Below are 72,089 nucleotides of genomic sequence, written 5' to 3'. Positions count from 1 at the left end.
GCCACGAGGAGACCAGAGAACCAAGCTGGAACACAGGAGCAGGAAGTCCACGACGGACGGGAGGTAAGCGCGGGAACGTACCCGCACTGGCGCGAAGACGACCCCAAAATGGTGGCTGCCGGATGTCCGGGGACCTCGAGCAGAAGTGAACGGGCGGCCATCTTGGATGGGGCGGAGATGACGTCGGCAGACGTCATAAGACAGCGACGCGGAGAGAGACCGCCGCAGCGGACACCGGACCGGAGGAGAGCAGGAGCGGAGCATCCCCAGAACAATCGGGGGGCGTAGAAAGCCGCGGAGCCCGACCTATGAACACCGGGATCAGAGGGTGAAACCGGGAACAGCAGCCCAGCGTCCTGAGAGGAGGGTAGTGGGAAGATGAAAGAGGGGAAAAAAGCCGAGATGAGGGACAGTAACGAGCAAGACAGGGAAGGTGAAGTAGACGTAAGGTTGGGGGAGGTTAGCAAGAACGGATAGATAGAGAAGGGGAGCAGAATGGATGGGGGAAGTGATAGAAGTGGATGAAAGGGCAAAAAAGAAGTAGTAGAGGCAGAAGGCAAAAGGGATGTAGTAAAGTCAAAGAGGGGACAAGCAGGAAGAAAGCAGGCAGAAAGCGAAAGGAGAGGAAAAAGGGAGATAGCAGTGAGCAGCTGGAGTAAAGGGTGGAGAATAAGCAAGAGACGAAAGTGAGCTAAAAAAGAGAGGACAGAGAAAAGTTAAGCAGCGAAGAGAAAGATGGAAACGCAAGTGTTAGAGAGACTGAGGGAAGGTGAGGAGGGCGAGGAGCATGGATGAAAGGGTACATAGCAAGTGAGCAAGATGGGGGCCACGTTAGGAAGCCGAGAGTCAGGGGGAGGAGGTGCAGGGAAAGGACGGAAGAGTGACGCGGGCTGTGAAAGAAACCACATAGACGGGTTCCCCAGTGCAGGGGTGTCAAGCAGAGAGGCAGAATAAGGAAGGAAGCATGTCGCCGCACCACAGGAAGGGGCAACGGCAGGGCCGCGAGGGGCAGGAGTCTACGGGGAAGGGGGTCAGTTTGCAGAGGGGTATATCGCTCAGACTATGTGGGGGTGATGGGAGGCAGGGGAAAGTTGTAAAACCCTGCCAATAATACTAGGAGCAGTAACGGTTAGAGGTTGGGGCAGAAGTTGAAGTTCATAGAGGTTTTGATAGTACAATACGGTTAAGAGTGGGGCAGTGGCTACCGGGGACGAGCCTGCTCTGCAGTCCACATGGGCCAGGGGCTGGAGCCTGGAAGAGGTTAATTCCAGGGCTCAAGCAAAGTCCTTTGGGAAGAAGGGGGTGTATGGGGGAGGAGGAGGGTTGGAGGTTGGCTCCCCGCAGCGGCCCCCCAGAGCCCAAAGGCGATGGACTGGGAACCAAGATGGCGGGGCCACGGTTCCGAGGACTTTAAATGTTAGTTATATCTGTGGATGTTTGTATGTCCCCCCTCCCCAGGTTTTGATAGTACAATACGGTTAAGAGTGGGGCAGTGGCTACCGGGGACGAGCCTGCTCTGCAGTCCACATGGGCCAGGGGCTGGAGCCTGGAAGAGGTTAATTCCAGGGCTCAAGCAAAGTCCTTTGGGAAGAAGGGGGTGTATGGGGGAGGAGGAGGGTTGGAGGTTGGCTCCCCGCAGCGGCCCCCCAGAGCCCAAAGGCGATGGACTGGGAACCAAGATGGCGGGGCCACGGTTCCGAGGACTTTAAATGTTAGTTATATCTGTGGATGTTTGTATGTCCCCCCTCCCCAGGTTTCCCTTATGTTTTCTCCCAGTCCCCAGGTGTCACCGGTCAAAGAGGTCCGAGGGTTTCCAAGAGAAGAAAGGGACCCATCCCTAAGAGGGTCAGCAGCAGAGACGAAAGCAACGCGTCTCATGGACGAGGGTTCACACCACCACCCAGATGAGTAACGAATTGGTCCTTATATCGCACCACGTTAAAGGATTTAACAACCCCATTAAACGTAGGATCGCTTTCCAGGATTACAACCGCAAAAAAGCAGATATTGTTTTCATACAGGAAACAACCAAGTTAGGCATTTCATACAGGAAACACACAAGTTAGGCATGGTCGAGCGGACAGCATGCAAGCCGGGAGTCGAGGTAGACAAACCATCCCAGCACAACCATCCAAAATATGTAGATAAACACTTCAGATCAGTCTTCCTGGCCTCGGCCGCGGTTAAGAAAATGGGAGTGGCCATTTTAGTCCACAATAGACTACCCTTACAGGTGGTTAAGACCCATATAGACACCGACGGACGATACGTCATAGTGATTGGGACGATACACAGTCAAGTGGTCACTCAAGTCTCTATATATGCCCCGTGTGAACAAACCCCGCAGTTCTTCACGCAATTCTTTGACAAGCTACACAAAATAGCACAAGGTTGTGTGCTTCTAGCTGGAGATCTCAATAGAACATTAGACCCTGACCTAGACAGATGCACAGGGACTAACCAACCACAGAAACATGACGTACTAAACATAACACAAGGATTAAGAGACTGTCAATTAATAGATATATGGAGGGAGCAACACCCTACGACAAGAGAATACACCTTCTATTCGCACCCTCACGACAGATACAGTAGGATAGATTACTTCCTGATCTCTCATAAGGCGGTTCCCGTGGTCTCCCACTCTGGAATCCATGATATTTCATGGTCAGACGACGCACCAATAGAGCTGCGGTGCACATTACGGTTGCTGGACAGGCTAGAGTGAACTGGAAACTAAATGAGCTGCTATTGAAAAATCCAATATCGGAACGGGAAATAGGAGATAAAATCAAGGAATATTTTGAGCTCAATACTGGAAGTGTGTCTTCACACTCCACGCTTTGGGAAGCCCATAAGGCAACCCTGAGGGGACTTCTAATGAATCTAGCAGCAAAAACAAAGAGAGTAAAGGAGGCTCAGATAAAAGAATTGCGAGAGAGACTAGCACACCTCTCCACACTGCATATAGTAAATAAACAGAGAGACACCCTGAAGGAGCTCTCTGACACTAAAATTAAACTCAATCTGTTGCTAACCTCCAGGGTTGAGAGGGAGTTGGCCTGGACTAAGCGTAAGTTCTATGATAAGGCCAACAAGCCAGATACCTTACTTGCCAACAAATTACGTAACAGGCTTCCAAATTATAGTATCACATCAATCCGAACGAAGGGGGGGCACCTTACCTCCAATCCTAGATGAATAGTCGAGGAATTTAAACAATACTACGAGATTCTCTACGACTGAGATAAGGTCAGCCACACACAAAAAACAGGAGAGAAATTAAAGAAATTCCTAAAAGAGGCACAACTTCCCAAATTGAGTAGGGTGGAGAGGGAGACACTTCAGGGGGACTTTACAATCGAGGAGCTAACCGAGGTAATAAAATCACTCAAACCAGCCAAAGCCCCTGGGCCAGATGGCTTTTCAAATTTATATTATAAAAAATATCTTAAAATACTAGCGCCACATCTCTTGAAATTATTTAACGAAATCTTCGCAGGGGCCTCCTTCCCAACTCAAATGCTCCAGGCCTCAATCTCTTTGATCCACAAACCAAGCAAGGACCCGGTAGACTGTAAGAGCTACCGGCACATTTCTCTGATCAACTCTGACATAAAAATCTTTTCTAAACTACTAGCTAACAGGGTGGGTATCGTCCTGCCCAGGTTGATTCATCCGGATCAAGTGGGATTTATCGGAGGAAGGCAGGCAGCAGACAACACTAGACAGATAATAGATTTGATTGATCTGGCCAAAAAAAAAGAATATCCGTCTATGATACTAAGTCTGGATGCAGATAAAGCCTTTGATAGGATAGACTGGACCTATCTGAGAGCAACACTAGGGGCATTCGGCTTTGAAGGACGTGTCCTGGAGGCCATATTAGCCTTATATAACGGCCCCACGGCAAGGGTGCGCCGTCAGGGCTACCCCTCGGAACAATTTAAGATCTGTAGTGGGATGCGACAGGTGTGCCCCCTGTCCCCATTGTTGTTTGCCCTATGCATAGAACCCCTGGCGGCGCACATCCACCTAAGCCCCGATATAGCAGGGATAGACGTAAGGGACCAGTCCCACAAGGTGGCGTTATACGCAGATGACGTGATCCTGACGTTGTCAAAACTTCTTACCTCTCTGCCCAATGTCTTTGAGATCCTGGGAAAGTTTAATCAAATTTCGGGGTTCAAAATTAACCAGACCAAAGCCGAAGCCCTCAACATAAACCTACCAAGACCGGTAGAGAAATGAATCGAGCTAAACTTTAATTTTAAGTGGCAAGCCTCCTCTATCAAATACTTGGGAATATACATTACTAAAGACTATAATTCCCTATATAAAGCCAATTACCCCAGGCTGTTCCAGACTTTGAGGGAGGATCTCAGGGTGTGGGCAGGGTATGGCATTTCCTGGTTTGGAAGAATTCATTGCATTAAAATGAATCTCCTGCCAAAGGTGCTTTATTTGCTCCAGGCCCTGCCGATACCCTTGGTTTGAGCTGACATCCTCTCCTTACAGGCTAGAATCATGAAATTTATATGGCATAACAAGAGCCCGCGAATTGCGAAAGGCATCTTAACAAGGCCAACGATTAGAGGAGGATTAGCGGTACCTTGCTTGATGGCGTATTATAAAGCAGCACAATTATGCCAAATTATCCAGTGGCATTCAGATCCGTCTCTGCGGAGATGGGTGGCGCTGGAGAGAGACTGCTGTGCACCGGTTGAGCTGCACAATTTAATCTGGCTACCAAAACGATGTGGTAACACAGTGGGGATGCTGCTGCAGGCTGTGGTGAACTCTCTCGCGGTATGGGGGAATACAAAATTTAAATATAACTTAATGACTAAGCACTCCTTGATGACCCCGTTATTAAACAATCCGGATTTCGCTCCGGGGATGACCAGCAATCATCATTTCATAAATTGGACACAGTCGGGATACAAGCAACTAAAAGATCTGGAGGGGAAAAAATTCATTAAAAACTTTCACACAAATTAAATCAGAGAAAGGCTTGCCAAATACCGAACTTTTTCGTTACCTCCAGATCAGAGCATTTTACAATAAATTCCCAATTCGACCTGCAAGGACCAATTTTGAGCAGCTGTGTTCTAGAGATACTGACACAAGGGGACTTACCTCTAGAATGTACAGGGAAGTAGTCTGTCCTGAAGGACCCGAAGAACCCCAACTGAACTACATGACAAAATGGGAGACAGACTTAGGGGAGACTCTAGAGGACGAAGACTGGGCACTCATCCTACAAGCGGCAGCCAAAAGCTCCATCTGCTCAACATTAAAAGAGAACGCATATAAGGTCCTGATGCGCTGGTACCACACCCCACTGAAACTGTCTAAATTCGTCAGCGGATACTCCCCGCTCTGCCCGAAGCAGTGCGGGGAGGTAGCTGACTTACTACACATGCTGTGGTCCTGCCCGAAGGTGGTCCCGATTTGGGAAGACATTAGAGAATGGATACAAAGGATTCTCAATTTGGAGATCCCCCTGGACCCGTGGCTGTTCCTCTTGGGCAGACGGATCCAGGGATTGCCAAAGTCGGCACACAAACTGGTTACACATTTTGCAACCGCCACCAGGTGCGAGATCGCAGCGGTGTGGAAACAGCAAGATCTACCAGTAATCCCCAGAATTCGAAACAGAATTTGGCACGTTTGCCAGATGGAACAGTTGACGAGCTGGGTCAACGACACTGGCCTCAATTTTCTAAAAGTATTGGCGCCATGGATCGCCCAAACAGACATCCCCGGGCTGGATGCCAGCGCAATTCTGCAATAATAACTATAGATGCGTTCTCCGGTGACCGAGCAGGACTCACGACGACATAGCTATGAGACAGGTAGGACCCCTCCTTGCATCACAAGATGCGAGAAAGCAACCAGACAGGTGGCGAACAGTGAGCCACAACTAAATAGGCAGATGCCTGCCGACCCTGGACCTTACCGATGAATGCCCCCCCCCCCCAATGTGTATACTCTTTGTTGTCTTGTCTTGGTCATGTCGGTCAGGTTTGTCATGTCCTGTGAGTAAATGTTGTTTGTCCAGCGTTGACTGTGACAGATCACAACCCCCGGTAGTGAGAGCTGGGGTGGAAATGCCTATGTGTGTATTACCATGTTAAAGAATGGTCGGTGTTATAATGTTCAAATTGTATAACCTAATAAAAATTTTGAAGTTGAAAAAAAAAAAAAATATGTTCAATGCGGTGTTAGCTGGGGCCTCTTTCCCGAAACATATGCCCCAGGCGTCTATATCACTAATATTCAAACAAGGAAAAGACCCCCTAAACTACAAGAGCTACAGGCCAATATCCCTTATAAACACAGACATAAAAATCTACTCCAAACTAATTGCCAATAGGTTTAGTCGTATCCTGCCCAGGCTAATACACCCAGATCAAGTTGATTTATCAGGGATAGACAAGTGGCTGACCACACACAATGAATTATTGATCTGCTAAAAATAGCCAATACAAAAAAGATACAGGTTATGGTGTTGGGTCTGGATGCGGAAAAGGCAGTATGACAGGATAGTGTAACGCGTAGCTCACCACAAACGAGGCGTGACCGCAGGGCTGAGGTAGGGATTGGTATAGAACGCCGACCACAACCGCGAGGGCGCGACTGTAGTGTAGGATAATCTTGCAAGCCGGGTCAGGGTTATAGAAGACAGTGTAAACGTGGTTTTTGCCGGGTCTAGGAGTGGAAAGTAGCGGATCGTTGGGGTACGTTGCCAGAGTCTGGATTGGAGAAAGCAGAGTCGTCGTAGAGCCAAAGCCAGGGTCAGTGCAGGAGAGAGCAGCGTCGTCGTAATCCAATGCAGGGGCAGTGCAGAAGAGAGCAGAGTCGTCGTAATCCAAAGCCAGGGTCAGTGCAGGAGAGAATCACGAAGTCCAAGGTACTAGGCAGGGTCAGGCAGCAAGGTAAGAGGCAGACAGATTAGAAGCAGTGAGGTTCAGTGTCACAAACAGAAGTTATGCTCAGCAAGGAATGAGATTTCAAACAGCATATTTAAAGGACCTTCAACCAATGAGAGGCATCCAGGAAACAGAACCGCCCTCTTTGATAGGCTGCTGGATCACGCAGGTGAGTGCAATTACACAGCTGATTGACACTGAGGTGGAACTTCCAGAGAGGCTGGCGGTCGCATGCTGTCAGTGCGCGCCACGACACTTGCGTCAGTACGGGGGCGGAGACTAGACCCACGGAGACAGAGGAGGAGCGGGGTAGTGTTGCACCGTGTAGCTCTGATATCAGGGCGGGAACGAGAGGCAGGGACCACAGACCGCCGGGGAGACCGCGCACCGCAGATGCATCGCGCGTCAATGCAAGGGGCAAAAGAGTGTACCCTGGACCCAGGAATAGCAGAGCCCGACAGAACCCGCGTGCCGTGCATGAGCACCACCGTTGGGCTGCCTTTCTTGAGTGCCACAGGAACCAGAACGGTAAGGGTTAAGGGGACAGAACTGCCAGAATGGCGAATGCTCACAGGAACCCCCTTTCCCTCCCCCCCTCTAGGAGAAACCTCCGGGCGACTCCATGAAGGTTTTTCAGGAAAATTTAGATGAAACCTGCTGACCATCCTTGCCGCATGAATCCGCTGTGTGGGAACCCAAGATCTCTCCTCAGGACCGAATCCCTTCCAATTAATGAGATAATACAAAGAACCTTGAGAGAATTTGGAATCCAGGATAGACTGGATTTCGTATTCGGGCTGACCATGTACCAGCACGGAGGTGGTGGGAAGAATGGGAACGGAATGTGCGTTCTGGATCACTGGTTTGAGTAAGGACACATGGAAGACTGAAGGAATTCGCATGGAAGAACATAAAGACAAACGATAAGATACCGGATTGATCTTTTCAGAAATAGAGAACGGACCGAGGAATCTAGGTGTGAACTTCATAGATGGGACCTTCAGCCTAATAGTTTTGAAGACCACCAGACTTTGTCACCAGGCTTGAATTTAGGAGCTGGTCTGCGATGGCGATGATAGATAGGGCAGTGGGAAATGAGCACCGCAATAAGGATCAGGCTGGAGGCAAGTGCTAATCAAAAAAACTTTATTACGGCATATAAGCCAAAGATAAAATTACATGAGGAGGATCCTCTGACGCGTTTCGTCCGCATCATAAATAAAAAACTGTCTAAAGTGACACTAATAATTAATACATATAGAGCCCAAGCAACGTGGAGTAAAAGGGTGTAAACACCCTAAATCACAATTGTCCTAGTTGTAAGAGGAGGGCAGAAGGTGCTAGGAATGTTAGATGGAAAAAACACAGACCTTAGGCACTCTAACTCATCTGTGAACTCCTCGTGGTATAGCTGAGCTCTGGGAACAACACAAACAGACCGTCGTCACGGCCGTGTATCGCTGCGTGATGATGTCACCAACGCGTTTCGTGTCACATGACACTGATGAAGTCACGCAGCGACACGCGGCTCAATATACATTTTTTCAATGGCTGAATTAACCCAGCAGGAAGGTTTCTGGAAGTTTTAGTCCTGGCACAAGTTGGGCATGCAAGTACAAAGTCCTTAGCATCCTTCTGCATCCGAGACCACCAGAAAGTCCGGGAGATGAGATCCAATGTCCTTTTTGCCCCGGGATGACCTGCCAATTTGGAAGAATGTCCCCACTCCAGGACCTGTTTGCGCAAAGAAGGAGTAGTAAACAGATGGCCCTCGGGGACCGTAAGGTTATCAGGAATTTGGTTTTGTTGAAGAACAATATCCATTAAAGCCTCAAAGTTAGTGGAAGAAAGAATGAGTTTAGATGAAAGAATAGATTTGATTTGATCCTCAGAATTATCCTCAAGAGAAAACTGACAAGACAGAGCATCTGCTTTGACGTTTTTCATTCCAGGAAGGTAGGAGATAATAAAGTTGAACCTTGAAAAGAAGAGTGACCATCTGGCTTGGCGAGTTCCCAGGCGATGAGCTCCCTCGATGTACAACAAATTCTTGTGATCCGTAAGAATTGTTATAGGCATCTCTGTTCCGTTTAAAAGGTGTCTCCATTCTAATGCAAGCATGGCCAAGAGTTCACGATTACCAATATCATAGTTACGTTCAGCTGCGGAAATTTTTTTGGAGAAAAAAGCACAAGGGTGCAACCTGGCCTGAGGATTTTTTTCTCTGGGAAAAAACAGCGCCTACACCGACATCGGATGCATCCACCTCGAGGGTAAAGGGGAGCTTAGGATCAGGATGAACCAGAACCGGGGCAGATACTAACGCTTTTTTTAAGAGATCAAAAGACTTGACTGCAGCAGAAGACCAAGATGAGGGAACCGTTACTTTCTTGGTAAGAGCCGCCAGGAGAGCTTCTAAAGAAGAGAAATTCGGAATTAATCTGCAATAATAATTGAAAAACCCCAGGAAGCGCTGTACAGCCTTGAGCGTGGTGGGTTGGGGCCAGTCCAGAACCGCTTTGACCTTGGCAGGATCCATCGTAAGGTCGGTATCCTAAATGATGTATGCTAAGAAAACTGTAGAAGATTGATGAAAGTGACACTTTTCAAGTTTAGCGAATAAATGGTTCAATTGTAGACGAAGCAGTAATTGTTTGACGTGTCCTACATGTTCCTGCACAGACTTAGAAAAGATCATAATATCGTCCAAGTAAACGATTACAAACGAGTTGAGAAGATCCCTGAATATCTCATTGACAAAATTTTGGAACACAGCTCGGGCATTACATAGGCCGAAAGGCATGACCATGTACTCGTAGTGATCGTCTCGGGTATTGATTGCGGTTTTTCACTCGTCGCCTTGACGGATTCTAATAAGGTTATACGCACCGCGTAGATCCAATTTGGAAAAGATTTTAGCTCCTTGAAGACGATCAAAAAGTTCGGAAATAAGAGGAAGAGGAAAGCGATTATTGATAGTAATTTTGTGGAGACCTCGACAGTCAATGCAAGGTCGCAGGGTCCCATTTTTTCTTTACGAAGAAAAACCCGGCTCCAGCGAGAGATGTGGATTTCCGGATGAACACCCTCAGAAGATTCTCAGCAATATACTCTGTGAAAGTGTGATATAAAGCGCACGTAGGGGGGTGCACAAGGATCCATGCAACCATTTTGTTTCTCTGTTTGTCCTTCATCATGTTTTTTATGTAGTATGATAGAAGTTTGATTGAGATTTGACCTCATGATCTAGCTATCCTGTAAGTCACAGATTCCCTCAGGGTCTTTCACTCTCCCACAACTAATCTGTATATATGCCAGATGCAAGGGAGGGGGTGAACGGAATGCAGAACCAGTTTGAGATAAGAGGCTATACCCATATAAAACTCCAATTTGGGTGGATGTGTTTGCAAAATAATTGGAGTTTAGGAACAATAAAGATAAAAAATCTTGCTTCTCCTGTTCCTCTTTATTTTCCAATAATAGCACTGTAACAGGGGACTTATCCCTGTTCAGTAATGTGTCTTTAATCCAGCAGTGTGGTGGTTAACCTCTTGTAGTTTGTTAGATCTCTACAGATCAGGTCCTTCTAGGGCAAGCAAAACATAACTTCTCCCGGGAGCAACTGAAACGCAACAGATATGGGATGCTTTCAAATAGTATAGCATATGAGCTCGGAGCTGTAAGAATTCAAGGAGGCTCGTAGTTGAATTCTCACAACTGAATTTTAATGGTTCACAAGCAGGATTTATACATAAGGCAGGGACAAAAATACTGTTGTCATCTGTTACAAATATGGGTACACATCTAAATTTACATGTAACCTTCACATAATGCCTTTTCTGTAGAGCTTAAAACATTTAACTGCTGAGCAAGAGTAATATACAATGGTGACTTATAAGGCAGCCCTATCCTCTGTAGCCTTGTTTTAACAACATTTGACAGGCACTAAACAGTTGGTCTAAAAGCTATTTACAATAGCCTCCCATGAAAATAGCACGGCCAGTGTATTCTGTTTAACCTTATCAATTCCAGAGCTGGCAGAAGACAGTTTTAACCTTACATAGTTAATTACTAAACACCACCTGCCTGATTGAGATGGCTTACAAAAGCCTGTCTGTTCAAACAGGAAGTGAGAACTCTTTAGCTGACACCTGAGCTGAACTTGGAGACACACTTGTTTTGAGCTCTGCCAAAGTTAGCAGAGCTGCTTTCAAGACACAATGCCCAAATAAGACTTCTAAACCTGGATGCTGATTTTCTGTGCACGCTCAGTGCGGTTCCAGGAGAGCAGAGAAGCTTACTCTACAGCTGATAAACAGATAAGACTTTCATTATTAAGAGACTGCTTATATCTGCTTATTTTCATGCTATGTTTGGGGCTGGGGAGAAATGCTTGACTAGGGAGATGTGAATTGGTTGCATAGTGTTTTCACTAGAATTACTCCCAAGTGAATGGAAGCTTTGTTCCCCCCCCCCTGTGTTTGGATACTTTTCCTGATGAAAAGGAACAGGTAGAATAAAACCTATTATAATTTCACGTTATAAAGCCTCCTAATTGTGTACCTCTGTGAACGTCCGTCCACATATGGTCGTCAGAAGTGGGACAAGAGGTGTCCTTGTAGTTAAAAAGGACCGGAGTTTTTATGTGAAATTTTTTGTTATGCTTTTTTGCCTACAAACAGTCTAAACAACTTGGGAAAAAAAAAACCCTCATGCAGCAGAGATCAGATTTAAAGGGACACACACCAATGAAACTTACAAAACCACAGATGGACTCTTTTCCCCAATCCCAAGAGACTGCTGAAGCAGGTAAACCTTTAATTACCTATCACAAAGTGTAATACGGTCATTGAAATAGGGATTTTGCCTTCTAGCCATAGTCAGGGTTCAAGAAGTGAGTCAGCTCTTAAAAAGGGATAGGTTTTTCTTGTTTTCAAAGGTTTCGCTGAAGCAGTGAAAACAGATGGTGACCCACGAGTGGTACTGATTTTGCAAATAAAGGTTGCCACACCGCATAGGGCTACCAGCTGTGAATGGAGTATATGCAGAAAAGTGTGAAAATTGATACAAAGACTGTGCTGAAGCAGGGGTATTTTTAGCAAACAAATGCTGAGTGTAAAATTGCCCTATAAAGAAAAAGTTTTTTCAAAGCCAATTGCTGAGTGTTGAGTCCACTGCAAAGAATGTTTTTTTTTCTGCAAGTAAAAAAGTATGCCTATTATCTTGGGAGCAAAACAGACACCCAAAGTGTGAAGTGTGAATGCCATAATACCCAAAGATGAGACTGAAAATTACTGAACTCAGGCAGAAAACCAAATTCTGTTGCTGAAGCGGAGGGATTCACCTAGCAAATAAATGGTGTATAGCAAATAGACTTTTTTTTACCTAGCAACTGCACAATCTTGTATACCTGATAAGAGAAAATGCATGCACAGCACTGCTGATATTGAAAAAAAAAAAATTATTACCCAAGAAAGAAAAATCTACAGAAATGCCTGTGAGAGCCATGACCTCTACAAGCAAAATATGCCCATCTGTAGGACTATCACAATTGGGGGTTCTAGCAAATACAGTGGCAACAGCTGCAATAGCACCTCCTGAGGTCAGGAAGAAAATGACACCTGATAGCCTAAAAATGGAGGACAAGATGCAGCGTTCCTGTAATGAACCCTACCCCACTGAAGAGTGGCCCTTCCAGTCCAATAAAGAGGAAGACATCTCTTACAGGGAACCCGAACCGAGTCACACCCACAAAACACCCCAAGAATGGTGGGGGTGCCTGAACTCGGCACGAACAGAAAAGACCGCTCCCTTTGATGACGAATATGATCAGCAGGAGACAGAGCGGGAGCAGTGGATCACCGAATATTTCCGTCAGCTAAAGCAGCTGCAAGAAAAGCCGGGTGGATCCAGTGACGCTGCTAAAACTTCAAATGAAGATGGAGACCCCAGTATCCCTGAAGGGACGGTGTCATCCAAATCAAAAAGGAAGAAAAAGAAAAGCGGTTCTTCACTTACCATGGAAGTAACAGACACGTCCGCAGATCCTGTGGAGAAAAAGGGGGACCGAGATGCCCTGCAGGCTAGAGAAAATGGAGAATTCGTCCCACGTATACCTGAATATCCAGAGGGCCCAAGGCAGAAGTCGTGTACCCCAAAGAAGTGTCTGTCTGGTGCCAACAGTGAGGAACCCTCAACCAGTCATCCCAGGGAAGCGGAGCCGGAACCAGTGAGTGACGATCCCTTGACCAGCCCTGAAGACGCCCTGAAAATTGCCAGGCATGACTGTGATTTACTCCGTGAACAATTGAATCAAAAGAAAGATGGTTACGCGGAGCTACTGAAAAATAACGTGAGGCTACAAAAAGATGTGCTCACAATTTACTCATTAGCCAGGACAGAATTGGACGATCTCAAGACTGAGCTAGATACTGCAAAGGCTACTATTTCCGCCAAGGATGAAAAGCAGAGCCAATCTGATAAAATGGTGGCTACGCTAAAGCGGAAGTATGAGGAGGCACTGAAGCAGATGACAGTCTTCCAGCAAGAGGTTCACACTCTTCACATAGAGCTGAATGCCTCACAACAGGAGATCAACAGTGTCCAGATAGAAGTGGACGTATCTCAGAAAGCGGTTCAGACACTCCACAGAGCACTTGATGCCTCACATGATGAGACCAACAGCTGCCGCACAGACCTGGAAGTTTCCAGAAAGGAACTACACAGTCTCACTGAGGAGCTGGACATTTCAAGGAAAACTATCCTACATCTTAACTTAGATCTCAAAGTCTCTCAGAAGGAGCTTCAGAACTTAAACCTGGAGATGGAAGTCTCATGCCAGGAGACAGCCCGCCTCCAAGCAGATGTGCAAAAATGGAAGGTGGACTGCAAGGAAGCCCTGAATAGTACAGAGACTGAAAAAAGAGAAAATTTAAGATTAAAAAAAGAAAATTCTGAGTTGACAGAATACGTCAAGGGAAAGAATGAAGAGCTGCAGGCTCTTAAAGAAATAAATAAACTTTTGAAAGAGGAAATGTTTGAAGCAGGGCACCGACTGCAGAACCAACGGCAAGGTCTGCGTACACACCTCCAGTATGCTGAGGAGAAGCAGCAAACGCTGCAGGAAGAAAAGCTGCAGGCTGCTAAAGAGGTACAAGCGCTGCAGGAACGTCTGAATACCCAGTACGTCCCCACAGAGCAGTATGAGGAGCTAAAGGCCACGCTGCAGGTCTTCAGAGCATCATTGGAGGCGGAGCTTCGATACCAGGTGACTCTGTATTAGAGGGAGCGTAAGAAGGCTCAGAAACTGGAGCAAGAGCTGGAGAGACAGAGAGACTGTTCCATTCCCTTGAGTCAGTACAACAAGGAGAAAACAGACGCAGCGGCAACCTTGACGACAAAAATTACAGAGCTCCAGAATATGAAGGAGACTCTGATACAGATTCCTCCAATACGGAAAAAGGTATTGGCACTGCCCAAGCACCAGTATCCCACAGTAACTAATGCCCGTGAGGACAAGGGTACAGTGAGAGTTGGGGACTCCACGCAACTTCTAAACAAAAATACGAAGTTTGAGCCACCAAAGAAAGCACTAGCCAAACCTACAGCTGCCCAACAGGCAACAAACAGAGGTAGGAGTGCAGAATCCTTAGCTGAAGAAGCTGAACTGGTGACTCCGTGGTGTGGAGAAGCTGCAGAAAGACCGCTTCAAGAGCAGAAAACTCCAAGGGCTAGTCCTAACTGCTCTACAACTGTTGCCATACACTTTGTCTACAAAAAGAGGAGTGTCCGACGCAACAGAAATCTCAAGACCGCGCAAGCAATAAGAAGACTTTACGTGGATAAAGTCCTCCTCGAGCGACTGAGGAGTGCTGATCTCAAGCACCTTCGGGAGGAGACAAAAATAAACTGGAGAAAGGGCTCCAATCCCAGCGGGACAGAAGGTTCTCTTCCTCCATCCACTCTCATTCAAGTCACAGAAAGATCTCGAATGAGAGTGGAAGGATGGGCTTTGGCTGTGGTAAGCCCGTGCTTCCCACAAACAGGGGAGGTATGTAACATTGGACTTATCCCTGTTCAGTAATGTGTCTTTAATCCAGCAGTGTGGTGGTTAACCTCTTGTAGTTAATTACTAAACACCACCTGCCTGATTGAGATGGCTTACAAAAGCCTGTCTGTTCAAACAGGAAGTGAGAACTCTTTAGCTGACACCTGAGCTGAACTTGGAGACACACTTGTTTTGAGCTCTGCCAAAGTTAGCAGAGCTGCTTTCAAGACACAATGCCCAAATAAGACTTCTAAACCTGGATGCTGATTTTCTGTGCACGCTCAGTGCGGTTCCAGGAGAGCAGAGAAGCTTACTCTACAGCTGATAAACAGATAAGACTTTCATTATTAAGAGACGGCTTATATCTGCTTATTTTCATGCTATGTTTGGGGCTGGGGAGAAATGCTTGACTAGGGAGATGTGAATTGGTTGCATAGTGTTTTCACTAGAATTACTCCCAAGTGAATGGAAGCTTTGTTCCCCCCCCCCTGTGTTTGGATACTTTTCCTGATGAAAAGGAACAGGCAGAATAAAACCTATTATAATTTCACGTTATAAAGCCTCCTAATTGTGTACCTCTGTGAACGTCCATCCACATATGGTCGTCAGAAGTGGGACAAGAGGTGTCCTTGTAGTTAAAAAGGACCGGAGTTTTTATGTGAAATTTTTTGTTATGCTTTTTTGCCTACAAACAGTCTAAACAACTTGGAAAAAAAAAAAAACCCTCATGCAGCAGAGATCAGATTTAAAGGGAAACACACCACTGAAACTTACAAAACCACAGATGGACTCTTTTCCCCAATCCCAAGAGACTGCTTGTAAGGAATCCGCTCCGTGGTTTACTGGTTGCCTTACCTTGCAGACTTGTGCAGTCCTGGAGCACCTCTCCTGATGTTTGCTGCAGCCTGGATTCACTCACCAAAGCAATACACACTCCCTCTGGTATCTACTGCAGCTGTGCAGCCTATCACTGCAACCTAGACTTGCATTCATTCATTGGAGCAGTACCTTCACACCCCCCTCCGGGGATTGGCCCGCTGGCCTTTAAGTATTGTCTTCCCATAATGCTCCCTGCCGAGCATAGTCCTTCCTGGATGTCACTATCTGTTCTGCCACAAGCCCTCGCTTGTTCCTGTCCCTCATGCTGAAGCGGAGTATTCTCCTTGTTGTCTGCAGCTCCAGGTTTCCTAAGGCCGGCTGCTATATTCACGCAGCGGTCTGCTCCAGTCTCCTGTGTTGTAGCTGAGTACTCTTCTTGTTCACTTCAGCTCCTTGTTCCTGGGACCGGCTGCTATATTCACGCAGCGGTCCACTCCTGTTCTCCTGTGCTGAAGCAGAGGTTTCGTCCCTGCGTCCTTCAGCCTCCTGGATTCCTGCACTGAAGCGGAGGTTTTCGTCCCGGCGTCCTTCAGTCTCCTGGATTCCTGCACAGTAGCGGAGGTTTCCCTGTGTATCTTCAGCTTCCTGGTTCCTGGGGCCTACTCTTTCCCTAATCTAGAGAGGCCGTGTCCTGGTTCCTGCGCTGAGACAGAGGATTCCCTAGCCCGCTCAGGACTCTTGCGCTGTAGCACTGGTGCACCCGTGCAGCAAAGCGGTGTGCTACTCTGGTCTGCTTACCATCTCCTGTGACCAGCACCATGGGCCATGGCCGTCGCTCGCGCAGAGCCCAACCCCGCGCTCCTAAGCTGAAGCGGGGTTCTCCTGACTACATGTTGCCGAACTCTTGCCTGAACAATGTTTATCCTGATGTCTCCTGTCCTGACCCTGGCTTCTACAACGACGACGCTGTCTTCTCCAATCCTGATCCTGCGACATATGACTACGAACTGCGCAATCCGGATCAGCCTGCGCGGTCTCAGGTCGGTGCTTTTACAACCCCACCTCAGCCTCGCGGTCCGGTCCTGGTTTGTGGCGAGCAGAACCCTGACACTGCTGAAGCAGGTAAACCCTTAAAAACCTATCACAAAGTGTAATACGGTCATTGAAATAGGGATTTTGCCTTCTAGCCATAGTCAGGGTTCAAGAAGTGAGTCAGCTCTTAAAAAGGGATAGGTTTTTCTTGTTTTCAAAAGTTTCGCTGAAGCAGTGAAAACAGATGGTAACCCACGAGTGGTACTGATTTTGCAAATAAAGGTTGCCACACCGCATAGGGCTACCAGCTGTGAATGGAGTATATGCAGAAAAGTGTGAAAATTGATTCAAAGACTGTGCTGAAGCAGGGGTATTTTTAGCAAACAAATGCTGAGTGTAAAATTGCCCTATAAAGAAAAAGTTTTTTCAAAGCCAATTGCTGAGTGTTGAGTCCACTGCAAAGAATGATTTTTTTTCTGCAAGTAAAAAAGTATGCCTATTATCTTGGGAGCAAAACAGACACCCAAAGTGTGAAGTGTGAATGCCATAATACCCAAAGATGAGACTGAAAATTACTGAACTCAGGCAGAAAACCAAATTCTGTTGCTGAAGCGGAGGGATTCACCTAGCAAATAAATGGTGTATAGCAAATAGACTTTTTTTTACCTAGCAACTGCACAATCTTGTATACCTGATAAGAGAAAATGCATGCACAGTACTGCTGATATTGAAAAAAAAAAATTATTACCCAAGAAAGAAAAATCTACAGAAATGCCTGTGAGAGCCATGACCTCTACAAGCAAAATATGCCCATCTGTAGGACTATCACAATTGGGGGTTCTAGCAAATACAGTGGCAACAGCTGCAATAGCGCCTCCTGAGGCCAGGAAGAAAATGACACCTGATAGCCTAAAAATGGAGGACAAGATGCAGCGTTCCTGTAATGAACCCTACCCCACTGAAGAGTGGCCCTTCCAGTCCAATAAAGAGGAAGACATCTCTTACGGGGAACCCGAACCGAGTCACACCCACAAAACACCCCAAGAATGGTGGGGGTGCCTGAACTCGGCACGAACAGAAAAGATCGCTCCCTTTGATGACGAATATGATCAGCAGGAGACAGAGCGGGAGCAGTGGATCACCGAATATTTCCGTCAGCTAAAGCAGCTGCAAGAAAAGCCGGGTGGATCCAGTGACGCTGCTAAAACTTCAAATGAAGATGGAGACCCCAGTATCCCTGAAGGGACGGTGTCATCCAAATCAAAAAGGAAGAAAAAGAAAAGCGGTTCTTCACTTACCGTGGAAGTAACAGACACGTCCGCAGATCCTGTGGAGAAAAAGGGGGACCGAGATGCCCTGCAGGCTAGAGAAAATGGAGAATTCGTCCCACGTATACCTGAATATCCAGAGGGCCCAAGGCAGAAGTCGTGTACCCCAAAGAAGTGTCTGTCTGGTGCCAACAGTGAGGAACCCTCAACCAGTCATCCCAGGGAAGCGGAGCCGGAACCAGTGAGTGACGATCCCTTGACCAGCCCTGAAGACGCCCTGAAAATTGCCAGGCATGACTGTGATTTACTCCGTGAACAATTGAATCAAAAGAAAGATGGTTACGCGGAGCTACTGCTGCGACACACTTTATTCGAGCAAATGCCCAGTTTGTACCTGGCAGATACCTGGAATGCGCCGCTCCTCACCTCAGACAAGCCCCGTTGCGTTTGCCTTCCCAGCCATGGTTCATGCCTGGCTGACGGGCGGCTGATCTGTTAAATGATAATGATTAGGATTTAATAGGCTGCAATGCTTCGCGTGTCTACCAGATGGCATAAATTCATGAATTGTAATGCAGTATGTATATATATATATATATATACTGTGCAGTATTGCAGCCAGCGGGAATAAAATGCTTCAATCCCTGCCTGGATAATAACGCAATGCACTCGGGCAGAAAACAGTCACAAACCTCAATACACCCGAGTATACCCGAATTCGTGGGACTAGCCGAGCTCGAATAAAGTGTGTCGCCAGTGTACTGAAAAATAACGTGAGGCTACAAAAAGATGTGCTCACAATTTACTCTTTAGCCAGGACAGAATTGGACAATCTCAAGACTGAGCTAGATACTGCAAAGGCTACTATTTCCGCCATGGATGAAAAGCAGAGCCAATCTGATAAAATAGTGGCTACGCTAAAGCGGAAGTATGAGGAGGCACTGAAGCAGATGACAGTCTTCCAGCAAGAGGTTCACACTCTTCGCATAGAGCTGAATGCCTCACAACAGGAGATCAACAGTGTCCGGATAGAAGTGGACGTATCTCAGAAAGCGGTTCAGACACTCCGCAGAGCACTTGATGCCTCACATGATGAGACCAACAGCTGCCGCACAGACCTGGAAGTTTCCAGAAAGGAACTACACAGTCTCACTGAGGAGCTGGACATTTCAAGGAAAACTATCCTACATCTTAACTTAGATCTCAAAGTCTCTCAGAAGGAGCTTCAGAACTTAAACCTGGAGATGGAAGTCTCATGCCAGGAGACAGCCCGCCTCCAAGCAGATGTGCAAAAATGGAACGTGGACTGCAAGGAAGCCCTGAATAGTACAGAGACTGAAAAAAGAGAAAATTTAAGATTAAAAAAAGAAAATTCTGAGTTGACAGAATACGTCAAGGGAAAGAATGAAGAGCTGCAGGCTCTTAAAGAAATAAATAAACTTTTGAAAGAGGAAATGTTTGAAGCAGAGCACCGACTGCAGAACCAACTGCAAGGTCTGCGTACACACCTCCAGTATGCTGAGGAGAAGCAGCAAACGCTGCAGGAAGAAAAGCTGCAGGCTGCTAAAGAGGTGCAAGCGCTGCAGGAACGTCTGAATACCCAGTACGTCCCCACAGAGCAGTATGAGGAGCTAAAGGCCACGCTGCAGGTCTTCAGAGCATCATTGGAGGCGGAGCTTCGATACCAGGTGACTCTGTATGAGAGGGAGCGTAAGAAGGCTCAGAAATTGGAGCAAGAGCTGGAGAGACAGAGAGACTGTTCCATTCCCTTGAGTCAGTACACCAAGGAGAAAACAGACGCAGCGGCAACCTTGACGACAAAAATTACAGAGCTCCAGAATATGAAGGAGACTCTGATACAGATTCCTCCAATACGGAAAAAGGTATTGGCACTGCCCAAGCACCATTATCCCACAGTAACTAATGCCCGTGAGGACAAGGGTACAGTGAGAGTTGGGGACTCCACGCAACTTCAAAACAAAAATACGAAGTTTGAGCCACCAAAGAAAGCACTAGCCAAAGCTACAGCTGCCCAACAGGCAACAAACAGAGGTAGGAGTGCAGAATCCTTAGCTGAAGAAGCTGAACTGGTGACTCCGTGGTGTGGAGAAGCTGCAGAAAGACCGCTTCAAGAGCAGAAAACTCCAAGGGCTAGTCCTAACTGCTCTACAACTGTTGCCATACACTTTGTCTACAAAAAGAGGAGTGCCCGACGCAACAGAAATCTCAAGACCGCGCAAGCAATAAGAAGACTTTACGTGGATAAAGTCCTCCTCGAGCGACTGAGGAGTGCTGATCTCAAGCACCTTCGGGAGGAGACAAAAATAAACTGGAGAAAGGGCTCCAATCCCAGCGGGACAGAAGGTCCTCTTCCTCCATCCACTCTCATTCAAGTCACAGAAAGATCTCGAATGAGAGTGGAAGGATGGGCTTTGGCCGTGGTAAGCCCGTGCTTCCCACAAACAGGGGAGGTATGTAACATTGGACTTATCCCTGTTCAGTAATGTGTCTTTAATCCAGCAGTGTGGTGGTTAACCTCTTGTAGTTAATTAGTAAACACCACCTGCCTGATTGAGATGGCTTACAGAAGCCTGTCTGTTCAAACAGGAAGTGAGAACTCTTTAGCTGACACCTGAGCTGAACTTGGAGACACACTTGTTTTGAGCTCTGCCAAAGTTAGCAGAGCTGCTTTCAAGACACAATGCCCAAATAAGACTTCTAAACCTGGATGCTGATTTTCTGTGCACGCTCAGTGCGGTTCCAGGAGAGCAGAGAAGCTTACTCTACAGCTGATAAACAGATAAGACTTTCATTATTAAGAGACTGCTTATATCTGCTTATTTTCATGCTATGTTTGGGGCTGGGGAGAAATGCTTGACTAGGGAGATGTGAATTGGTTGCATAGTGTTTTCACTAGAATTACTCCCAAGTGAATGGAAGCTTTGTTCCCCCCCCTGTGTTTGGAAAATTTTCCTGATGAAAAGGAACAGGCAGAATAAAGCCTATTATAATTTCACGTTATAAAGCCTCCTAATTGTCTACCTCTGTGAACGTCCGTCCACAAGCACTAAACTTAGGAATGTGATAATTGTGTTGTCAGGAAATACTCCCCCCAAGGTGTGAGCCAAAGTGTAGTATAAAGGTTATGTAGTGAAAACCTGTATTTTCTTGTATTGATCAGGTATCCGTATCAATAAAAGGTCAACCCCTCCTGGAGGGGCGTATTATTATAATTTTCTGTAAGCCAGCCCACCTAGGGGCATGTATTATACCTCAGGAGGGTATAAAGATTATATGTTTGTCACTGTATGCAGAGGAGCTTTGCATTGAGCTTCTTCTCCTTGTATGCTCGTAATGAAATAAACTCTTACTTGATTCAACTCTGAAAAATAATGAACCCGTAACCATTGTATTTTGTCTTGCATTCACAGTTGGGGGCTTCGTCTCGGATATTCAGAACCCCCGGAACCAGAACATCCCAGCAGGACTGGACTTCTCAATCACTCAAACCTGAGTTCACATGACAGGTAAGGCTTGTTCCTTTTTAACAAAAAAGACAAAAGTTTTAAGTGTTTGAGTGGTTAGAGTGAGGACTGTCTTGACTGGATGTTCCTGTGGGGTAACGAGTATCTTTTTCAGTAATCAAGTAAGTTTTTATATCTATATATCAATATATATACTAGTTGCTGTCACCATATAAAGGTTTAAGGAGGTATATGTTCACTTCCGGTGTATAAATTGGTGAGAGAAATATACATCCAGGTATGGTCCTGTATTTCAGTAAAGGATACTCCGTCAGGAGTGACCTTTTGGTTCTGAGCGGGACGTGTCCTTGGTTGTATTCCGGAAACTAGATGGTACATAATCAATTTAATTTGGTTATTGTAGACAATGCTTGTACATGAACCGAACAGTTTGTTGTCTCCCGGGTGCTCTGGTTCGGCACATTGCGGATCGGGTAGACAGATTGTTGGGGGGGGCTGGGATTGACCCGGCGGTCTTGGTACACGTTGGCACCAATGACAAAGTTAGAGAAAGATGGAGGGTCCTAAAAAAATATTACAGGGATCTAGGCCAAAAGCTTAAGGCAAGGACCTCCAAGGTAGTATTTTCTGAAATACTACCAGTGCCATGCGCTACCGCAGGGAGACAGTCAGAGATCAATGCATGGCTAAGAAAGTGGTGCAGGAAGGAGGGGTTTGGGTTTTTAGAGCACTGGGACTCCTTTTCTGAGAGGTGCCATCTGTATTCTAGGGACGGATTGCACCTCAATGAAGAGGGATCTTCTGTGCTAGGGGAGAGAATGCTAAAAAGGTTGGAGGAGATTTTAAACTAGGATGGAGGGTGAAGGGGAATGAAACAGATAATGAACTAAATGGAATAGAGGGGGATACAAGGTGGAATGGAGGTAGAATGGGGGCAAGTGTGAGTTTGACAAGCAGTGAGGCACCCATAGTAAATACAGATAATACTAGAAGACTTCTAAAGACTAAACCAAGTGGGCGCAGAAAGGAAGGAGCAGATAAGATAATAGTACAGGCTGAAAAAAAACTTAAATGCATGCTTGCTAATGCAAGAAGCCTGACAGATAAAATGGGGGAGCTTGAATTAATAGCTGCAAGGGAGCAGTATGATATCATAGGCATTACTGAAACATGGTGGGATGAAACTCATAACTGGACAGTTAATTCCCTTTTTCGGAAGGATCGAACAAATAGAAGGGGAGGTGGAGTATGTTTATATGTTAAACCGAATCTAAAACCTATTATAAGGAAGATGTTTATGAAGGGAATTATGAAAATGTAGAGACTTTGTGGATAGAAATTAGCAGTGGAGGTAAAAGTATTAAGAACATGTTTGTGAGAATATGTTATAAACCACCAAATATCTGTGAGATTGAGGAAGCTAAAATACTTTTGCAAATGGAAAAGGCATCAAAACTGGGTCATGTTTGCATAATGGGTGATTTTAATTATCCAGACATAGACTGGGGCAATGAGATTAGCGTTACAACAAAAGGAAACAGGTTTTTGGGGGTGTTTAGAGCAGTGGTGGGATTCAAAATTTTTAGCAACAGGTTCTCTCTCACCGGGGGGGAGAGGGAGAGAGACGGGGGGAGAGAGACAGGGGAGGAGGGAGAGAGACGGGAGGAAGATGGAGAGAGATGGGGGGAAGAGGGAGAGAGATGGGGGGAAGAGGGAGAGAGATGGGGGGAAGAGGGAGAGAGATGGGGGGAAGAGGGAGAGAGATGGGGGGAAGAGGGAGAGAGATGGGGGAAGAGGGAGAGAGATGGGGGGAAGAGGGAGAGAGATGGGGGGAAGAGGGAGAGAGATGGGGGGGAAGAGGGAGAGAGATGGGGGGAAGAGGGAGAGAGATGGGGGGAAGAGGGAGAGAGACGGGGGAAGAGGGAGAGAGATGGGGGGAAGAGGAAGAGAGACAGGGAAGAGGAAGAGAGATGGGGAAGAGGAAGAGAGACAGCGGAAGAGGAAGGGAGACAGGGGGGAAAGGGAGAGAGACGGGGGCAAAGAGGGAGAGAGACGGGGGCAAAGAGGGAGAGAGATGGGGGCAAAGAGGGAGAGAGATGGGGGGGAAGAGGGAGAGAGATGGGGGGAAGAGGAAGAGAGACGGGGGGAAGAGGGAGAGAGACGGGGAAGAGGGAGAGAGACGGGGGGAAGAGGAAGAGAGACGGGGAAGAGGAAGAGAGACGAGGGGGAAGAGGGAGAGAGACGAGGGGGAAGAGGGAGAGAGACGGGGGAAAAGGGAGAGAGACGGGGGGAAAAGGGAGAGAGACGGGGGGAAGAGGGAGAGAGATGGGGAAGAGGGAGAGAGACGGGGGGAAGAGGGAGAGAGACGGGGGGAAGAGGGAGAGAGACGGGGGGAAAAGGGAGAGAGACGGGGGGAAAAGGGAGAGAGATGGGGGGAAGAGGAAGAGAGACGGGGAAGAGGGAGAGAGACGGGGGAAGAGGAAGAGAGACGGGGGAAGAGGAAGAGAGACGAGGGGGAAGAGGGAGAGAGACGGGGGGAAAGGGAGAGAGACGGGGGAAGAGGGAGAGAGACGGGGGAAGAGGGAGAGAGACCATACCGCCCTTTTATAGTGAAAAATGAAAACCAACAACATTTGATTGAAATAAATTATTTATTTGCCTTTGTTAAATTATTTCCATATCGCTACGATTGTCATTATACTGTTTCTTTTGTCCAGAGCAGAGAGAGACCAGAGAGGCAGAGAGAGACCAGGAGGGGCAGAGAGAGACCAGGAGGGGCAGAGAAAGACCATGAGGGGCAGAGAGGGGACAGAGAGAGACCAGGGGGGGCAGAGAGAGAGACCAGGAGGAGCAGAGAGGGGGGGCAGAGAGAGACCAGGGGGGGCAGAGAGAGACCAGGGGGGGCAGAGAGAGACCAGGGGGGGCAGAGAGAGGCATGGGGGGGCAGAGTGAGACCAGGGGGGGGCAGAGAGAGACCAGGGTGGCAGAGAGAGACCAGGGTGGGGGGGCAGAGAGAGACCAGGGTGGGGGAGCAGAGAGAGACCAGGGTGGGGGGGCAGAGACCAGGAGGGGCAGAGAGGGGGGTGCAGAGAGACCAGGGGGGCAGAGAGAGACATGGGGGGGCAGAGAGAGACCAGGTGGGGGGCAGAGAGACCAGGGGGGTGGGGCAGAGAGACCAGGGGGGGCAGAGAGACCAGGGGGGCAGCTAGTTGGTAGGATGCCTGAAGGAATAGCCTGTTAACGTGGTCAGGAATTCTGGAGAGGGTCTGCGCTAGGCTGGCCAACAGTAGGTTGACGCCCAAGTACTGCATGGGAGAAGCCAGAGTACTCTAGCCAGGAGCCAGGACACTTACCGCAGAGCGCAGACTGGAGGAAGGTGCACACAGCATACACTGAGAGAGTGAGCCTAGCCTGAGGTAGTGGAACATGAGTCAGACGTACATAGATACACGTAGGTGGTGCATCGTGGCATTCTTTATTGCATCAGAATGGCAGCTGCCCCACAGAGAGGAGCTCCATGTGCGATAGTAGTAACTACCAAGTAAAGATGGCGACCGCAAGAAGGGAAGATCCGCGCGGTGCGGAGAATCCAAGATGGCGGACCGCGGCTGATGGAGGGAGCGCACGTGGTGTGCGTACTACTAAGGAACAAGCTGCAGAAAGAACTTTTGCCAGCATGTTGTGGAATAGCGCTAAGGCGGTGGCCGCGCCGTTTTGGTCCTGCCTAGGATCAAGGGGTGCTACCCTGGAGGACAGTGTTGAGGACATTTTGGTTATGTGCGGTGAAAATGGAGAATCTGCTTGCCAGACGGTGAGCTACAACCAAAAATCTACCTCAATTGTTTATGTGAATGGCCGTGTGAACCAAGATGGCGGCTCCCGCTTCCCTGGGAGCCCGCTTGGGCCGAGTGCAGAGAATGCTGCAAATGAAAGTTGCAAGAAGTTGGCCGGGATTGGCGCCAAGTAAAGGACCCCACCCTGCTGGGGGGTATGGCGCGAAAGCTGTGGCTGCGCCCTCATGGACTGTGACAGGCTCAGAGCCAGTGCTGGGGCACCCAGTGAATCTGTGGGACCCTCCCCTAATCTCTACCAGGGGAGTGGTTTCCAATTGTGCCAAATGAGAGTGGAGCTGGCTGAGGGAGGAGTTAACAAACCGACCACTGCCCTTCAGTTGCGAGGAGCTGGTGAACAGGAAAGACCACTACAGAAAGTGTCCCCTGTACCCAGCATGGCCAGCAACAAGAGAAAGAGATGGACATATCAGCCCACCCCTACTCGTTACCAGGAGGCTTCCTGGTAATCAAGGCGGGTGATACAGAAACAATAAGGTGCCTGTGCATGCAGTGCCGACTGCCGGGTGGTGTAGCCAGCACAACGGCTAGGTGCCCCCAATGTGGCATCCACTACCAATGAGACCGTGGAGGCGGGAGCGGAGACAGCAATGCTGACGGCTGAAGTCTCGCACGCGGTTCAGAAAGAACCTGTCGATCCCAGAGTATGGGGATCGCTCCTCATGATAAAGACGAGGCCGGAAGAGAGAGGGGTCTACAACCGCGGTAAGAACCGGGAACCTTACCGTCTGTCCCCTACGGGAGTGCCGCTTCCCGAGTCGGAGTTTGGATCCTCGGACGAGGAGCAAGCAACCCCGACGACGGTGGTGATGCGCTTACCGGCGAACCACTACAGAGGTGCTGTGAAGGAACCAGGCCTTACCTGTGTCGCAGCGGAGCGTGGTCTCGAGGTGCCGAGATCGCCTGTGTGGAGAAAGCCAGGCGGCGGAGTCCCACGGCCGGGGCGTCTTCCAACGCGAGCAGCGAAGATCCCATCCCGAGCCGACAGAGCGGTGAGACACACCCTTACCCTCCACAGGCGCCGGTGGTGGCAACGATGGAGGAAGGCCTAGCCCAGGGCCGAGCGGAGCGGAGAGCTGAACCTTCACTTCCGGCGGCGGATGTCATTGTGGAGGAAGAGGTTCCGGTGGGGAGCCCAACCTAAGATGGCGGCGATGAGTCCCGTGAGATCGACGACGTCCCATCCGGTGGACACAGCGGAGCGGGATGGAAGATGGCCGCATCCTTGCGACCGCCGTGCTACTCCAAGAGCTGGTAGGCCCTGCGGAAGCCTGGGAACAAGGAGACGGGTGAACCAGAATGCCAGTCCGATGGTACCGGGCAAGGTAGGGAGAAGTTGCGGGTCGTAGCCCTGCGTCGCCCGATAGCGTTTCCCTATGCCCAACCCCCGGCCATAGATAAGACACCTGTCCCTGTCACTTCCTCATCTGGGTCCCAGTCTAGCCAAGGGTTGTCTGGGGAGTCATGGGCCACTTCCGAGGAACGGACTGGGGAGAACCTGGATTGGGGAGACTGTTTCACATCCGATGAGGGATCGGGAGGGAACGGTACCGGAGGAAGGAATCGATATGTACCAGTGAGAGCAACAGTATGGGAGATGTAAAATGCCGGCTTAAATGCCTAGGATCAAATTCTAGGTCGACGGGCACGTCAGGGATATCGTCTGGGGGAGAGCCAGAGGATAGTGAGGGTACAGTGGCGGTACTGGAGAGCGTTAAAGAGAGAGAGACCCGATGGTGGGCACCGAATTTCGAGGGGTATGAGGCCTGGTTGGACCGTACGAGGTTCATACTGTGGAGGGATGGTATAGTGGATTATTGGTGGGGTGTTGGGGAGTTCACAGAAGAGGAACGGTTGGAGGAGCTTAGGTTGAGGTGGCACCCCACTCAGGGGTAGTGGATCCCCGAGGGTCGGCCATATTTAGGGACCCAGTAGAACCGGACGAGCCATTGTCATGGGTGCTGCCAGGCAGGGCAGGGAATAAGAAGTTAATCCGTACCAGTAGGGCGGAACGGGCCATAGTAACGAAGTACAAAAAGTCCCATGGGTTGGAGTACCCTTACGTGCCAGAGCCCTTGATGCAGGAGATCAAGAATGGAAGAGATGCGTGGCTCCGGGAAACAATAAAGGACTACATTATGAGTAAGTCTGGGGGGTATGCAGGGTTCAAGACTGAGGGGGGTGGAGTATTGGGTGCAATATTTACATGCACCGGATAGAGTACAGGCCAGAGAGTGGGCCGCCTAGAGAGCATAGAGTGACAGTTAGGGACATAGCCGGTAGGGAGGTGCAGAAGCCAGACCCTAGGCACTACTATTAGGTAGTAGATAGGGATTCTCCTTAGGAGCAGTGCGGTCTACCGGTCATCAGGCACAGTATGTGATTATGTTTCGTACAAGAACTGTATAATGTATTTTATATTATATGAATGTTGGTTATGTTTTGCAGTGCTGCCTGGAAGAAGGTTCTGCAAATTTAGATCCCAGCTAGGACGTTGGGTGTATAAAGATGGTATACAGTTCTTTCTCAAGCTGGCAGTAAACCTGGTAAGTACACTACCGACACACTTTATTAAAGTGTGGCCGGTACCGCAAGCCGGGAGATTTCCTGGCTTGCTAGTGGCCGCCCCTCGGCGTGCCGCGCGTCATAGACGCGCGGTCACGCGTCTTCGGGAGCGTGCGCCCCCTGCACGCGCGTCCAGGGGCTCCCCGAGGGAGCCCTGGTGTCCCGCGATCGCGGGACAGCGGCAGGGGGTTCCGGGGGACCCGGCGGACCCGGCAGCGGTAGGGAGAGCGCCCCAATCGGAGGGCGCTCTTCCGCTGCTTCGGCGCGCGCCCGTCACTCTCGGGCGCGCGCCAGGCTACTGCTGCGGCCAAGAACGGGCAAATGCTCGAATAAACTTGGCCGCAGCAGTATGCAGGATTGCCAGCATCAATCATGGAGGTTTGCCCTCACACCCTGGTGAGGTGTCATATGTACACAAGGGGAGTGGTAACATGCTCTGTGTCCACTATTAGTGACACAAGAGGTGTGCCTGTTTTCTGAGTCTACATAAGACACAGCACTGCCAAAAGTTAGTGTGTTAATCAAGAGATTCTATAGTGTTGGAGAGTGCTAATCAGTTATGATTCAGTTCTGGAGGTCTGCAGCAGTTAAGGCTGTCAGATATACCAATTAGTATCTGCACTGTGATCAGGGACCTGACACAGATGGTGATCTCCCTGAGGGGAGAGGTGACCCAACTCCATTAGGAGGGAAGGACCTTCTGAAAGGATGTGCAGCAAAGAAATGAGCAGCTAAGAACGACCTCTGTGAGGGGCAGTCTGCCTATGATGATAATAAAGATGCCCAAGTTTACCAAACCCTTGCTGTGTGTGAGTGAAGTTCTTGCACAGATGGAGGCACCACAGAGGTGGTCCTCATCAGACACATCCCCATGCGGATGCAGAGATCCTGATGAGGTGGAAGCGCTGCATCAGATGTGAGTAGGACTCTAAGCACACTACCTCAGATTACAACAGAAAGGAACAGATATTACAACATATACAGTGATTCCCTGGCGCACTACCAGATATTAAACCTGACAGAAGGAGGTAGTCCCATAAATCGATTGATGATATGAATGAGATCCACAGTCCACAATGTCCCGTTCTTTTAGATTGGAGACTTGTCTGGAAATACAAATGAAACAACCATTGCGCAGTACCCTATGGTCAGTGTTCCACACCCCCACCGTTGCTATCTACTTACTTAAAAATAGACAGAATTGGGCCTCAAAAGGTTTCTTTACTTCTCCTCACGGTTGGCTCCAACTGATTCCTGCTACTGGTACACGATTTTCACTTCCAGCATCAGCAACACCATAACCGATTGGGAACAGAAAAGGGCGCCAATAGTGTGATACTAAAACATTTATTATTAAAAATACAGGCTTAAAGACATGAACTCACATGCTAAAAAGCCCTATGCGTGTCCTACAGTACAACGTGCCGTCCGCTTCACATGCAAGGATGCCGAGGGATTGCAGGAGGAGGCTGGAATCGGCGTGGATCCCCGCTTCGTGGCCGCGACTCGGAGCGCCTGGTCCCTCCTCCGATGACATTCCCCGCCAATCAACCTCTTCTCCCTGCACAGGGTCTGCACGTCGCTGCACGTCTTGCAAGCTCCACCCTACGCGCGTTTCGTGACTCTGACGTCACTTCTTCAGGGGTAATCCATTACCATTATCCATACGTCAGAGTCACGAAACGCGCGTAGGGTGGAGCTTGCAAGACGTGCAGCGACGTGCAGACCCTGTGCAGGGAGAAGAGGTTGATTGGCGGGGAACGTCATCGGAGGAGGGACCAGGCGCTCCGAGTCGCGGCCACGAAGCGGGGATCCACGCCGATTCCAGCCTCCTCCTGCAATCCCTCGGCATCCTTGCATGTGAAGCGGACGGCACGTTGTAGGACACGCATAGGGCTTTTTAGCATGTGAGTTCATGTCTTTAAGCCTGTATTTTTAATAATAAATGTTTTAGTATCACACTATTGGCGCCCTTTTCTGTTCCCAATCGGTTATGGTGTTGCTGATGCTGGAAGTGAAAATCGTGTACCAGTAGCAGGAATCAGTTGGAGCCAACCGTGAGGAGAAGTAAAGAAACCTTTTGAGGCCCAATTCTGTCTATTTTTAAGTAAGTAGATAGCAACTGTGGGAGTTGTGGAACACTGACCATAGGGTACTGCGCAATGGTTGTTTCATTTGTATTTCCAGACAAGTCTCCAATCTAAAAGAACGGGACATTGTGGACTGTGGATCTCATTCATATCATCAATCGATTTATGGGACTACCTCCTTCTGTCAGGTTTAATATCTGGTAGTGCGCCAGGGAATCACTGTATATGTTGTAATATCTGTTCCTTTCTGTTGTAATTTTTGTGCATGTTATACAATCCTTGTGGATAGGTTTGTTTATTCCTGAGGCAGCCATTCCCTAATCTACCAAAATAGGTTGTGAGGAATTAATGTTAGGGTTTTTCCTATAGGGGATTCCCCTTTTTCATGTATAGAGCACCTTGTTATTATAATTAATATATAGGTATAGATTTTTAGGTTAGAGCGCTGATTATATGCTTTTAGTTTAATTTTCTCTCACCACACTACCTCAGATGCCTGTCATGCTGATATCCCCACTACCATCAAGCGGGAGACTCAAGAGTCCTGTAAGCCAGCAGGTGCACCACAACATACAGACATGTAATGGGGACCCGTTAGACCACAGGGGCCAATGTGAGATTGGGTGGGTCCAGAAAAACCGTTACAATAGCATGGTCTCATTTGAAATAAATTATCAAAAAATAGATTTCTTGGGTTCAACAAAGACCTTAAACTTTAGAAAGGCAGATTTTAATAAACTGAGGTCTAATCTAGTAGTAATATAATGGGATGATGGTTTTGCAGGGGAAAATGTAGAATGTCAGTCTTTAAAACTTTGTAAGAAAAGCACACTTATCAGTGTATACCCTTGGGTAATAAGTATAAAAGAAATAAGTCAAAACCAATGTGGCTAAATAAACAGGTAGGGGAGGAAATGGACAAGAAGAGGAAGACGTTTAGATTCTTTAAGTCAGAAGGGACGGAGACATCGTATCAGAATTATAAGGAATGTAACAGAAATTGCAAAAGGGCAATCAAATTAGCAAAAATGGATAATGAAAAAAGGATTGCAATGGAAAGTAAGGTCAACCCTAAAATGTTCTTTAAGTACCTTAATAACAAAAAATGAGAAAAGAAAATATAGGACCCTTTCAGTGTGAGATGGGTAGGCAGATTATTATTGGAGATAAGGAAAAAGCTGAGGTATTAAACAAATTCTTTGCCTCTGTGTTTACCAGGGAAGAATCAAGTTCAATAGTAGCGCCACAGGAGGAAGCCACAACCTCCATATTAATGAACAATTGGTTAACTGAGGAAGAAGTTCATAAGCGACTTGAAAAAATTAAAGTAAATAAGGCACCTGGCCCCGATGGCATACATCCAAGAGTTCTCAAGGAATTAAGCTCAGTAATAGCCAAACCATTATATTTAATATTCAAGGACTCCATTTCCACAGGCTCAGTACCACAAGATTGGCGTAAAGCAGATGTGGTGCCTATATTTAAAAAGGGAGCTAGATCGCAACCGGGAAATTACAGACCTGTAAGTCTGACTTCAATAGTAGGGAAACTACTTGAAGGTTTAATATTCGGGATAATATTCAGGAATACCTAATGGAAAACAAAATTATTAGTAATAGTGAGCAGGGATTTATGAAGGATAGATCTTGCCAAACTAACCTTATTTGTTTCTTTGAGGAGGTAAGTAGGAATTTAGACCATGGTAATGCAGTTGATGTGGTCTACTTAGATTTTGTAAAGGCTTTTGATACGGTTTCACACAAGAGGTTGGTGTACAAAATAAAGAAAATTGGACTCAGTAATAATATATGCACCTGGATTGAAAACTGGTTAAAAGACAGGCAACAGAGGGTTGTCATAAATGGAACTTTTTCAAGTTGGGCTAAAGTCGTGAGTGGAGTACCTCAGGGATCGGTACTGGGACCCCTGCTTTTTAACTTGTTTATTAATGACCTTGAGGATGGGATCGAGAGCAAAGTCTCCATCTTTGCTGATGATACTAAATTGTGTAAGGTAATAGAATCATAGCAGGATGAAATTTCTCTTCATAAGGACTTGGAGAGACTGGAAACGTGGGCAGGTAAATGGCAAATGAGGTTTAATACAGATAAATCTAAGGTTATGCATTTGGGATGCAAGAATAAAAAGGCGACTTACAAATGAAATGGAGATATTGGGGGAATCCTTGATGGAGACGGATTTAGGAGTGCTTGTAGACTGCAGGCTTAGCAATAGTGCCCAATGTCATGCTGTAGCTGCAAAGGCAAACAAGGTCTTATCTTGCATCAACCGGGCAATGGATGGAAGGGAAGTAAACATAATTATGCCCCTTTACAAAGCACTAGTAAGACCACACCTTGAATATGGAGTACAATTTTGGGCACCAATCCTAAGAAAAGATATTATGGAACTAGAGAGAGTGCAGAGAAGAGCCACCAAATTAATAAAGGGGATGGATGTTCTAACTTATGAGGAGAGGCTAGCTAAATTAGATTTATTTACATTAGAAAAGAGGCGTCTAAGAGGGGATATGATAACTATATACAAATATATTCGGGGACAATATAAAGAGCTTTCAAAAGAACTATTCATCCCACGGGCAGTACAAAGGACTTGGGGCCATCCCTTACGGTTGGAGGAAAGGAAATTTCACCAGCAACAAAGGAAAGGGTTCTTTGCAGTAAGGGCAGTTAAAATGTGGAATTCATTACCCATGGAGACTGTGATGGCAGATACAATAGATTTGTTCAAAAAAAGGTTGGACATCTTTTTAGATGGGAAACGTATACAGGGATATACCAAATAAGTATACATGGGAAGGATGTTGATCCAGGGATTAATCCGATTGCCAATTCTTGGAGTCAGAAAGGAATTAATTTTTCCCCTTAATGGGGTTTTTTGTTTGCCTTCCTCTGGATCAATAATTAAGTATAGATATAGGATAAAGTATCTGTTGTCTAAATTTAGCATAGGTTGAACTTGATGGACCTATGTCTTTTTTCAACCTCATCTACTATGTAACTATGTAACTACTATGTAGTCAGTTTACGCTGGTTACTGTAAAAACAGGAATTGTACGTAGTCAGCTTACGCTGGTTACTGTAAAAACAGGAATTGTACGTAGTCAGTCTGCGCTGGTTACTGTAAATCAGGAATTGAACGTAGTCAGCTTGCACTGGTTACTGTAAAAGTTAGATAATGGGGAACCAGAATTCTCATCCGGCCAAAGGGTCACCTTTAGAAAGTTCTGCGCAGAATATATGGGACAGCACTAAAAACGCATAATGAAAATGTAATAGACAGGGAAAATGACTATTGTTGGTCACAAGATGACAGTTTTTGACAGACGAGAAAATTCACTGACCGACATGCAAACAGATAAGGAAGAAGAGTGTACATTTGTGCAAAAGGAAATACATGCTTTAAATTCACACACCATAATTTTATTTATTTATTTATAAAATATTTTACCAGGAAGTAATAATAATAATCTACCCTGTGAGAGTACCTAACAATAACAAAGAGTCAGAGCCTCTCAGTGAAGGAGAAGATTTCCTCCTCCACCAGGCTATGTCATATACACCCACTCCCTCAGACACTAATATTTTGCCCATGAGGGAACTCACAGAGGACAGTACCACATAGAGATACGTACACAAGACATGGACACGTAATACACTTATGACACTCAGAAATCAATTTCCACGACCAAAAGACGATATAGGGAGTTTTTGTGACCTAATGAAAAGTCTAATGACTGCATGCGACCCCGCTTGCGAACATATAAAAAATTTACTGACAGTCATTATGACAAAAAAAGAACAGGAGAAATTTACCAAAGCCTTTAATAACGATAGAGCTGAAGGGACTCCAGTATGGGCCTCAGTAAATTGGGAGCCCACACAAAAAACAACGCTAGACAAGGCCATTTTGGCCGCACTCCAAAAGGCATTTGCCCCGGCGATTAATTGGGGAAAAATAAATTCAATCAAGCAGGAAAAGGGAGAGACAGTAGAAGAATTTGCAAACAGGTTAATCCAGGCTGTAAAATCCTATGAAGGGATAAGGAATGTTTGGGTAGATGCTGGCCCTCTTCTAGTGGCAGACTTTGTAAGGGTTTACACACAGATATTGCCAAAGGCTTAACCAGGGTATTTAAAAAATGGGAAAGTCTACCCATAAGTGAAATGATAGCTAGCGCAAAGCATTTTGAAAGGAAGAAACAGGAATGTGAAAAGGCAGAGAAACAGAAATCGTGTATGAAAGCTCAGACCGTATTTTTTCAGGAAAATAGACAGAGACAGGGTGGTACCAAGAGAAGGACAAAGGAAGTGACAATAAAAGAAGGGATTGGAGGCAGATAGAATGTTTTAATTGCAGAAAAATAGGACACATAGCCAGAAAAGGCAGAACAGCTCATAGGAGAAATAACCAAACGGTTCCACCAGGTATTTTCTTTTCTCTACAAATTGTTTTTGTTTTAACTAAAACAGGTCTTCCCCGCCACTATTAAGAATCTCAGGTTTTCTCAAGTATACACACTGAGTAGGGAACACACTGTCTTTTTTGTATGTATTTAAAATTGGGGAAATAGTTTTTCCCCCAAAAATGTTATGTTACATTATAATGTTAAAAAAAAAAAAAAATTAAAGTTTGTTTGCAATAAATTACTATGGAAACAAGCGTGAGCCTACGACCAGCTGCCCCGGTTTTCTTATACGTAAGAATGCGAACGCAAGGGCTTGTAGTGGAACCTTCCGACCTTCAGTAATCCTGTGTGTCCGCGGTAGTATAAATCTTCGGATTTCATGAGGCTTTTTGGCTACAATTATGCATGGCATGACCATCTAATCAATGCTGCACGGCCAGGACTGCAAGCATCAGCCTTTCCCCCCATATTTCCCCACAGCAATAAGTGGTTATAAGTCATTTCCTAAAACAGACTCTAGTCTCAGTGCCATCAGTTATACTTTTGTGCCTTCGACAAAAGAGCTGTAAAAAGGATCTGAATACTCTTATAAGTTTTACCTGAATGAATCCCCGTGTGTATGAACTGAATCATGCTAACACCAGAGTATCACATGTATACAAATCACCATCCAAGAACTTGTAAGTGGTTACAAAATAAGAATATCATTAATTGCATACAATAAAAATTCTAAGTGTCTGTAATAAATTAGAAAGTAGGACAAAAGAATGGGTATATGTGGAAAGATCAATTAATCTTTACCATTTTTTTTATAACACAGCCCGGTTACTGGTATAGTTTAAAAGCTTATTCGTTCTGGCCAGACGGATACATTTTTAAAAACCAGGAGATATTATATTTTCCTTCTGCATCAAAGGTCCACGAAAGAGAAAGAATTAGAAAAGCAGCCCAAACAGAACCCCCCCACCCCCCACCACCCCTCCTCCAGCTGCAAAAAGTGCATTCCAGACAGGAAAGGTTAATAAATAATTCAGAACCTTCAAATGTAGGTTTAAAAACAACTCAGTAATAATATGGGTAAAGAAAATTATTTTTGAGACTAAGTTTGCAGGATCAAACTGTTTTTTGTGTTACAATTTTTTCATTATTATTTTTGTAAACTTGCTTTTGCTCTGTATCAGAGCCGTGTGAAATTATGTTTGTGTATGGTGCTTTCTATTTTCTGTATAACCAGTAAAAACATTTCAATTCTATTTGTTTTAATTATGTCTTAAGATGTTAGTAAACGTTTACAAGCACATGATATGCCAAGGGACAATGACCCATTGTTTTATTTCGAAGGTAGCATGAAAAATTAATTTTATATATGGCTGTATGAGAAGCTCCATTTTTACCTCTAAGCTACCTCAGTCTGTATAAGCAGTCAATATATGCTAGAATCCAGCAATTTTTAACCACTCCAATTCAAGGGCATTTGTAGAAAGGCCAGAAAAATTAGCTCCCTATATGCCAATAGTAAGCAGCTGAAGTTTGAAATTGTTTTATTAAATAATACAATTATATTCTATAGGTATTTCTGTATTTTAATAGTGCTGAAAGTATACTCAGTACTTCACAAAGCGTACAATATAAAGAAGTTAGCATACTGTACAGTCATATATGAAATAATTTTTTCCTATAAAGTCAACTGAAAATGTAATGTAGTGCATAACTTTTAACCATTTTCTCTACTTTTCTCTCCAAAAGGTGACTCCATTTTAACCCTTACCTATAACCTCTCATTTTAAAGAATGAAACCCTAGACAATCCAGATTTTATTACTTCATGGAATATATAAATCTCAAACTGCTAATGTTTTAAACGCCATAATCCTTTTATGTCGTATATTGTTCACATGGCATAGGATTTGCATATGAACAAAAGAGGGGATAATTTATATTATTTACCGTAAGACACTGTCTATATGCGGATGCTAAGACAAGTGATAAAAAAAAAACTAAACATCTTTGCTAATATCGTGCTAATACTAAATTATAGTGGCTAAAAGCGCTCCCCTTGTGCTTTTTATTAATGACATTTTTTCATTGTGCTTTTTATTAATTACATGTTTTAAGTCCCTCTAATCTCAGGTGCAGTTTATACAGTCTACCAAAGAAAACAGCATCAGCTAATAGAAGGTGATTGAATAATGGTCAAGCATTTTCTACGCAAGAACGCTCTTCATCCCAGATGAAAAGGACATTTAAATACTATTCACCACCAGCCCTGCAGTAAAAGTTTGCTTAATTATCATCATGGATACACATCACACACGGCAAAATAGTGCCAGCCACAGCACAAACGCTAATAAAGACAAAGAGCCTGCAAATTAGTGTTTTGAAGCGCACAATACTCCCTGACCACTAATCATCGAGGGAGAAAGGTCACAGGCAAAGTCCAGGCCTCAACACACGAACTTTGAATTTTTATTATTTTTCAGTTACAATGTATGCTCCATTATGTTTGTGTAAGTGGCGTCCCATAAGGATGACAAAAATAGTATAAGGTATTATTTGCTTAACTCTGTTTATTTTGTTATGATATAGAATGATATCCCGGTGGGAGGATGTTTTATCAGTCAAACTCCCGGTTATGTTAATTGCTCACAGGTAGACTCAGAAACAGGAGAGATACACTCAATACACAAGAGTTAAAAAGTAGTCTATGGGAAGAACAATTTTCGGGGAGCAAATGTAGGAGTAGGTTTGTTCTATGATAGGTTTAATGCACTTACAGATGTACTAGATGATGTACTTAATCATACCACCTCAGCTATTAAATCACTTAACCAAGAACAGGTTCAGATAAGATTAATGGCCCTACAGAATAGAATGGCACTAGACTACATCTTAGCATCAAAGGGGGGCGTATGTGCCCTCATTAAAGATAAATGTTGTGTCTTCATTCAAGATCAGAGTGGTAAAATTGAGTATGAGCTAGAGGAAATAGCAGAGATACAGGACAGTTTGAGGAAGAGAGGAGATGCAGAGTGGGATCTTTTTGGGCTTGGCAGTTTGCTGGGATCACTGGGATCAAAACTGGTGAGTGCTTTGTTGTGTGTGCTGGTTGTATTTGTCATCATCTATGTGTGTGTCCCCTATTGCAAGAGCCTGATCCATAAGTGTGTTACCCCCTCTACTGATTTGATGGCCCTCTTTTCAGGAGAAAAATATGCCAACACTCACAGCAGTGCCTTGAAGAAAGAAGAAAACAGCGAATTAACTCTGGAAGATATTCTGTCCGCAGAGCCAGTGGGCATTGCTAAGAGAGGCAACGGTCAGGCCCACTCCCTATTCTACCAGGACTATGAGACCACCAAGCATTATTAAATGCTGGAGCAAGCCAAATGGCAACCATATACAATACTGGACTGTTATCATTATAGCATTTTTTGTTTAAGGATAAAAAGGAAGGACTGTGAAAGTGTGATATAAAGCACACGTAGGGGGGTGCACAAGGATCCATGCAACCATTTTGTTTCTCTGTTTGTCCTTGATCATGTTTTTTATGTAGTATGATAGAAGTTTGATTGAGATTTGACCTCGGTGATCTAGCTATCCTGTAAGTCACAGATTCCCTCAGGGTCTTTCACTCTTCCACAACTAATCTGTATATACAGTATGCCAGGTGCAAGGGAGGGGGTGAACGGAATGCAGAACCAGTTTGAGATAAGAGGCTATACCCATATAAAACTCCAATTTGGGTGGATGTGTTTGCAAAATAATTGGAGTTTAGGAACAGTAAAGATAAAATCTTGCTTCTCCTGCTCCTCCTTATTTTCCAATAACAGCACTAAACTTAGAAATGTGATAATTGTGTTGTCAGGAAATACTCCCCCCAAGGTGTGAGCCAAAGTGTAGTATAAAGGTTATATAGTACAAACCTGTATTTTCTTGTATTGATCAGGTATCCGTATCAATAAAAGGTCAACCCCTCCTGGAGGGGCATATTATTATAATTTTCTGTAAACCAGCCCACCTAGGGGCATGTATTATACCTCATGAGGGTATAAAGATTATGTGTTTGTCACTGTATGCAGAGGAGCTTTGCATTGAGCTTCTTCTCCTTGTATACTCGTAATGAAATAAACTCTTACTTGATTCAACTCTGAAAAATAATGAATCTGTAACCATTGTATTTTTTCTCGCATTCACAACTCCTTCATGGCTTTAGTGTCAGGCATCGACAAAGGGTAAGAAGCTCCTCTAGGCGGTGAGGTACCGGGGAGCAATTCGATAGGGCAATCGTAAAGATGATGTGGAGGAAGTATTTCAGACTTGGCTTTGTCGAAGACATCCTTGAAGTCGATGTATTCCTCTGGCAATTGTACCCTTTCCTTGTCTTCTGATAAGGTAGTTGCACAAACGCTGCTTGAACCCTTAGGACAATTTTGAACGCAGTGTGGACTCCACTGAATAGGTTCCTTGTTCAACCAATCAATCCGGGGATTATAAATTTGTAGCCAGGGTAGGCCCAAGATTACTGCAATAGAAGGAGTGTGAATGACATTCAAAGAAATATCTTCCACATGGTTGATTACAGACCTTAGCTGAAGCATCTGGGTCTCCAAAGAGATGAATGCAGGCTGGAGCGGTCTACCATCAATAGCCTCCAATGCGATAGGATTCTTCTTGCACACTAGAGGGATCTTATGGTTCTCTGCAAAGCTCTGATCAATAAAGTTGCCCCCGGAACCCGAATCAAGGAAGGCCAATGTGGATACAGAAAATCCCTTACCCGACAAGGAAATAGGCATAAGGATCTTTGTGGGATTGGAAGTAGCTATAGGGGATGAAGAGATCATTCCCAATGAGACTCCCCTAGGCCTCATGGGAACCTTGCGTTTCCCGCCTTGTTGGGGCAAGAGAAAGTGAAATGTGCAGGACCCCCACAATACAGACAAAGTCCAGTATCTATGCGGAATTGTTTCTCTGAGCGTGAGAGCGTAGTGACTCCCAATTGCATAGGTTCAGATGAATCTGGGACAGGTAATTCAAACTGACCCACATGGTTGGGGTTTATCCTGGTAGAGGGCATGCGATGAAGTCGTCTCTCCGTCCTTCTCTCCTGAAGGCGATGGTCCACCTTGATGCAGATCAAAATGAGATTCTCCACATCGGTAGCCCGGTCGTGAGTCGCAAGTTCGTCTTTCACGGTTTCAGAAAATCCCTGCCAGAAGGCAGCAGACAAAGATTCCCCGTTCCAGTCCGTCTCTGCGGCAATGGTCCTAAACTCGAGTGCATAACGAGCGACTGGGCGGTTACCCAGAGAAATAAAGAATAGAGCAGAAGCTGCAGATACCTTTCAACCCGGTGTATCGAACACCCTGCGGAACTCCTTGGTAAAGACTCCAATGCTTTGGGTGAAGTCAGATCTTCGCTCACAGATGGGAGAAGCCCAGGCAAGTGCATCATCTGTGAGGAGAGAGATTATGTAGCCTACCTTGGAATGAGAAGAAGAGAAGCGGGAAGAATTCATCTCAAACTGAATGAAAAGGGGTAAAATGCTAAGTGTAAATGAGCGCTAGTGCAATACTTATACAATACACACAGAGGGAACAAAACCTGAGATACAGTCCTTGGATGAAGATAGTCCTTGAGCTGCCTTGGGGGGTTGATCTGGGATCTTCCAACCATATAAGGAAGATGTGTGTTGAAAAACCTCCTATGGCGCTGAGGATGAATGGATGGAACAGAGTCTTGTGCATAAATGTTCCTGTAAGGATTACCTCAGAGAGGGAAACAAGAGTAAAACTGAAATCCTACTCACCGTCCTTGAGTAGGACATGTTTCCCTGACGAAGAGACACGTGACGAGGTGTTTCGAAACGCGTAGGAAGGTTTGTGGGCATCCAGGGACACCGTAGCTGCACCAATCCGGCAGTGACGTCAGCGGAGGAGACACTTGCAATTCACTCGGCGTGTTTGAGAGCACGAGTCCACCAGGAAATCTCCCCGCACGCATCGAGCAGACGTCCGGCACCCTGCAGCAGACGGCAACCCCTGGCAAAAGACCCCGTACCACTGCACATGTCCTACTCAAGGACGGTGAGTAGGATTTCAGTTTTACTCTTGGCGGAGCAGCAAGGCTTCATTCAGCACAAGCGCTGGGAAGCCCCTATTTTTGTTTTTTATCAACAGAAGATCATCTACTGTTTATTATTACAGTTCATGTTTTATACCAATTGTGGATACAATTGTTTTAATCATTAAATGCTCTTTATATTTCACATCATTATGTCTTACATTGTCTAAAGGGTAATACACTATTGTGGTGTTTTTTGCATTTCTCTTGTTTCCCTCTCTGAGGTAATCCTTACAGGAACATTTCTGCACAAGACTCTGTTCCATCCATTCATCCTCAGCGCCATAGGAGGTTTTTCAACACACATCAAACTGAATGAAGCATTGGTTAAGGAAACCCCGACACTTGTGAAGATTTCCCCCATACCGATTGGGCTTGGGAAGCCGGGGTTCGGACAGATAAGAAGGCATAAGAGGGGTACTAGTGACCAATTGCGAGGGGTCAGTGCGTGGCCCTTGTAGATGGAGGGATAAGGTTCTAAATTCCTAATGGAGGGTTCTTAAATTTTGGTCATTAGACTCCCATTTATTTTCAAGACTTGACAGGGCGTTGGTGTGCGTGCTCAGGACTCTTCCTACCTCAGTGGGGTCGAAGTTTATGTGGCCGAGCATACTGTAACATGTAGCTCACCACAAACAAGGCGCGACCGCGGGGCTGTGGTAGGGATTGGTATAGAACGCCGACCACAACCGCGAGGGCGCGTCTGTAGTGTAGGATAATCTTGCAAGCCGGGTCAGGGTTATAGAAGACAGCGTAAAAGTGGTACTTGCCGGGTCTAGGAGAGGAGAGTAGTGGATCGTTGGGGTACGTAGCCGGAGTCAGGATTGGAGAAAGCAGAGTCGTCATAGAGCCAAAGCCAGGGTCAGTGCAGGAGAGAGCAGCATCGTGGTAATCCAATGCCAGGATCAGTGCAGGAGAGAGCAGAGTCGTCGTATCCAAAGCCAGGGTCAGTGCAGGAGAGAATCACGAAGTCCAAGGTACTAGGCAGGGTCAGGCAGCAAGGTAAGAGGCAGACAGACTAGAAGTGATGAGGTTCAGTGTCACAAACAGAAGTTATGCTCGGCAAGAAATGAGAGTTCAGACAGCATATTTAAAGGACCTCTAACCAATGGGAGGCATCCAGGAAGCAGAATCGCCCTCTTTGATAGGCTGCTGGATCGCGCAGGTGCGTCCTATTACACAGCCAATTGAGACTGAGGTGGAGCTTCTAGAGTGCACGCATCATGCTGGCGACCTGGTCGCGCGCCATCAGTGCGTGCCACGACACCCACGTCAGTACGGGGACGGACACTGGAGGAGGGACCCGCGGAGACAGAGGAGGAGCGCGGGGTAGTGTTGCGCCGTGTAGCTCTGATGTCAGGGTGGGGGCGAGAGGCAGGGACCGCATACGAGACCGCGCACCGCGCATGCGTCGCGCATCAATGCCAGGGACAAAAGAGTGTACCCTGGACCCAGGAATAGCGGAGACCGACAGAACCCGCGTACTGCCCACGCGCCGCACATGAGTGTGACGGGAGCTTTGTGACAGGCTATTAATAATACACCAAAAATATATATATAACTGGGTTGAACTGGGACGAGACTTAGATATGATAAAATATAATTTATTCCTTGATAAAGGTGAACACACAAGATATACAAATAACAGGCAAAATATGGACACTCACTTAAGACGGAAATGATGAAACAGTCAAATCTAGACTGGCAGTTCATACAGCAATCTTCATAATCCCAAGACACGAAAAGACATGAAAGACCTCTGGCATGAAGACTTTGCATGAAGACAATAGCCATAGGCTGAGCCTGGTTCTTATACAATTATTTCCCATTGAACACAACCTAAACCCAGCCCCTCTCATAAATCAGCGGTGAAGTTGACAGTTTTCCTCAGAGTAAAACTCCTCCCACCCAAGGACGTTTACAAACTGCTTTTCCTATCTAAATAACTTCATAACTTCAGTTCAATAATACCTACCGGCACGCGAGACATATTAATACATTCCGGCATGCATGACGCTCCCAACGAGACTAAATATTACAGTGTGATATTAAAATTAAGAGAGATATTAATATATGTCTCTTAGAACCGGCTAAACCTCAGGTGTCTATATTCGTTAGTTGGGGCTTGGTTCCACGAATACACATATGTAACTCTTAGCATGTTCAGCCGAGGACATCTCATATATTCTTATATTTAATAAGGTCACTCATTCTGATCTCTCCTTGGGTAACCGCACCCCTGGCCCCAATCAATAAATCCTTTGAAGCAGGGACCCCTGGGTAGTGAACATTTGTCACCTGGTGCTATATTTCACACACAATGTCCCCAGCCTGTTATTGGTTGTTAATGTCATTGTAATATTGTTCCAGGTTACTCATCTGCAGGATGGACCTGTAAATTTGGCTCCAAGTGGGGACCATTGGATTCCACCAGAGGGAGAATGTAGCCAGGACTGGTTTATGACTACCAGTCTGCCCTACTCCTGGTAAGAGCAGGTTTGCCAGGACTAATCCTGGGATTTCCCCACACCCAGCAGCTTCAGTGAGTCACAGGGGAGGCGGTGCAACTAGGCCTATGTGTCCAATCAGGCACTCATACCTGGTTCCTGCTTTTCCTGTACTTAAGAAGCTGCACACCCCAAATTCAGCAGTTGCCTCTACCCTTGAGAGAGGCTAGTCTACCCCAACAACTGTGCAGGGCTCTGTCAGTTTGTACTCCCTCCCTAAGGGGAGTGGAGTGGGAAACTATACCTCTTACTTCACCAGGGAGTAAGGGAAGAACTAGGACTGCTTCAGGTGCCCTTGACTTGGAGTGAAAGTCCAGGGTACATCCTGAGGATGAAGGCCCGCAGAATTGCCTGCTGTCATGAAGCTGTAAGATCTGCAGTGTGTTAATAAAAGTGTTTTAGTGTTTTACTATACCTTCCTGCCTGAGACTGCAATCTATCAGGGGAAGGGTAAAGAAGTTCTCCTGCAGGGATTGTCCCCCATATATCTGGGGTCTGCAAGAGATGGAGGCGTTGTCACCGTGAGTATGAATCAGCTATTACCCCAGAAGCCTGTTCTGACCTCCACAACACCGCAGGAGACTCAGATCTACTGAGAGCCAGCAGGTATGCACCACACCACCCCATGTAGCAGTGAAATCTCCCGGGGGGCAGGGAGGGGATATGTGTTACACATGTACTGTATGTGTGTATGCACTATATGCATGTATGTGTGTACTCTATGTATGTATGCACTGTATGTATGCACTGTATGCATGCATGTGTGCACTGTATGTGTGTATGCATGTATGTATGTTATTTATTTTATTTATTTATTTATAAAATATTTTACCAGGAAGTAATACATTGAGAGTTACCTCTCGTTTTCAAGTATGTCCGGGGCACAGAGTAAAACAAATAATACATGGTTACAAGTACAGTTACATAAATGAACAGGGTATACATTATATACAAGACATTGCACGCACAGTTAAAGAAAATATATATTATGAGCGTATGAAACAGTTACAGACCAGGTTAAAATGTGAGACAGCCTTAGATTTGAAAGAACTTAAACTGGTGGTGGATGTGAGAGTCTCTGGTAGGTTGTTCCAGTTTTGGGGTGCACGGAAGGAGAAGGAGGAACGTCCGGATACTTTGTTGAGCCTTGGGACCATGAATAGTCTTTTGGAGTCTGATCTCAGGTGATAAGTGCTGCAGGTGGTAGGGGTGAGGAGCTTGTTCAGGTAGCTGGGTAGCTTGCCCATGAAGAATTTAAAGGCAAGACAGGAAAGGTGAACTTTGCGCCTAGACTCTAGTGTTGACCAATCTAGTTCTTTGAGCATTTCGCAGTGATGTGTGTTGTAGTTGCATTGGAGAACAAAACGACAAATTGAATTGTAGAGGGTGTCAAGTTTGCTAAGGTGGGTTTGAGGAGCCGAGCCATATACTATGTCTCCATAGTCAATAATTGGCATTAGCATCTGCTGTGCGATACGCTTTCTGACCAGGAGACTTAGGGAGTATTTGTTCCTGTAAAGTACCCCTAGTTTGGCATAGGTCTTGGTTGTCAGGGTATCAATGTGCATCCCGAATGTTAAGTGGGATTCAAACCATAAGCCCAGGTATTTAAAACTAGTGACAGGTGTTAGGGTGGTGTTAGCGTTGGTTAGAATCAGGAGCTCAGTCACTGGAAGCTTTACAAATTTAGTCTTGGTCCCAAATACCATTGTTACAGTCTTGTCAGTGTTTAAAAACAGTTTCTTTTGGGAAATCCAGTTTTCGAGTCTCAAAAAGTCAGACTGAAGTATGTGTTGAAGGTCAGAGAGGCTATGGCTGTGTGCATATAGGATTGTGTCATCTGCATACATGTGTATTGAGGCTTCCTTACAAGCTGTGGGTAGATCATTAATGAACACTGAGAAGAGTAGTGGCCCCAGAACAGAGCCTTGCGGGACACCACACGTGATATCCAGGGGGTTGGGGTTAGAGCCTGAGATGGACTCATGTTGGGATCTTCCTGATAGGTAGGACTGAAACCAGTTTAAAGCATGTTTCCCTATTCCAGAGCTCTGGAGTTTGTTAAGCAGGATAGCATGATCGACTGTGTCAAAAGCATTTGCAAAATCTAGGAATACTGCACCAGTGAGTTGTCCCCGTTCCATTCCACACTGGATTTCATTGCAAACTTTTAGCAGGGTAGTTACGGTGGAGTGTTTGGGGCGAAATCCAGATTGGAATTGGCTAGGGAAATTTGTCTTGGTGTAGAAATCGCTTAATTGGGAGTGGACACATTTTTCCATGACTTTGGATAGAATTGGGAGAAGTGAGATTGGCCTGTAGTTTGAGACAGTGTTTTTGTACCCACTTTTGAAGATTGGGACAACTCTGGCAGTTTTCCAGGTCTTAGGGATATGGCCTGCAGACAGGATAGAGTTGACTATGGACGCAATTGGTTTATCAATGGCTGGGGCACCAAGTCGTAGGAACCTAGATTGTAGTAAGTCGGGTCCACATTGGCTGCTTAGTTTTAGTTTGAGGAGCGCTTGTATAATCTCCTCTTCAGATACTGGGCCAAATTGAAAATTGTGGGCAGTGTTGGGAGGGGAAATTAACCGTATAGGAGCTCAAAGAGCGTAGACAACGGTGCCAGGCAGGGCAAAGTCAATATGAAATCATTTGAATGGAGTTGACACCGGGTATATAAAGTCGGGTAGGACTGTAATAAGGAGCAAGGTGAGTAACGGGTAACGCAAGAGAGGGCTAGTAACGGGAGGATGAAGAGGTACTCACTCAATCCCTGGCCCTGGCTGACCGCCCGGTGTGGAGTCCACGCGACTCACAAGATCACCGCTCTGCTTTCCTCCTTCCAGCTCCAGTCCTGTGTAGATGCATCTCCCTCTGTGTATGCGGCTGCTTCCGCTTCCGGTGGTGAACGCTGATCCTCGCAACAGTGACTAAGAAGGTAAAGGATCCGTGGTCCATCCGCTCCAGGAGAAAAAAGGTAAGAACTCACCAGCAAAAGAAGTTAAAAACTAATTTATTGGGCTACATAAAAACAAAAAATAGACAGTAACAAACTCTCCCACGCGTTTCACGCCCACTATGGCGCTTTCTCAAGGAGAAAGCACCATAGTGGGTGTGAAACGCGTGGGAGAGTTTGTTACTGTCTATTTTTTGTTTTTATGTAGCCCAATAAATTAGTTTTTAACTTCTTTTGCTGGTGAGTTCTTACCTTTTTTCTCCTGGAGCGGATGGACCACGGATCCTTTACCTTCTTAGTCAGTGTTGGGAGGGGGTGGGACTGTAGGGATACTCCCAGGATGAGATTCATGTTTGGGGTTTGTGCTGCGTTTCGCTAATAAGTTAGTGGCACACCCCACAAAGTAATCATTGAATGCATTTGCGATGTCAGTGGGGTTTGTCAGAGTAATATCCCCCTTAGTGATATTACTTGGTTGTTGATGGTTAGGAGGCTGAAATATATGGTTGATAACCTTCCAGAAGTTAGCTGGGTTTGATGTATTCTGGTGGAGATTGTCAGAGTAATATTGTGCTTTTGCATGCCTTGTTTGCCTTGTGCACATGTTCCGCAGGCATCTGTAGTGATTGAGATCCTTGGTAGTGCCAGTTACTTTGTAGCTTTTCCACAAGGCATCCCTGAACTGGTAGAGTGCTATAAGGTCAGGTGTAACCCATGGAAGGTGGGCCCCCCGTACCCTTATTTTGCGTAGTGGAGCATGGGTATCGCAGAGTTTTAAGAACTCGGATTGGAAATAGTCAAGCGCAGAATCAGGGTCGGGAATTAAATCGATTCTGTGCCATGGGCAGTTGGTAAGGTCATCCAGAAACTGTTGTGGGTTAAAGTTTTTAAATGTTCTAGTGAGGAGAACTTTAGGGCTTGAATGGGGCGGTTTAATTTTCCTTACACAGTACACTATTGCATGGTCACTGAAAATATCAGGAAGGATGCCAGAGGATTGGATTCTGCTGGTGTTTGAGGAGAGAATATATCTGTACTATTTTTGTGTATGCACTGTATGCATGTACTGTATGCATATATGGGCTGTACGTATGCATGTACAGGCAGTCCTCGGTTATCCGACACAATGCGTTACTCAAAATGGCATTGGATAGCGAAACGTTGTACAGCGAAAAACGTTTTCCCATAGGAACACTGTTTAAATGAAAGGTTCCGTTCGTGAAGGCATTTTTAATGCTAAAATACACAAAATATTTAACGCAGACAATAAGATATGCAGCACACACAAATTATATTGTGTATATACTGTATTATATATAATATAACATAATATATAATATAAAAATATAATATATAGTATAATATAGTACAATATATATATTACTAGCTGAGAGACCCGGTGTTGCCCGGGAGTCACACTGTCCCCCCCACACACACACACACACACACTGTCCCCCCCTCCCCTCCCCCACACACACACTGTCCCCCCCTCCCCCACACACACTGTCCCCCCCTCCCCCACACACACTGTCCCCCCCCACACACACACACTGTCCCCCCCCACCCCCACACACACACTGTCCCTCCCCCCACACACACACACTGTCCCTCCCCCACACACACACACACACGGTGTCCCACACACACTGTCCCCCCTGTCCTCCCCCACACACTGTCGTCCCCCACACACACACACACTGTCCCCCCTCCCCCACACACTGTCCCCACTCCCCCACACACACACTGTCCCCCCCTCCCCCACACACACATCCACACACACACTGTCCCTCCCCCCCACACACACTGTTCCCCCCTCCCCCACACACACACTGTCCCTCCCCCCCACTCACACACGGTGTCCCACACACACTGTCCCCCCTCTCTCCCCACGCACACACAAAGCCCCCTCACTTCTGCCAGGACTCACAGCACCGCTCCTCTCTCCCGCGCTCCTCCGATTGTCGCGCGCCTGGCCCTTCTCTGCTCTCCCTCCTCCCGTCCGGGGAGCGCTGCGCACGCGCCCCCTCTCTGCAGAGCCGCCGGAAAACGCAGGGAAGGTGCAGGGCCTGTCCGTGTGACGGGAGTGACGGCCACTGAGAGGGGGGAAGGTGCAGGGCCTGTGAGCGCTGCGCACGCGCCCCCTCTCTGCACCTGTGAGCGCGAGCCGGCGGGAAACGCAGGGAAGGTGCAGGGCCTGTCCGTGTGACGGGAGTGACGGCCACCGGGAGGGGGAAGCTGCGGGGCCTGTAGTGACGGCCACCGGGAGGGGGAAGGTGAGCTGCGGTCCGGGTGACGGGGGAGAGTGACGGCCACCGGGAGGGGGGAAGGTGCAGGGCCTGTGAGCGCTGCGCACGCGCCCCCTCTCTGCACCTGTGAGTGCGAGCCGGCGGGAAACGCAGGGAAGGTGCAGGGCCTGTCCGTGTGACGGGAGTGACGGCCACCGGGAGGGGGAAGGTGCGGGGCCTGTAGTGACGGCCACCGGGAGGGGGGAAGGTGAGCTGCGGTCCGGGTGACGGGGGAGAGTGACGGCCACCGGGAGGGGGGAAGGTGAGCTGCAAGGGGGCCTGAAGCAGTGGTGTGAGTGTGTGAGGCCAATGAGAGGTGTGCGGGGGCGGGCCAAGGGGGCCTGAAGCAGTGGTGTGAGTGTGTGAGGCCAATGAGAGGTGTGCGGGGGCGGGCGGTGAGTGTGTGAGGCCAATGAGAGGTGTGCGGGGGCGGGCGGTGAGTGTGTGAGGCCAATGAGAGGTGTGCAGGGGTCGAGCGGGCTAAGGGACCAATGAGATTGCCGCTAGGGACAGTGAACACAGTACAGACAGAGAAACATACAATGCTTTCAGAAATATATAGTAAGATATACACAAACAACTTTGCAAAGCATCATAAAAGCGTTGGATAAGCCGTTTTGGCGTTGTAAAAATGAACATAGGTATGCATTGCATAGCGTTGGATAAGCCATTCGTTGTAAAACGAAACGTTGTAAAACGAGGACTGCCTGTATATATATTATAGCACCTGCCAGATACCCAGAGCTTTACAATTGTTATAATACAGGGATATATAATAACACCGGTGGGATAAATGCATGAATATATAACTAACATTGGGAGAAATAAGTCACTAGCCCAAAGAACTCACACTCTAATTGGCACGTGGGGAGACTAACGGAAGCAGGAGAAGTACATTTCAGTGCATTGGTTAGAGTGTATAAGAGTATAGTGTTGCTTAGAGAGCGCCGACATTCAGCATCATTAAAAACGATCATGCTGCATTGTACAATAAGTTGAGTATCTCTTGCATATGTTGCAAATTTTAAGTGAATTCAAAATAATTCATATATATTTACCCACTGGCTTAATTTTAACTTCTTTAGTGCCAGAGGCCTAAAACGCATTGCTCTGCAAAAAGCGGGACACACATATCTATATAAATATTATGATTAGTAATGTTACTAATTCAACACATATACTGAGCCAGATAACATAGGGACTTAGCTCCCTCTTGTGGCAGAAAGTGCTCCTTGAAATCTGTTGTCATTTGACGAGAGATTTTCTCTTGTATCATTTTCGCGCCTGCGTCACACTGTGAAACTTGTTTGATTTTTTTATCTGACCAGGATCTCTTGGTTACACACCTGAGGGAGAAAAACTGCAGCAGTTACATACATAAACTGTTACAATATTGTGCAGAGCAGCTCCACCTTAACCGCTCCCTATATCTTATCCCCTAACAGGTCCCTATAACTCCTCCCCTAACTGCTCCTTTATCCACTCCCTATAACTCCTCCCCTAACTCCTCCCTATAACTCCTCCCCTAACTGCTCCTTTATCCACTCCCTATAACTCCTCCCCTAACTGCTCCTTTATCCACTCCCTATAACTCCTCCCCTAACTGCTCCCTATAACTCCTCCCCTAACTGCTCCTTTATCCACTCCCTATAACTCCTCCCCTAATTGCTCCCTATAACTCCTCCCCTATCTGTTCCTGTAACTGCTCCCTATAATCCTCCCCTTGGCAAGTAACACAGATCAAGAAGCTTTCTAAAGTGTGCGACAATACACTCAACAAGAGAACTTGGAGTAATGAGGCTCAAGCCTCGGTCTCCAATATCACCACTGACAGATTTAATCAGTCAGAACAGAACAGGAACGGCCCCCTTAATTGCTCTAACTTGTAAACCTTGATCCTACAGACTATCTCTTTAAATGAAACGGAACATGCAATAACGGGTGAGAGGGGAGACAGAAAGATAAGGGGGATGGAGTCATTTAGGGGAAGAGTGAGACAGGAGGAGCCTGCAAACACATTGATAAAAGCAGGGGGAGCGAGAGTGCCAGACTGTTAGAGTGAGGAGACAGAGAGACCATCAGAGAAAGAGATACAGAGAGGGAAGAGCAAAAATAAAAGGAGAGGTAAGGAGTGGTACAGAGAAAAGAGAGGAGACAGAGAGGAGAGCGAAAAGGGAAAAGTGAGAGAGAGAGAAAGAGAGAGAGAACAAACAGACGAGAGAGAAAATAAGAAATATAAGTGGATAGGAAGAGAGACAGGGAAATAGAGGGACCAGCGACTCCTCCAGATGGGATCTCCCCTAACCCTCCTCTTCCGCATGTGGCTGGTGGCCTCCTTGGTCCCGTGCCCCTCCGCTCTCTTGGACCCTGCAGCTGAACCGCCGCCTCCCGATGAGACCCAGACAGACCTGGACGTGGGTTCCCTCCGTCGCCGACTATCCTCAGGCACCCGTCCTTACAGCCTCTCCCTGTCCCAGCAGGACTACCACTACTCCCCCAAACCCAAGCACCTACGCACCCCCCGCCTCCTCCGCCTATTGGGACCTTCCTTCGACCCCTTCTGGATGTCCGTGGAGAAGCCCGTGGATAACGGCACCACGAGCCAGCTGTCCACGTTTAGCCAGGACCTCTCTGATGGTGCTAGCCGCTACCGCAAGAAGCTTGGCAGGGAGGCTCAGACTCTGGACTTCGGCTCCCTACAGCTGCCGGTGGAAATCTCTGCCAACGCCAGCCGTGCCGTGGAGTCCGAAGTACGCCGGTGGCTAGTAGAGAGGGCCAGCTGCCGGTTGACCTTCAGCTGGGTGGATCTGGGGCCAGTATTCTGGCCACGATGGGTCCGGCACACGGACTGCGACGGGGGCAATACGGCCTGCTCATGGCCTCCTGGCATGGCGTGCCGGCAGGCGCAACTCACACAGATCAAGCTGCTGGCCTGGCACTGCTGGACACAGGATGCAGGCACAGGCTGGGCAGCACAGCAGTGTACCTGGAGACAGGTGCCGTACCCGGTGGTGGCTGCATGCAAGTGCACCTGCAGATGAGGGCGTGACCTTACAAGAGGACGTCTGCTCAACCTGAGACTACCGTGTACCGTGTACGCAGGTGCCCTCTGACGACCCCTCCCCCCCCCCCCCCCGTGCCCATCCGTGTAACTGAGTAAAACTGGGGCACGGTGAGAATTTTGGAATAAAATCTTTCTTTCACACTTTCGGACTGGTGAAATGTTTTGAAGGGGAGGGGGAGAGGAAGGGTCGTCACCTCCTCCACCCATACACCCTCGCCCAGGGATTTCCTGGTTTAACCATGTCCGTGCTGGAGGCCTGACACATCACACTTCTGCATCTTTCTGCTGAGCTCGCTGACAGTGAAAGAATTAAGTGAAGGGGGAGGGGGGGGTCTGTGTTTGTGTGCAGCACAGAACAAGCCTGTGACCCAGGGGAAGAGTGAAGGTCACGGGCACCCAAACACCGCTCAAAATAAACAGGGCAAGGGAGGCTGGCCTATGTACACACACACACACATTAAAAAAAAAAAAAAACACTATACACGTGGAAGTGCCCACACTTAAGAAAATGCACACACACACACACAATTTGTGTCTGTGTATAAAGATGCACACATCTGTGTATGTAAAGAAACGCACAGATGAATACATAAAGAGTCTCACACACGTATACAAAAACATGTAAATATGAAAAGCACACATATGTAATAATGCACACACGTATGTAATAATGCACACACGTATGTAATAATGTACTTAATTCTGAGTGTTTACAGAACCTTGTTTATTTAATATCATGACCCAGGAACATTGTCCCCGTGATGGGATAGCCGCCCACGTCGAACTTTGCACATCCTCTTCCCCCATATAACACTGCTCCCCAAAACACACTCAGGCAGCATAATTAAACCCCTCAAGGGGTCAGTTCTATTTCTCGGTCAGTATGTCCATTTTGACAGCTGGACGCGAGATGTTGAACATGTAAAACGAACGTGGTTTGCACAGCTAGGAAGTACAGAGCAACAGACCTATTCAGAGTAGCTTTTTGAGTCTTGATTCTACTCCTGGGTTTAAGAGGCACCAGTGGGCTTTAGTTGTGTGGGGAGAGGGTTCAGGTCTTGTGTGCCCCCCATGCCTGCAGCCTCAGGGCACCAGGCCGTGCTTGCGTCCCACTTGGCAGAACGCATCCACACAGCGATCAATGTCCTCGTCACTGTGAGCGGCCGAGATCTGAACGCGGATACGAGCTTTCCCTTTGGGGACCACGGGGAAACTGAATCCGATTACATAAATACCTGGGAGAAATGTGGGGAGAGAGAAAGAGCGAGAGAAGGAGGAGGGGGGGAGAGAAAGCTCGAGAGGAGGAGGAGGAGGAGGAGGGGGGGAGAGAAATCGCGAGAGGAGGAGGGGGGGAGAGAAAGCGCGAGAGGAGGAGGGGGGGAGAGAAAGCGCGAGAGGAGGAGGGGGGGAGAGAAAGCGCGAGAGGAGGAGGGGGGAGAGAAAGCGCGAGAGGAGGAGGGGGGAGAGAAAGCGCGAGAGGAGGAGGGGGGAGAAAGCGAGAGGAGTGGGGAGAGCGGGGACAGGATGGAGGAGACAGCAGAGATGTGGAATAACAGGAAGAGAGAAATAAGAGAGAAGGCATACAGTAAGGGAGAGAAGAGAGCCAAGGTTAAAAGAGGGGCACTCCTATCTTTGTAATGCTCTCTCTCCCTCTGTCCTCCGTTGGCACATACCTTTCTCCAGCATGTCGTCCGCCATCACAGATGCCAGGCGGGCATCTCCGAGCATCACGGGGCAGATGGGATGATCCTTCCCAGAGATGGTAAAACCAGCAGCCGTCATCTTAGTGCGAAACCTGCAACAGGAGCGAGGTCACTTACCCCTTTCACTGATGCACTTCCAGTAGTGGCCCCCGGTCGCACTAAATGTCATTCAAACTGCACACCCACCTCCAACTAGCTGGTGTCACTGCATAGAACACTGGGTGGCTCAGTTATGCCCCCTGGAGGCTGCAGCCCCAGCATCAGACAGTGGGAGTCACTGTGTAAAGCCCCTTATAGCTCAGCTCTGCTTCCTTGTGGCTTTGTCTTTATAGCAGTTATACCACCCAAGGCCAGTAGAGCAGTGGTTCCCAAACTTTTTCGGTTCAAGGTTCCCCAAGGCAATCAGGATTTTTACGCGGCATCCAAAGTAAAAACAAAGGTGTATATACATACCCAACAGTTGCAGTGCGCAGTTGGTGTCTCTCTCAGACACTCTTACACACTCTCTGCCACCGCGCGCGCGCTCTCTCTCTCTCTCTCTCTGCCACCTCGCGCGCGCTCTCTCTCTCTCTTTGCCACCTCGCGCGCGCTCTCTCTCTCTCTGCCACCTCACGCGCGCGCTCCCTCTCTCTCTTTGCCACCTCGCGCGCTCTCTCTCTCTCTGCCACCTCGCTCGCTCTCTCTCTCTCTCTGCCACCTCGCGCGCGCGCTCTCTTTCTCTCTCTGCCACCTCGCGTGCGCGCTCTCTCTCTCTGCGCACGCGCTCTCTCTCTGCCACCTCGCGCGCGCGCACTCTCTCTCTCTCTCTCTCTGCCACCTCGCGCGAGCGCGCGCACTCTCTCTCTGCCACCTCGCGCGCGCGGACTCTCTCTCTCTCTCTCTCTCTCTGCCACGTCGCGCGCACGCACTCTCTCTCGCGCTCTCTCTCTCTCTCTCTCTCTCTCTCTCTCTCTGCCACCTTGCGCGCTCTCTCTCTCTCTCTCTCTCTCTCTGCCACCTCGCGTGCACGCACTCACTCTCTCTCTCTCTCTCTCTGCCACTTCGCGCGCGCTCTCTCTCTCTGCCACCGCGCGCGCATGCTCTCTCTCTCTGCCACCTCGTGCGCACGCACTCTCTCTCTCTCTGCCACCTCGTGCGCACGCACTCTCTCTCTGCCACCGCGCGCGCGCGCTCTCTCTCTCTGCCACCGCGCGCGCGCGCGCTCTCTCTCTCTCTGCCACCGCGCGCGCGCGCTCTCTCTCTCTGCCACCGCGCGCGCGCACTCTCTCTCTCTCTCTCTCTGCCACCGCGCGCGCGCACTCTCTCTCTCTCTCTCTCTGCCACCGCGCGCGCGCGCTCTCTCTCTCTGCCACCGCGCGCGCGCACTCTCTCTCTCTCTGCCACCGCGCGCGCGCACTCTCTCTCTCTCTGCCACCCGCGCGCGCGCTCTCTCTCTCTCTCTGCCACCTCTCCCAGACACACACTCCCTCTCCCAGACACACACTCCCTCTCCCAGACACACACTCCCTCTCCCAGACACACACTCCCTCTCCCAGACACACACTCCCTCTCCCAGACACACACTCCCTCTCCCAGACACACACTCCCTCTCCCAGACACACACTCCCTCTCCCAGACACACACTCCCTCTCCCAGACACACACTCCCTCTCCCAGACACACACTCCCTCTCCCAGACACACACTCCCTCTCCCAGACACACACTCCCTCTCCCAGACACACACTCCCTCTCCCAGACACACACTCCCTCTCCCAGACACACACTCCCTCTCCCAGACACACACTCCCTCTCCCAGACACACACTCCCTCTCCCAGACACACACTCCCTCTCCCAGACACACACTCCCTCTCTCAGACACACACTCCCTCTCTCAGACACACACTCCCTCTCTCAGACACACACTCCCTCTCTCAGACACACACTCCCTCTCTCAGACACACACTCCCTCTCTCAGACACACACTCCCTCTCTCAGACACACACTCCCTCTCTCAGACACACACTCCCTCTCTCAGACACACACTCCCTCTCTCAGACACACACTCCCTCTCTCAGACACACACTCCCTCTCTCAGACACACACTCCCTCTCTCAGACACACACTCCCTCTCTCAGACACACACTCCCTCTCTCAGACACACACTCCCTCTCTCAGACACACACTCCCTCTCTCAGACACACACTCCCTCTCTCAGACACACACTCTCTGGGAGGGAGGAAAAGGCAGGAGATCCGTGCAGGCAGCTCCCTGCACACAAATAAATACACACACACACACAAATAAATAAATACACACCCACACACAGAAAAATACACACAAATAAATACACACACACACACAAATAAATACATACACACACAAATAAATACATATACACACACAGAGATAAATACACACACACACAGATAAATACACACACAGATAAATACACACACACACACAGATAAATACACACACACACAGATAAATACACACACACAAATACACACACACACACACACCGATGAAGCCACAACGGTGAAACATATATTGGGCAGGCTAAGCGTCACCACCTAGTGCGCTGGGTATATCGGAGAGGTCTGTTGCCTTTTCTCAGTTAGAGTGTTTCGGAGCCTTCTAAAGGAAGCACAACACTCTGACTACTCTCCTATTTGTCATGGTTCCGAGTACAAGACACATACTTTGTGATCATGAAATAGCTGTTTTGCTAAACATAACAGACCTCTAGGTTCATTTACCTTTGAACCTGTTGGTCTGGTACATATGTGTGTGTATATATCCGTATACTAGCATTAGCTGGCTCAACAAATATACTATATTATTCTGAGCACACACACTATATTAAGCTATACTCTCCATTTAGGTGTAGTCCTCAAACTATATAGAACTGTATTGGTATAACTACCACTGTTAGTATAATCATATAGCAGTGGGACATTCTAAAATAGTTATTCCTAGCATACACTGTTAGTTTGAACTAGGCATACAGTTACCTCCTCCGTTTTTAATTTATTTTAATCACTTTGGTTCACGTTAGTTTTTTGCTGCAATAAATATATTTTAATCATTTATTAATAAATAGTAATTTTTAATATAGGTATAGGTGTTCTCTTGTGCGGCTATTAGGGAGCGTCTCTTTCTTTTCTTTGCTTATCACACACACACAAATAAATACACACACACACACAAATAAATACACACACACACACAAATAAATACACACACACACAAATACACACACACACAAATACACACACACACAAATACACACACACACAAATACACACACACACACACAAATAAATACACACAAACACAAATAAATACACACACAAATAAATACACACACACACACAAATAAATACACACACAAATAAATACACACACACACAAATAAATAAATACACACACACAAATAAATAAATACACACACACAAATAAATAAATACACACACACAAATAAATAAATACACACACACAAATAAATAAATACACACACACAAATAAATAAATACACACACACAAATAAATAAATACACACACAAATAAATAAATACACACACACAAATAAATACACACACACACACAAATAAATACACACACACACAAATAAATACACACACACACACAAATAAATACACACACACACAAATAAATACACACAAATAAATACACACACAAATAAATACACACACACAAATAAATACACACACACACAAATAAATACACACACACACAAATAAATACACACACACACAAATAAATACACACACACACAAATAAATACACACACACACAAATAAATACACACACACACACAGATGCAGATACACACACACAGATACACACATTGGAGAGCAGTGGAAAGCAGAGGCAGCGACGGATGTGAGTGACTGGGGGGGAGGGGGGAGGAAAGGCATGCGATCCGTGCAGGCAGCTCCCTGCACACAGTCACTGGACAGGCAAATGTACACCTCTCTCTCCCTCCCCCCCACCTTCTCCTATCACCCCCCTACCTTCTCCTATCGGGGCAGAAGGGGACGGGACACCGCGCAGCCACAGAAGCCAGGAGCAGGAAGGCAGACACACACACTCACCGTGTGCTCTGCACAAAGCGGAAGCCCCGCCCCCGGCTTCCTCTGACCTGCAGCCAATCCCCTGCGGCCCGGCCGGCATGAAGCAGTGATGGTGGGGAGGGATAATCGCGACGCCCCTCTAGGCAAGCCACGGTGCACAGATTGGGAAACACTGCCGTAGAGGATATTGCTCTGCCCCCTGCTGGCTGCATTGAAAAGCCCCAGAGGTCCTCACCGTGCCGTCTTTGCTGCCACGGACTGCAAGATAGCGTTATTCTCCATCAGGAGGTCCAGGGCCTTGGCCGCGCAGCCTACCACGGCCGGCGGGAGGGTGTTAGAGAATAGGTACGGACGGGAACGCTGCCGGAGCAGGTCAATCAGAGGCTTCGGGCCGGTCGTGTACCCGCCTGAGAGGGGAGGAACAGCATATTGTTCATCAGCAGATGAGAAAGAAGGGCAACATTTACTAAACAGTGCTAATCTTTGGCCCACACACGAATAAGTCATCACATGCACTTTAGTCATTCTATACTGTATGTCTCAGTTCTTCCCCCAAATGGTGACAAGAGGAAGTGCAGGAGAACTACCAGCACTCCAGCACTGGCCACCAGATGTCACTGTATAAAGTGGTGGTATGTCTCTACTCTGCCCCCTGTTGTGTTACTAGTGTAACTGCAGCATCAGTACCAACGGGTTTCACTTTACAGGCTGCACTGGGCTGTGACATGTGGAGTATGGGGACCTCTGACCTGCGGCTCCTCCCAAGGCTTTGCCGAGCGTGGAATTCACAATGGTCACCTGGTCCATGACTCCCAGAAGTTCATCAGTGCCCCTGTCAGGAGAAGGTGGGGGGAGGGGGGAGGGGCATCATGAGCAAATACTATTATTGTTGACTCTTATTATCATAGCGCTGGCAGTGCATAGTGTGCAGGCGTAGGAATTCCTGCCTGCGGTCTCATTGTTTGTTTCTTGTGATAAGGGTGTGACCTGCCACTATACCCATCTGTTAAAGAGTCAAACCAATACACCTTTATTTATTTTTTTACATGGGATTGAAGCAGGGGGTCTCTGAAGCTGAACCCATTAATTGCAGCTCTGGGGACCCCTGCTTCCCGATATAACCTCCATAGGGGGTGCCGGTAGGCGCTGTGGCTTGCAAGGTGGGATCACATAATGGCCGCTTTTCAAAACTCCTGCACCCTCCTGGCCAATAAGCCACCGTGACGTCATCCGGTGCAGCTCCCTATTGGCCCACGTGACGCAAGAGCTTTAAAAAGCAGAGTGATACCGGCGCCCCCTTCGAAGGCAAGTATGTAAGGAAGTAGGGGGTCCCGGGAGCTGAAATTAAGGGAGGTTCAGCTCCGGAGACCCCCTGCTTCAAACCTATGTAAAAAAAATGTTTAAAAAAAAATAAATAAGCGCTAGGACTCTCACTTTAAAATATAATCTCAAAATGCAAAAAAAAAAAAAAAGTGTAGAAAAAAAGTTTTTTCTACACTAAAAATAAAATAAATATTAGGATGTCCTCATCTTTCTGGTGGCCGTATTTATTATCGTAGGATTTTTTTTATTTTTTTTCACCAAGACCACTGGTTATATTTTTTCCTACATTATAGAAGTTCCGCTTGGATACTTGATTCAGGATCAGCCGTGGCAGGACTTCAATATTTTATTTATCATCAATATACTGTAAGTATAGATATAGGATAAAGTATCTGTCATCTAAATTTAGCACAGGTTGAACCTGATGGACCTACGTCTTTTTTCAACCTCATCTACTATGTAACTATGCAGATCCAGGGAGTAATCTGATTCCAATAATGGCAGTCAGGAAGTAATTTATTTTCACCTTATGAGATATCATTAGATAATGTGTCACTGGGGTTTTGTGTTTGCCTTCCTCTGGATCAATATACTATAAGTACGGATATAGGATGAAGTATCTGTTGTTAAATTTAGCACAGGTTGAACTTGATGGACGTATGCCTTTTTTCAATCTCATCTACTATGTAACTATGTAACATGCAGCTTGGAGGAGAGAAGGGAGAGGGAGGAGATTGAAACTTTCAAATAAGTAAAGGGGTTCAACAAAGTAATAGCTTCCCGGCAGAGGTGGTAGCAGCTAATACACGGGATCAGGGGGATTTAGATGGGTTTGGGACAGACAGAAGGATAAAGCCTCAATACGAAAGAAATCCGGGGCCCTATAAGGGTGTGAGGTTTTACAGCAGGTAGGAAAGCGGGCCAACTAGGTGGGCCAAGTGGTTCTGATCCACCGTCACATTGTATGTTTCTATTAATTATGACATAGGGGGTCTGAAGTGCATGGAGATTAATCACTTGTCTCTATGGTTTCTGCTTCTTCTTGAGGCAGCACAACCCTGTCCCTTCCTTTCTTTGGCTATTCGTGTGGCGTTTTAGACCGCAGCAGCGAGGAAAGGTGTCGGAGGCTAGGATTGAACTAACAAGTGTAGATCTCTCCCTCCTTCTCTGCTTACCGACCATTTGGTCCCACGAAGCCCGTAGCGTGACACTCGTCTACAAACACCAGTGCGTTGTGACGCTTTGCCAGATCACAAATCTCACGGAGAGGCGCGATATCCCCATCCATAGAGAAGACGCCATCCGTGGCGATGACACGCAGGCGGTGCTTCTGAGCAGGGGGGAGAGAGACGCTTGGGGTGAGGAATTATGGGTAGTGAACTAGACTGTACCAACACAAACGTTGCCTTAAATTCCCAAAAACCGGCCTCTGAAAGGGTCTGCTGGGAATTTCCTGTTAAGTGCATCTGTGGAAGACTATCATCTGAATATTTACAGGTTATATGCTGTGGGGTATTTTATTGAATCCTCAAAGAATCCCATTAAAGATGCATTTCCTCCCCAAAAAACGTTTGGCACATGTAAAAATATAAACTATGGCTTTTTCCCTCCCCATCTCTTTTCAATTCTAATCCTCAAAAAACATTAAGTTCCACAAACCTCATCCACTTGTATACTAGGGAATGTCAGTCTCATTAAACGTGGTCACAAGACTACATAGGGCGAGTAATATGGATTACAATCTTACAACGGCTTCCTAATCCTGGATAATTGAGGGCAGGGATATTAACCAATAAGAACACTCTATTTGCTGTCAGATTATCCAATCAGAATACTTTCTTCCATAAAGCTCAGGAACCCCATTATCCCCTGACGGCATCTTCTACATGGCGACCTTTGATTGGCTCAGGTCGTCGTGGATACTCCAACTCCTATCCAACCAGCGGTCAAAACGGCTCTTGGAATGTTCCATTCGCCCAGAATCCATTGGGTGGGGGGCGGGGTTCTATTTTACCAAAACACATGTTTAACAGAATAGATCATATAAATCACCTGCACTCGTGTAAGAAAGAGATGACAAGTCGTGATGCTAAATGTCGAGTGCACACGGGATCGAGATATGTGGCCGGGCTGAGAGTGGCTGCTTGCCCTGTTCTGATTCTGAATTGCTGTGGAGGGGCACATGGCAAGAGGAGGACTGCGTTATTTTCCTATGTGGGAATGGGCCACAAGGATACTAATGGCTGAAACGTGGCCCTCCTACTTGTGTTTTTTACCTTTTTAGAAAATTGGTCTTATTTTTTGTCAGATTGCCTTGATTCCTTCTCTTATTTATTAGGTTATTTACCTATTTTTTCCCAGTATATCTGGATTATGCTTCTATCGAGTGCTGGGAAAGGAATACCTTGTAGATACCAGTTTTCTGTGTCTTTTTTATGTAGTCATTTTCAGTAGATTTTTTTTTTTTTTTTAACCTTTGTGCATTTTTCTACTTATGAGCAGTAAAAATATATTCATTTATCATCATGACTTGTCATATCTTTCTTACGAGTGCAGACGACTTATAGGATATATTGTATTTGATTGAGGATTTACAGGGATGCTCCTGTTACCTGCACCTAGTCAGTATAGAACATATAGGTTGCAGCTACTGGTGGTGCCGGCTGCCACTCTGATTATATTCACACGATTAAGAGAGTTTGTCCATTTCACACGTTGCTATTCTCACTCCTCTCCCCCTTGGTCATACTTGAGCCTCCTTTAGCTTGGCCTCCAGATCCCCCATGTCCATGTGTTTATAGCGGTACTTGTTGGCCTTGCACAGGCGGATCCCATCAATGATGGAGGCATGGTTCAACTCGTCCGACAGCACCGCGTCCTCCGGAGTCAGCATGGCCTGTGTGGGAAGGAGAGAGAGGCCGGGCAGCCAGCACTGTTGATACCCATATGGACCACCCATGTTTAACACAATTCTGAAATGGGTAACACCGAGGCTGCATTGGGCCGAGATTCCTCACTTATCCATCTCGACTTTGCTTCTTCTCAAGTGGCAGACTTGCTCGGTCTCTCAGGAAAAGAACAGGTGGAAGTGGACACGCTGTTGTTGTCCCCAGCAATGCAGAAACCATTCGGATCAGAGAGAAATCTCATTACCCAGCAACCTCTTTGATTATTGCACTAATTACATCACAACCCTGAATAATTTGTTTGATAATCGCTGCTTAAAAAAGGTAGAAATAGTTTGGTGCATATCTATATATATATTTTTTTTTAATTAATTATTTATTTTTTAAACGTATGTTAGCTGTGCTTCTGGGCAATCAGATTGGTCCGTCGGTCCGTCACTCCGTCTCTGGCCATTCTGATTGCTGCCTCAGCCCGCCCCCCCCTGCACACCTCTCATTGGCCTGCGGCCTTCACTCACCACACCTACCCCACTGGCACATGCTCCCAACCATTTTGCCGCCTCACCGCCTGCTCTCACTGCTTTCGACGACGCACGCCCTCTCGCTCCCGCACATACTCCTCTGTACCCTGCCACCACCCCTCCCGTTCACCGCGTACCCACCCCTCCCCTTCACCTCAATCCACCTCACCAATGCCACCTCACCCCTCTCGCTCCCACACACCGCGCTTATCGCTCTGCCTCGCCGGGGGGGGGCAGACACCGCCGAGGTGGATGTCACCAATGGCCACCTCACCGATGCTACGCCAGCCCTCTCGCTCCCGCACACCGCTCTGCCTCGCCGGGGGGGTGGACACCGCCGAGGTTAATGTCACCAATGGCCACCTCACCGATGCCACGCCGGCCCTCTCGCACCCGCACACCGCTCTGCCTCGCCGGGGGGGCCAGACACTGCCGAGGTGAATGTGGAGTGCAGCCGGTACCCGAAGGAGGAGAGAGGCGGCGGCGGGGAGGTGGGGCCGCGCTCCTCTGTATCAGCCCGAGAGCCGCCGAAGCCCAGGTGGGAGGAGAGACCCGGGGGCAGCCCGAGGAGGAGCGCGGACGGGTGTGAGGTGAGGAACCGCAGGGGGAGACAGGGATATATGGGGGAGCTGGGGGGTATGCCTCCTCGGGATCTGGCCGCCAGGGGGAGATTGTCATGCTGGCTCCCTCCCGTGCCCCTCCCCCCCCCCATGGCCCCCACCCTCTCCCACGGCCCCCCAAAAACCCCAGTCACTGCCTGCCCAACCAGCCCACCCCAGTCACCACCCGATAAACCGCCCACCCCAGTCACCGCCCGCAGCCCGCCCACATCACAGAAAACCCACGTCACCGCCCGCCCACCCACATCACTGCCTGAACCCACCCACGTCACTGCCTGCCCACCCACGTCACTGCCTGCCCATCCACCCACCTACCCACGTCACTGCCTGCCCAAACGTCACTGCCTGCCCGGCCCACGTCACTGCCTAAACCCACGTCATTGCCTGCACGCCCACGTCACTGCCTGCCCACCCACGTCACTGCCTGCCCACCCACGTCACTGCCTGCCCACCCACGTCACTGCCTGCCCACCCACATCACTGCCTGCCCACCCACATCACTGCCTGCCCAAACATCACTGCCTGCACGTCACTGCCTGCCCGCCCATCCACGTCACTGCCTAAACCCACGTCACTGCCAGCCCGCCTACCCACCCACGTCACTTCCTGCCCGCGTCATTGCCTGCCCACCCACGTCACTGCCTAAACGTCCCTGCCTGAACCCACCCACGTCACTGCCTGAACGTCCCTGCCTGCCCACCCACATCACTGCCTGCCTGAAACCCACGTCACTGCCTGCCAGAAACCCACGTCACTGCCTGCCCACCCACCCACGTCACCACCCACCCCAGTCACTGCCTGCCTGAAAGGGGGGTGGTTCAGACATCTGAACGTGGGCAGGGGGGGGAGAATCCCAGCTGTGAAGGGGGGGAGCGGAGAAAGGGGGGCAGGAAAATTCAATCCCGGGCAACGACGGGTATATCAGCTAGTTAAGTATATATGTTCCAAAATGAGCACACTGCATGCAATGTTATATTGCTTATTATAATTTTTAGTAGGTTTTACAGGGTGGGTATCTTCAGACAGATATAGAGGAGCGTCAGATATATTGATAACATCCAGGCAGAAGAGCACGAGTGCAGAATAACGGATCAAGAGGTGGTCAGACAAAATCATGGTAGCAGAAAACCCACCTCAAATATGCCAGCATTGGCATCGAAGCAGCTTATGTACAAGATGGCATCTTCTCGCTGGTGGAACCGGGCAATCTTTTCCTCCAGACGCTTATGAATGTTCTGCATGGGTGGGAGGAGAGGGGGGGGGGAAGAGAAGGGGTGAGGTGTTCAAAAATGGCAGCATCTGAAAGTCTATGCCAGGGGCGGCCAACTCCAGTTCAAGGGCCACCAACAGGTCAGGTTTTCAGGATACCTGCTTCAGCATAGGTGGCTCTGTCAGAATGACTGAGCCACCAGTGCTGATGCAGGGATATCCGTAATACCAGGCCTGTTGGTGGCCCTTGAGGACTGAAGTTACCAGTTGCCCCATGTCTATGCAGACAAATAATTTATTGCACAGGGGATCCCATGGAAGTATTGTAATGTATTCCCTTGTAGAGACGATACTCATAAAAAACCTATGGGGTATAATGATTTATTGTAGGGAGGTCCTACCCATGAAAGGACCTCTGCAAAGAGTCAACCACTGGTTGGGAGACCACATTGGTCTCTCCTTAATGATATTGTACAGTTAGGAACCTCACAACCTCCCCCTCACCTGTGTCCCACAGATAAAGCGTACGGAGCTGAGACCAGCCCCATACTCCTCCAGTGCCTCATGCCCGGCGCGGACGACCTCGGGGTGACTGGACAGACCCAGGTAGTTATTGGCGCAGAAGTTTAAGATGCCTGAAAAGTGAAGGAAAACCCAATGTGTCCTAAACACGTCTTCCTGTGATCACAATATACCTTATACCCCACCTTATAAGAACATCATCCATGCTAAGAACATGGCTGTGACCCTGTAGCATTGAGAGGTTTCCCTTCTCATGTATAAAAACACCTAATTTTGCAGACATTGCTTATGATTTTTAAAGAAATAAGACAGTGGTGCTCAACTCCAGTCCTCAAGGGCCACCAACAGGTCAGGTTCAGCACAGGTGGCTCAATCACTGGCTCAGTCTTGGACTGCACCACCTGTGCTGCCGCTGAGATAGCCCCAAAACCCCACCTGTTGGAGGAGTTTTGAGGACTGGAGTTGAGCACTCCAGCAACAAGGCACTCAGGAGTCAACTAATGTAACAGTAAACTCCATGAAAATTGAAGTCAATCTGTTTGTACTGCGCTATGGAATATGTACACACATTATAAATAAACATTAGTGGCAATAATTAGTGTACGCAGTACTACAGATTATCAAAATACACTGGCCCAATGTGTCCGTTGCCTTTGCATTATAGTTTAGCAAAAAATGCTCAACGGTCTTTTTTGTAAAGGATTTTGTTCTGGCAGCCAAGAGGTTAACCGTGCAGGCAGCAGTGGTGAATCTAGCCGGGACTGGAACGTAGGAACGTAGGAACATAGGAACGTTTAATCCGCAGTGCCATAGGAGAAGAGAGTGTGAAGCAGAAACTTTTGCATGATCAGTCCGGGATGGTCCGGTTCTTTGAGGACAAAAAGTACATGTTGGGCACCAACAGGACTGGATTTTTTTTTTTATCCGGATTTAACTGCACTGTAGCTCACGCAGCGCACATATAGTACTTCTAAATGTTAATCTCGTAGGTATCACGTACATCTCACGCATCTGATGCTATTGAATAGATCAGGGGCGGCCAACTCCAGCCCTCATGGTCCACCAACAGGCCAAGTATTAAGGATATCCCCGCTTCAGCACAGGTGGCTCAATCATTGACTGAGCCACCTGTGCTGAAGCAGGGATATCCTTGAACCTGACCTGCTGGAACCTGACCTGACCTGCCCCTTGAGGACTGCAATTGGCCACCCCTGCACTATATCATGGTTTTGCTTGCTCTATGCAGGGAAGGAAACACAATGGGTACCGTATAAAACTGGCAGTGTGGGACCTGTGGAAAGGGTCGATCTTGACATGGCAAAAAGCTTAACATGTTTTGGCCATAAGATTACATTAAATGACCCATACTTCATATATATATATATATATATATATATATATATATAGTGTTCGACAAACCTATACATTTGCTCGCCCCGGGCGAGTGGATTTAACATCGTGGCGAGCTCCTATTGGCCCAAGCAGCACACGTTTGGTACTAGGTGGCGAGTAGATTTTTTTGTGTGGTGAGTAGATTTTTTGGTGATTTGTCAACCACTGTATGTGTATGTATATGTGTATATATATATATATATATATATATATATATAAACTCAATTTGTCACATTGGATGTGCATTGGGGTTGTATATTTGAGGGCAGTTTCCCAGTAGCATGTATATCAGTGTGGCTCTGGGTTTGGAGTTTGCTACAATGGCGTTTTTCTAACTAACTAAGCTCCCCTATAACTGAATGCCTTGTTGCTTTCCACACCGCGTACGTGAGGGAATGTGGAAATGATGGGGAGGCCTAATGCTGTGAGGAAGGGTGACTGCTTTCAGAAAACCCCAGCTGACAAAGTCCAAGCATAGAATTAAATGACAGTAGGATGACCCACAGGCTGCTCACTGAAAAAAAAATTAATAAGAGAAAAGCAAAAAAAAAAAAAGGGTGCAAAATGTGATATATCATCTTAGTTCTGCTTCCTCTCCCTATTACTCCTCCTATTGCCCCACATAACCGCTCCCTATTACTTCTACCATTACTCCAGAAAACTGCTCCTTAAAACTCCTATTGCTCCATATAACCTCTCCCTATAATTCCTCCTATTAGCCCATATAACCCTTCCGATTACCCCATATAAAACTCCTATTACCCCATATAAAACTCTTCCTATTACCCCATTACCCTATTACCGCTCCATATAACTCCTCCTATTACCCCCTATAACTCCTCCTATAACCCCCTATAACCATTCCGATTACACCATATAACCGCTTCCTATAACTCCTCCTATTACCCCGATAATAACCGCTCCCTATAACTCCTCCTATTACTCCATATAACGCTCCTTATAACTCCTCCTATTGCTCCATATAACCCCTCCCTATAACTCCTCCTATTACGCCATATAACCCCTCCCTATAACTCCTCCTATTACCCCATATCACCACTCCGTATAACTCATAATACCCCATGTAACCGCTCCCTATAACTCCTATTAGCCCATATAACCGCTCCCTATAACTCCTATTACCCCATATAAACTCTCCCTATAACTCCTCCTATTAGCCCATATAACCGCTCCCTATAACTCCTATTACCCCATTTAAACTCTCCCTATAACTCCTCCTATTTCCCCATATAACCTCTCTCTATAACTCCTATTACCCCATATAACCGCTCCCTATAACTCCTATTACCCCATATAACCGCTCCCTATAACTCCTATTACCCCATTTAAACTCTCCCTATAACTCCTCCTATTTCCCCATATAACCTCTCCCTATAACTCCTATTACCCCATATAACCGCTCCCTATAACTCCTATTACCCCATATAACCTCTCCCTATAACTCCCCCCGGTATGATCGGTATGAGAAGGCTGCCAGCCGGTACCTGTGTGCTTCCCTTGCACCGTGATGTGGGCTCCTTGCTTGGAGGTGATAATCCTTTCGCTTTTCCAGGTACCAGCCTCTCGGATGCTCTGCAGCTCCCCCTCCAGGATGCCCCTGAGCTGGCTGAGTGTGGACTGTGCCCTGCCCAGAAGCACAGGGCATCGGGAGAGCCGGCCAAACCACATGCTTCCTCACAACCTGAACCCCACAGCAAGCAGAGCAGACGACCGCATCACACCATGTGGCTGGGAGGTGTGGTCCAGGCAGCCAATCGGGGCCCTCAAATCATGTTAACCCCATCAGGTTAGTTCAGAGGTGGCCAACCTCAGTCATCAAGGAATACCATCAGGCCAGGTTTTGAGGATATCCCTGCTTCAGCATAGATGGCTCAAGCAGTGGTTCAGTCTTTGACTGCACCTTCTGTGCTGTAGCAGGGATATCCCTATAACCTGACCTGTTGGTGGCCTTTAAGGACTGGAGTTGGCCACGCCTGGGTTAGTTAAACACAACAGACCGCCGCTGCTTTAGAACGGCCCTTTTCATACAACGCAGCAGTGAATCAGTTGTCTGCCACGCGCCGCCCACCTCTGCTCTGGGGGCGAATGTTTCCTCACTCTGTATTCTTCTTCCTTTAACCCTTTCTTATCAAGCGATGTCTCGCCCTGCACAGCGTCACACGCCCATGTTCTGGTTGCTTGAGCGAAGAACACAGGAAGGGGAAAATGAAAATAAATAGACGCATGTTTTTCTTAAAAGCATTTTTGTTTTGAGGGGGTGGGTGTACCTTTAAGTCAGCAAACCTCCCCCTCTGCCCCCCCAAAAATGCATGCCCCCTGAGCAAGTCCTGCTCTTTTTAATGCTTTGCAAAGTGTCCAAAATCGTGATGTTCTTAATCTCTATTTTTATACTGTTCCAGGCTCTGTGGAGAGCTCCATTTTACGCCTTAACATTTCAAAAGCTTCTATCTCCTAAACGGAGCATTGGACGTCAAAAACGAAAACAGCATTAGAAAGGGCGAGAAGAGATCTGCTAAAGAACGTACAAAAAGAGAATGCAAAGCAAAATGGCGATCAGTGCGGGCTGCTGCTTTAGGCTTCATCCAGGGTGGGTAGAGGCGCGCTGGTGCTCCAGCGCTACGCCCTGCTTGGCCGTGCTTTTCCTGGCCGGCTAGGTGCACGCGCGTCTGGGGGTGCGGCCTCCACGTCACGGAGCTGGTTCGCCCTCATTGAGCGAACCGCTGACGTGATGCGCTTGTGAGCGGCAAATTCAAATTTGCTCGCTCAACAAGCGGCTGAGCGCCGAACAGGCGCGTCCGCCCGCTCACGCAGGACACGTGCATTGTCGCAACATGTCGAGCGTGCGCGCCCGCTCAGCGCCACCCTGGACGAGCCCTTAGGCTGCGGCCCCAGTGTGTTCTACAGCGCACGGCTCGGCATGCGCTGTGCGTACAAGTACCGCCCCTCAACGGGGCTGGGCCCAGTACGCACCTTCGCGCGCATTTGGCAGCCGCACTGTACTACCATTTTTTTAAAAAAAACATGCAAATTGAGCTTAAAACTTGCGACGGAGGCGTGGCCACGCACCCGCCGGCGGTTCAGCCAATGAGGGCGAACCAGCCACGTGAGGTCATGGCCGCCCCCCACCCCTAAAAAAAACCCCGCCACGTCCCCCTGTCACAATCGCTCCCTCTCCCCACAGATCGCAGTGAAGCGCTGTGCACGCGACGCCTCCCCCCCGCCAGGCGCACATGCTACAGTGCTGACTGGGACCGCAGCCTAAGGTGGATGAGTGAATCGTGCAAACATAAATGCAGAAATATATAACGATAACTATATTATTGTAGTTACTAACATTAATAATAATAAATAACATTAATATTTTTGTTTTTTTAAACTCCTTACCAGCAGAAAACACATTGCAGCAGCTCTACCCTGTGGTGTATGCTCCAATTATTGCGCTATTGCGTACGGTTTGTGTCTTGGGCTATTAAGGGTGACCTTGCAAAGCAATGCACTGCAGGCCCCTGTGGCAGGGAAGGGGTTAATTGGTGTTTGATCACAGCCCGCTTTCGTCGCGGTTTCCGTCCAATGGGTGAAGGTGGGAGGCGTGGCACACATATCCCAGAGTCCCCCAGTGTACACAAGTGAAGGGCACCAGACTTGTAATCTCTGCTATCACAAAACTGCCTTAAAGGTGCAGTCCCATATAGGGCCAAAGCTATCTAAGGCTCGTGCGCTGCACCCGCTCAGCACCACCCTGGACGAGGCCTAAGGCTGCGTCCATGCTAGCCCTGAGCACGCGGCGCTTGCCGAGTTTTATTCCTACAATTTAAATTGTCCCGTCCCCACTCACACGGTGCGCTCGCACGCACGCTCAGCCAAGCTTAGCGCTTGAGCAGACAAAAAAACTGACTTTGAAGCGCGCTCAACTTGCCCGCAATGCCCCTCGTCCGCCCTTGCAAAATAGGCAGGACACCCAGAGCTCATGCTTAGAGAGTTGGTGATGTCACCACTCTCAAGCATGAGCGCGGTCAGCGCCAGCAGGGACGCAGCCTAAGGACAGTGACGTTTATATTGACACTTGCTTTCACGCAATAAACATATCTTTATTTGTTCAATATGATCCTTTGCCAGGGCTAATAATAGTAATAAATAATAGCATGTTCTTGTATAGTTTTACGTAGCGCTTTACAGAGACATATTGCAGGCACAGGTCCCTGCCCCGTGGAGCTTATAATCTGAGGAACAGGGAGATAAAGTGACTTGCCCAAGGTCACAAGGAGCGGACATCGGGAATTGAACCAGGTTCCCCCGCTTCAAACTCGGTGCCAGTCAGTGTCTTTACTCACTGAGCCGCTCCTTCTCCCAGGTTCCCCTGCTTCACACTCAGTGCCAGTCAGTGTCTGTACTCACTGAGCCGCTGCTTCTCCCAGGTTCCCCTGCTTCACACTCAGTGCCAGTCAGTGTCTTTACTCACTGAGCCGCTTCTCCCAGGTTCCCCCGCTTCAAACTCGGTGCCAGTCAGTGTCTTTACTCACTGAGCCGTTCCTTCTCCCAGATTCCCCTGCTTCACACTCAGTGCCAGTCAGTGTCTGTACTCACTGAGCCGCTGCTTCTCCCAGGTTCCCCTGCTTCACACTCAGTGCCAGTCAGTGTCTGTACTCACTGAGCCGCTGCTTCTCCCAGGTTCCCCCGCTTCAAACTCGGTGCCAGTCAGTGTCTGCACTCACTGAGCCGCTCCTTCTCCCAGGTTCCCCTGCTTCACACTCAGTGCCAGTCAGTGTCTGTACTCACTGAGCCGCTGCTTCTCCCAGGTTCCCCTGCTTCACACTCAGTTCCAGTCAGTGTCTTTACTCACTGAGCCGCTCCTTCTCCCAGGTTCCCCTGCTTCACACTCAGTGCCAGTCAGTGTCTTTACTCACTGAGCCGCTGCTTCTCCCAGGTTCCCCTGCTTCACACTCAGTGCCAGTCAGTGTCTTTACTCACTGAGCCGCTCCTTCTCCCAGGTTCCCCTGCTTCACACTCAGTGACAGTCAGTGTCTTTACTCACTGAGCCGCTGCTTCTCCCAGGTTCCCCTGCCTCACACTCAGTGCCAGTCAGTGTCTTTACTCACTGAGCCGCTGCTTCTCCCAGGTTCCCCTGCCTCACACTCAGTGCCAGTCAGTGTCTTTACTCACTGAGCCACTCCTTCTCCTCTCTCAGGGCTGCTCTTTTTTTTTTTTTTTTTGTTTCAATCTTTTTTATTGTTTTCACAATACAGTAACATCTCTTTAAACATTGACTTACGTATCACAAGACTGTTGTTCAACGAAGCATTTGTGGATTTTTAACATAAATTAAAATACAGCATTTCTAGAACAAAGCGAGTACCATATCGATTTTGTAATCCAATCATGTGAGTCGTGCTTATGTACCTATGAAATAGGTAGATCTTGAGAAATGGTAGAGAGAGAAGGAAGAGGGGAAGACAAAGAGGGGGGGGTGGATGGGGGGGAGAGGGGGGGTTCGAGGTCTGTCTACTTGGGGTTCCTAAGTTTATCGAAGGAGTGTTTCCTTTCAGTATTGTGGTTGTTTTAGTCTAGGGACCAGGGTTCCCATATCTTATCAAATTTGTCAAGGGTGTGGTTTAATTGGGCTGATAGTTTTTCCATTAGTTTAACGTAGTTAACTCTTAATATGACTGTACGTCTAGATGGGGGTGTATGTTTTTCCATGCGGCTGCTATGGAGCATCGAGCCGCCGTTAATATAAATGATATAAGTTTGCTTACTGGGGATTGAAGTTCCTCTATTGGTTCTGCTAACAGGAATGTCAGCGGGTCTATAGGCACTCTCAGTTCCGTGCTCTCGAGAATCAGGCCTTGTACCATGGTCCAGAATATCTGAATTCGTGGGCAGTTCCACCAGATATGGACCATGTCCCCTCTCATACCACATCCTCTCCAACAGAGATCTGGAGTTCCTGGGAAGATCTGGTTCAGTCTACTCGGGGTTAGGTACCATTGGAACAAAATTTTGTATATGTTTTCTTTTGTGACTGTGCAAATTGATGTTTTAGCTGCCGATTCCCAGATATCCCTCCAGTCTTCCCTATCTATGTCTATGTTTAGGTCTTCAGCCCGTTTCCGCATATAATTGTGAGGTTGGGGAGTAGCTTGAGATGCTATCCCCGTGTATATCTCCGAGATCAAACCTCCTCTGTAAGGGCCTTCCATACATAATTTCTCAAAGTTCGTTAAGGTAGTAAATTTGTTTTTCTGAGACACCGTTTGGAGAAAGTGTCGGATCTGTAAATAGCTAAATATTGGGAGGTTCTGTCTGTGGGGTTTTTGCTTTAACTCCTGATAGGAGA

The 72,089-nt window shown here is 47.6% G+C and overlaps 2 protein-coding genes across 3 annotated transcripts; one reads left to right on the top strand and one right to left on the bottom strand.

Moving 5' to 3' along the window:
• Positions 1–49,718: 49,718 nt before the first annotated feature.
• GCAT (glycine C-acetyltransferase) lies at positions 49,719–67,683 on the bottom strand. 2 transcript variants are annotated; one of them, XM_075573672.1, is made up of 9 exons: positions 67,240–67,683; positions 64,325–64,455; positions 63,745–63,846; positions 61,314–61,460; positions 59,740–59,894; positions 57,991–58,073; positions 57,477–57,648; positions 53,135–53,256; positions 49,719–49,743 (listed from the first exon to the last, which is right to left on the bottom strand). In XM_075573672.1, the coding sequence occupies exons 1-9, from the start codon at positions 67,421–67,423 to the stop codon at positions 49,736–49,738; spliced, it is 1,104 nt and encodes a 367-aa protein (XP_075429787.1). In that variant the 5' UTR covers positions 67,424–67,683; the 3' UTR covers positions 49,719–49,735. The 2 variants fall into 2 exon arrangements, with proteins under 2 accessions (XP_075429787.1, XP_075429786.1); XM_075573671.1 differs by lacking the exon at positions 49,719–49,743 and adding an exon at positions 52,169–52,696 and having other exon boundaries at positions 67,240–67,682.
• On the top strand, positions 50,159–51,602 carry LOC142468448 (noggin-1-like). Its single transcript, XM_075575056.1, has one exon. It carries the CDS (start codon positions 50,686–50,688, stop codon positions 51,436–51,438), a length of 753 nt encoding a protein of 250 aa, XP_075431171.1. The 5' UTR covers positions 50,159–50,685; the 3' UTR covers positions 51,439–51,602.
• Positions 67,684–72,089: the final 4,406 nt, after the last annotated feature.

This window comes from Ascaphus truei, chromosome 17 (assembly GCF_040206685.1).
Source record: "Ascaphus truei isolate aAscTru1 chromosome 17, aAscTru1.hap1, whole genome shotgun sequence".
Lineage (NCBI taxonomy): Eukaryota > Metazoa > Chordata > Amphibia > Anura > Ascaphidae > Ascaphus > Ascaphus truei.
Note: the sequence above shows the minus strand (reverse complement) of the source record. Positions and strands in the feature narration are given on the sequence as shown.

What these genes read in the sequence shown, in the direction of transcription:
- LOC142468448 (XM_075575056.1), top strand. Translation starts at nt 50,686, where the DNA reads ATGGGATCTCCCCTAACCCTCCTCTTCCGCATGTGGCTGGTGGCCTCC.
- GCAT (XM_075573671.1), bottom strand. Translation starts at nt 67,423, where the DNA reads ATGTGGTTTGGCCGGCTCTCCCGATGCCCTGTGCTTCTGGGCAGGGCA. An exon ending in GGTGCAAGGGAAGCACACAG is followed by an intron (nt 64,456 to 67,239) that starts GTACCGGCTGGC and finishes TTCACTTTTCAG; the next exon opens with GCATCTTAAACTTCTGCGCC. An exon ending in CCAAGCTAAAGGAGGCTCAA is followed by an intron (nt 59,895 to 61,313) that starts GTATGACCAAGG and finishes CCCCCTGCTCAG; the next exon opens with AAGCACCGCCTGCGTGTCAT.